The 56122-nt window shown below is 41.3% G+C and overlaps 2 protein-coding genes across 2 annotated transcripts; one reads left to right on the plus strand and one right to left on the minus strand.

The window, feature by feature from the left end:
- Positions 1-2651: 2651 nt before the first annotated feature.
- Positions 2652-5005, plus strand: si:dkey-251i10.1 (uncharacterized protein LOC100038774 homolog). The gene is made up of 4 exons (XM_062405790.1): positions 2652-2864; positions 3706-4192; positions 4281-4421; positions 4574-5005. The coding sequence occupies exons 1-4, from the start codon at positions 2754-2756 to the stop codon at positions 4729-4731; spliced, it is 897 nt and encodes a 298-aa protein (XP_062261774.1). The 5' UTR covers positions 2652-2753; the 3' UTR covers positions 4732-5005.
- Positions 5006-7591: 2586 nt separating this feature from the next.
- On the minus strand, positions 7592-40836 carry zbtb20 (zinc finger and BTB domain containing 20). Its single transcript, XM_062405791.1, has 4 exons — positions 40583-40836; positions 24951-25095; positions 22083-23609; positions 7592-19667 (listed from the first exon to the last, which is right to left on the minus strand). The coding sequence occupies exons 3-4, from the start codon at positions 23587-23589 to the stop codon at positions 19132-19134; spliced, it is 2043 nt and encodes a 680-aa protein (XP_062261775.1). The 5' UTR covers positions 23590-23609; positions 24951-25095; positions 40583-40836; the 3' UTR covers positions 7592-19131.
- Positions 40837-56122: the final 15286 nt, after the last annotated feature.

Here is a 56122-nt window from a genome sequence, read left to right on the forward strand (position 1 = left end):
ACACGGTGGTCACTGTGCACCGCGTCACAGCAGCTCCTCCCTGTGGTCGACCCAGTGCACGAGATAAGACACCGAGCTCGATCCAGATTCTCCTACAGAGTGAGCACTGGCTCCTGGGAGATAACGGTGTTTTTAATTAGAACGCTCATATTAGAGGTTCTGTGTGGCCTCACCGCACGTGGTTTGGTATAATAAGCCATCAACAAGGCCCCCGGAGACAACTACGTTCAACAGCTGGCCTCATCACAACGAGAGCCCCGCGTCACTTCCAGCTCTGTTGCTTGATGAGGCTTGAAATAAAACATATGCATTAACTGTGACGAAGACATATGAGGAGTTATTATTGATGTGACATTGAGACCTGAGGTGAAACCGGAAGCCAGTGATATGTCCGTCCCTATATACAGTCCATGGCCAGGCAGCCTTCTAGGTCATAGGAACTTTAGAATGAATGGGACTTACTCACTTCCGGTTTTTATGAGAGCTAAATAAAGAAATGCAGTCTCTTGTCGCCCTCTAGTGGGCAAGGGGCACGCAGCAATGCTTCTAAATACCATTCCAGCTACACAGTGCCACAAATTCCACACAGAGCATTTCAACAGGTGCCAACCATCACTGTCGTAAAACTAGGTACATTGTGTACTGTACTTCAGTGCAAAGTTAGGGGGGCTAACATGGTCCTTGGGAATTTGAATTGTCTGCCACTTTATACTTAACAATTTTTCAGGAGGAATTGTTGTAAATTTTACTTCACTACATTTAAAAGACTGATTAAGATTTCAAATGGAAAACAGGGTGTACGTATCACAGGTGATACCTCAATTGACCATTAAACAAGCCAGCAGGGCATTAAGAATGTACAGTTTCCACACACACACACAGACACAGACACAGACACACACACACATAGAACTTTAAATTCCATAAGTAGAACTAAAATTTATTATTATAACATTCAGTGTTTCTGAAAAAACTTTACTTGTCAAACAAATCAATAGTGCAAAAGTACCTAAAATTGTCACACACACATTTTGTAATATTAGTAACATACACATAATAATAATGAATACTGTTACTTTGCCGTAGGTCTGCTTAAACAGACCTACGGTAAAAAAAATTGTGGTCTTCTACTTTTTACTTATGGTAATAATAATACCTTTATTTCAATAGGACGTATCTGAACAAGGGTATAACACACTTAAATAAATATAAACTAAATTCACTAAATACATGTGAATAAAACAACACAGAGCAAAACAAGACTAAACTAAACTAAAAAGAGAAGCTAAAAGACAATGTTACAAATAAATACCCCTTAAGACCTGTTTAAATTTGGCCTTTAAAGGGCTTTCCTATAAAGAGAAAGGTTTTAAACAATGATTTAAAACAGGCTTAGTCCTTGAAAGTTTTATATAACCTGGTAAGGAATCCCAGAGCCTCAGAGAGCCTGGTGCCCTTTACATGACTTCACTCAACTACAACTAGTAAGTGTTGGTTGGAAGTTCTGAAGGTTACAGCTTGGAGTTAGCAACTCTGTAATATAACCAGGGGCTGGACTGTGCTTAGCTGTAAAAAGTAAGACAAGAATCTTAAATTCAATACTAAAGTTAACTGGGTGCCAGTGAAGAGATTCAAGAATAGGAGAGAAAATAAAGCCCCATTTGATTGTAATGGTTAGAATGTGACCAGTAGTGTTTTGACACTGAGGATTGACTGGTACTTGTTAATGCATTGCTTGGCAAGGCGTGAGGAGACATAAGCTTTTGTTGGTCAGGGAAAGACACATCTGATTTGATCACAGTTCTCAGAATTTAGTTGTGAATCAAATGTGACACTGAGGTTTCTTAATGTTGAATTTAAATTTCCTGCCAGTGAACCAATAAGCCGCTGTACTCGGCACGCAAGGTCATTCATTAGAAAGATCACCTCAGCCTTTTCTGAATTGAGCTGCATAAAGTTTTATATTGCTACAATAGTACTCTATACTTTTACCTTATGTAAAGGATCTGATTATTTTTACTCACTGCCAGCAGAGCGAGTAGAATCCTATGTTTCTCAAGAACATTTGGAGGATGAGGTCAAACATGGCCTCTAATGACAGGCAGGGTTTACAAATAGCTCATGTGTGAACAGACGAAAACCCCCCACAGGCTGAATCAGTTCACCTGTTAATGTATATATATATACATATAACAGGTTGGGTTATATAAAACATCTCACTGGAAGGCAACACAGAATTATTACTTACAGGCCCAGTGGCTGAGATGTTAAATGGGAGCTCATTGGGATTCACTGTGGTGATTAGTCCTTGACATTGCAGCTCAGTGTCCCTGAGACTCAGACCAGTGGGATTCAGCCACAAGCAGCTGCTGTCTCCTCTAATCTGGGACATTCAGCTGGAGAATAAACCACAACGAGTCCACGTTAAGGCCCGTTTATCTTTTGTGTCTCAATTAATTCAACTTTTTTAATATCAAGATTTCCTCGAGCAGGAGCAGGTTTACGTAACAGGCCCACATCGCGTCGTAATTGGTCGTCGGAAGCGTGACGCTGGGGGATTGGCCAATGGGCTCGGCTCCCGGCTCTCGGCTCTCGCGGTGTCTCGCGGTGTCTCGCGATACGCGACACCGGATAAATCCGCATCGCAGCAGCACAATCGGCCATTTCGTCGGTGCAGGCAATCATCTGTAGAGGGCAGTGGGGATACGTTGAGTTTACTGGTTCCTTGAGCAGCACATCGACAAAATCGCAACATGAATGAGACAGCAGTTTCCTTCGCCAAGGACTTCTTGGCCGGTGGCATCTCTGCCGCCATCTCCAAGACAGCCGTCGCCCCCATCGAGAGAGTGAAGCTGCTCCTTCAGGTAATAGATCCTCCGTCTTCCGGTAGATTGGCGGCGTTAGCCGGCTAGCTCCTGTGCTCCTGCTAACTTCCATTGAAACTCATTAAAGTGCTCGTCTGCCTCGGTGCCGCTCACTTGGCACCGTGAGTAAACTCGGCCGTGAGTGTCGTATGTGTAGAAGCGATGAAAGCCTTCCAGGAGTCCGGTTCAAGGATCTGAGGTCATCATGTGAGGGGAAATGACCTACACGAGCCCGGCTGCTAGCGCTAGCTTCACACGTTAACCTTAGCCTGCGCAGCTAACAAAGGACAAACGCTTGTAGAGACACTGGGACACTGTGTCCAAACCCACAGCAACTCTTCATGTTAACCAGCAACAAACAATATTGTATAGTTGGTGGATGCTGGATATAATGTCCTATCTTTTCACGCTATTAGTGTTTGATATCGACGCAGCGGCTAATGCTCATATTAACGCTAGCTAAGCTAGCTAGGTGGGTGGAGGCCCGGCCTCAGTCATTTAGCCGGGTCAACGACTTTTACCAATTTGTCTGTTAAACCTGCTCAGTGACATCGTTAACATTCCCCTCACTATTGCCCCCTGATCGCGCCACAGTACGATTTTTCTTTTCATTTAATTCTTTTTCAATCAAATCTGATTCAAATGAATCACAGATATTGTTAATTGAATGCCAATGCTCTCTGCATGTGCTGTCGAATTGTTCCCTCTTGGGGATAATCATTTTTACAACTTCATCGTCCTCCAAGGTCACAACAAGGGGACCTTGTGATTGTGAATTGGTCACAAGTCAATTGACTTCTCCATTTTAAACAAACTTTCTGATTCTGTTTCCCTCTTTTAGGTCCAACATGCCAGTAAGCAGATCACCGCAGATATGCAGTATAAGGGCATTATCGACTGCGTGGTCCGTATCCCCAAGGAGCAGGGATTCCTCTCTTTCTGGAGAGGTAACCTTGCCAATGTCATCAGGTACTTCCCCACCCAGGCCCTGAACTTCGCCTTCAAGGACAAGTACAAGAAGATCTTCCTTGATGGCGTCGACAAGCGTGCCCAGTTCTGGAGGTACTTCGCCGGTAACCTGGCCTCCGGCGGTGCTGCTGGAGCCACCTCCCTGTGCTTCGTGTACCCCCTTGACTTCGCCCGTACCCGTCTCGCCGCTGATGTTGGAAAGGCCGGAGCAGGGAGGGAGTTCAACGGTCTGGGTGACTGCCTGACGAAGATCTTCAAGTCTGATGGTCTCAGGGGCCTGTACCAGGGCTTCAATGTGTCTGTGCAGGGAATCATCATCTACAGAGCTGCATACTTCGGAATCTACGACACCGCTAAGGGTATGTTTACAGTAGACTGACCCCAGCAGATCACCTGAAGAGTTAAGTCTGCTTCTACTAGATCTAATTTTTCCTTCCGTGTTTGCAGGCATGCTCCCAGATTCCCAGAAGCAGAGCATTTTGGTGAGCTGGATGATTGCTCAGTCCGTGACAGCCGTTGCTGGTCTGACTTCATACCCCTTCGACACAGTCCGTAGACGTATGATGATGCAGTCTGGACGCAAAGGAGGTGAGCTTGTTCGTCTTAATGGAGTCACATTACTACCTGACACATGGACATTGGAAAGGGAGTACTGGGCAATAAAGACAAATCCACATTACGCAATGGGTGAAAAATATTCCTGCCTTTGTCTAATTTGTGCTTTTTCTCTCCTCCCTCAGCTGACATCATGTACAGCGGAACAATTGACTGCTGGCGCAAGATCGCACGCGACGAGGGTGGCAAGGCTTTCTTCAAGGGAGCCCTGTCCAACGTGCTCAGAGGCATGGGCGGCGCCTTTGTGCTGGTTCTGTACGACGAGCTGAAGAAAGTCATGTAAATTCATCATGTTGTCACATCCACGGTTCAATTCGGCTAAATGTAATAACTTACCATTTCTATGGACTCAGCGTTCTGCCTTATTTATGGGAACAAACTATAGTGTCTCACCACTAGCTGTGGGCGATGGCTGTATGTTGTGCATCTTTTATGATTTTAAACGTTCCGCATCCTCTTTACCAATGTCATTCCTGTAAGAACAGATACCTCCTCCTGTCATTCACTAGGTTTGTATGGTCCCGAACCGAATAAATTTATTCTGGGAACAAACTTAACCATTGATGTCGACTTGTCTCCTCTACTGTAACCATGAGTTGGGCACTTGCTGGATAATGCAATGCTCGAAGTGGATTACACCCAACTGCTATATTTACTCGTGCTTATCTCCTCCTGAGCCTTTCTGGTTTGACCGCGGCCACTACGGGGATTGTAGAGTATAACACCCGGGTGTTGGCTGCTTGTGAAAAAGACTTGACCGGTCATTGGCGAACTAGTTTTACACTTAAGTTATTTTGTAGGGTAACTTAACTTCACAGCTGATCTGAATTGCTCTCTGAGCCCAGTTTGCTTTACTACACCACAACCAGCATGGGGGTGCAAACCAGTACCTACCAGTGAGTTGGCATGAACAGAGATGTCAGGAAGGTCATGCATCGTGTTCACATTAGAATATATGCATGGGTGTAACATTAAGGTCAAAATCACTACCCGTAAAACTTTGGAAAAAACTGAAATGTACCAGACTGCAATGTCGAGTAACCACAATAAATCTAGATGAACTATGCTTATTTGTACAACGTGTTTTTCTCTATGGAAGATGAACATCCATCTCACCAGGGCTCTATAAGTTTTCTTCAAATTACTTCAGTTAAGCCAAAATTATGGAAAATACTAATGGTATGTCAGAGCCTAAGGTGCTTTTTATTTTAATTTTTTTCTATAGGTTGTTTTTCTACTTATCTTCTGGTTCAGTTGTGACTATATATATATATATATATATATATATACACACACTTCAATCCGACCCTACTTATCAAAATGCGTCTTTCCCATGAACTGCTCCTGATACACAGCTCGTCCTTTGAAACCAGTCCACTACTAAATATTATAAACGAATGAAAAGTCTATAGTCCATCAATGAACTTGTCTGTGTCCTCAGTTGAGCTCAAACATGAACACACGTGACTGGGTAAATAGTTTTGGGCACATCCACAGCCAATCATAACGGCGCAGACAAACTTTTGACAGGAAAGACATCTTATACACTTGTACTAAACCGATTGGATGACTGTCACAACTGAATGTGATTTGATGAACGAGATATTTAGCCCACAAGAAGAAAGGTACTTTCTAGACGTCACAGCACTGACTCATTGATAGTTTTTATTGTAGCGGTGACGTTGCACAGACGTGGTCTCAAGGTCCACACCCCCTCACGTTAATCCTCTGCCTGAGATTCTGCAGACTAACAGCAGAGGGCGCCAAATGCAAACAAGTGTGAAAAGAAGCGCGCTCACGTACCCTCTGCGCGTGCTTGTGTTTCTCAGTGATTTTTAAAGCTGAAAAAGCATCTACATAATTTTTCTATCATCGAACTGGGGAGAAGTATATGACTCATACATGTCAAGTACATGTAGTGGACACTGAACCATCATATACAATATAATACATTACAACACATTACACTATATACTATCTATATATATATTTGGAGCTGTTACTACTGCTGCTTTTAAAAGAGGTTATTGAAAGCTTAGAGATGATATATTAATAGGTTGTTAATGCATTGCAATAAATGAAAGCTACATTATATTGTTCTGTTTTTCTCCATCCTCTTTCGCAAAATGGCACAATAACACGTTACATCATAATAAAAAATATATATTGCTAAATAAAGGATGAGCACGCTGTAGAAATAAATGAACAAACACAGTCTGGTTACAAAGTGTCCTTAAAGTAGCATTTAAAATGAATGGGTGCAGAATCATTTGTGTAATTTTCTTGCGTTTCTTAAAATGGATGTGCTCGAACCACTGGTGATTTGTGTCACATTAATTACTCAACGAGCCCACGTTTCCCTGCATCTCACCAATATGTGATCAGGTACAAAGACTTTATGTAGAATGACAAATTTGTATTTTTTCTCTTTAAATAATCACATATCACTTGGGTAATTAGACTGCCACTGTATTTTTTCATTTGTTTTGACAGTGTGGTTTTAGTCTGAATACATAAAGTTAAAAGCTCAGAAAAAATGAAATGGCCCAGAGTAAAAAATGAAGGATCAGGAAATATAAAGCCAAGCCAGGGCGGAGCGGGCATTTTCCTCAGACAGACATTTAAAAAATACTTATAATTCAATCCCACTATTTCTTCACGCAGCCTGAATCCAGAATTTAGAGCAGGCAACAATAGAGAGCACATTCTTTATGTGCTTAATGTGCTCTGCAGGTTACCACCTAAATAAGGAGTCATATATCATAAACCATAACAATTTTAATACCCAAAATTAGACCTTGGATAATGGTTTAATTGTATCACAGGATGTTATTAAAGGCGGGAAATCAATCTTTCCCATTCTGTTGTGCAGGGTTTCATCACACCTCACATCCGATAATAACAAATTAGTAAAACGTACAATATTAATGGGATTAATTTGCCTAATTACCGCTTATTTATCTGTGGTTTTATGGATTTAGTTTCTTAGAAGTGCAGTTACGTGAAAGGTCATGTGGGGAAACCTGAAGGCAAAAGGTTTTAAAAAAGAATTATATTTACATGTGGTGTATTTTGAGTTCATTCACGAGAGAATCCACCGATCTGTCAAGAACAAGGAGAGCAAAATAAAACGGCAACAAGACTTTCTGTGAAGTACAGGAAAGTACTAGTTTTTATTCCTTCATAATCAAACTTCACAAACAGCTTGAACTTGTACAATACCTCAGAGAGTGAAAATTACAAAAAAAGTGCTGGTAACATTTACAAAAATCATCCTTACTTAGCAACAATCAGTTTATTCTTCCACACTTTTTTTAGTCTTTTGTATTAAGGCTTAATACTTCTGTATAAAGTATATGCAAGATAAGTCTTCACAGTTTTTCGAAAAAAGTCACAATATTATGTAACATAATGAAGCTTTTACGGCTATTTTCTTTATAATAACAAATACACATCACTGGTAAATATATGTGAAATACAGGGCTTATTGTAAAATGGCAAGTAATGATACTGTTTGCTGAGATAAATTGATTCCACACACTGCTATAGGAAACATACCATTGCTATTACTGAAGGAGGAAAAAAAAGAAAATGATAAGCATAAACACTTGGGAGATCGCCTCCAAACTTTGGCACATCCCATGAAACAATTTCACAAAATATGAGATTTATTTCTGAAATCATACATATGGAAGAATAGTTAAACTGGCATAAAGTGAAAACATGCTGTGTAGTAAGGTGCTAAATCAGAGATATTACGTTGCCAGCCTTTTTTCTTTATTTTTTTTTCCCCACATGGACTGACATGAATAAGGTGCATTTGTAAAACTCAAAGCATGTAGGCCTTTCTCAGATGTCAACGAAGTATGTAATAAATACAAATTTGTATTGTCAAAAACAACCTAAATTAATTTGACCAATAGTCTTGAGGCGACCCCTTATACTCATGCGCTCCCATGGATTCAGAGAAATGAACGTCTCTACTGCAGTTGTGTAAGTCTCTAACTGTGGCATGTGAAAGTAAAAGCTGTATTGTATTTATGGTATGTGTTATTTGATTTTTTATGTTTTTCGATTTTTTTTTTTTAATTTTTTTTTTTCCGTTTTTAAACTGTTGAAATTGTGACAAACTTGATGAGTAAGGAGATGGAATAGAAAACTGAATGCAAAACTAAGCCAAGATATATTCACAAGATCCTCTAAGCTGCACTGGTTTACAGGTCAACAGATGAGAGCTCTAGCCCTAGACTTACCAATTTCACCCTCATGCATACTGTACGGTTAAAGTGACGCAACAAGCTTGCTTAAATAGTCTACATCACAAAAGCAATTTGGTTTTAGTGCAAACACAATTGGCTGGCTTCAGCTTCTCAATAATAACGAGCTCACCAAGGAGATTACAAGAAGGCACATACTTATGCTTCCTCTAACACGCAACATATTTAGACAAACCGCAACATCTTTCAACAACACCACAACGCGGTGAAAAACAGGAAAAGCCACTACATCCAGATAAAATGGTGAAGTTTTGCTGTTTGTGAATTATTGAAAAATTTACACTTATCCATCAACAAAATGAACGACGCCAAGGCCGGGACGTGACGCTGCCGTGAGTGGCCTCGTTTGAAAAAGGATGAAGGATGATACATTGTGGTGGACACAGGTTCTCTACATACGCCGCCAAATGATGCGATGTGGAAATGACAAAAGGTGCATTTGGAGTTTTTTTTCCATTTTTTTCTCGAAAAAGTATTTCAATGTCGTTTCAACTTTAAAGCATTTTTTTTTTTTGTTTGTGTGACGTGCCGGATGAAAAGCACTCCCTATGCGGAGACGAGTGTTTTTAAGGGGGAAGGTGTGCACGACAGTGGACAGCTGGGCTCATCTTTTGGTATTTGTGTTGCGTCTTTGAACGAGTGGTCGGCTGTGTGATGGAGACAAATTCGACAGGTGACTCATGGGAAATGATTCCTTCCCTCATACGTCCCCCTGTTCCCAACTTCAGATCTGTAGACGCTGCTTGATTTGTCCAAAAACAATCGTAGGAGGAAACCACAGTTTGAATGCCCCTCCAACCTAGACACCAATACTCAGGGTACTGCTGGGTGAGAGAAAGAACTGCTACGAACAGTATGTGGATGTCGTGTGCATTTGTCTAAAAGGCAACCAATTCTGTACCTTTGAATACAAAATAATAAATAAAAACTTGGTCAAATATCACCATTTACTCAGCATTCCCACCGTGGGCAGACGAACGTCAGATACTATGGATTCAAAATGTGTTGAGTGAATTATATTGCTTTAGATAGAAGACCAAAATAAGTCTAGTGCAAATCTCTTTTCTGGTTTGAGAAGTGGTGCTTGGTGTCATGAGTCATATCTGCTCGACCGTGGTAAGAACATGCAGGTGAACTCGAGAGCCACATCGCTCTCGTGCCGTGTCCCTTTACAAGGTCTTCCACAATATTTAAGTGAGCTCTCTCTCTCTTCCTCAGAAAAACAAAAATCAATGCAATGCAATAATTTGGAAGTAGGACCCTAATAAATACTTTCCATTACATGTAACCCATCACACAACAAATGCAATTAACCAGCACAAAGGAAATGTCGAAAAATGTCTCACGTCTAAATGACTCCTGTTTTTAAATGGGAGGATGGCGGCCATGTTGGGTTGACCCCTGTACGGCCGGGGGGGGGGGGGGGGGGGGGGTCTGTGCAGCTATGTCTGTCAAATACATCTCTCAACTTGGAAATGTTGGAAAACTTGCTCCAGTCCAGTGTTTGACAAATCATTTGATAAAAAAAAAAAAAAAAAAAAAAAACGTTCTTGCACACACATAAGAAAAGACTCTATCCCCTATTTCAAAACAGCAGTCAATACATTTCAAACAAGCTTGTTTCATTACAACATTAATAATAATCATAATATAATAATCATAATATAATAATAATAAAATACAAACCAACTTGGAGCATAAATTATTATTATTATCAAAAACAAACTGAAAACACGTAACTGCAGCATATATTTCAGGGTTGCTTAGTTGTGATGTTAACTACCTTTTACTACAACAGCTCCACTTCTGCCAAGTTCAAAACTCTATAGGAGAAGTATTTTCTTTAAGGGAAATCAGGGAAATATCGAGCTAAATGGGGGCAAAAACAAGAACCAGCCTAACAAAATATACACATTTATAAAGTTCAACTCAAGTGCATGTTTACAAAAAGCAACTACGTACAAGATATGGCTGCAAAAAGCCTGAAAGCCAGATGAAAATATACTTCTTTATATATATTAGTGCGACGTGTGGTTACGGATTTGAAATGTCTAATATTGGAGCAATTCTGTCTTCGTCCCAGGTGAAGCAAAAAAAATACATTGCATGAATTTACAGTAATCGTATTTCCTATTTTAAACACACAGGATGAAGCCTTTACAGCAGATTCACCAAGAATAAGACCTTAGAAGGAAACCTAAAGCTGAATTGTCTTTACATTCTGCTTACAAGTGATGTGTTGTTATTATTAGAAAAATAGATCATCACTTCCTGAAATATTTGGGCCAGATTGTGACGTTCGAGTTCAATTCATTTTCATCATGACGTGACGACCGGCTGTGAACGTTAAAGACGAAGACGTGCTCGCAGCACCTCAGGTACATTGGACTTTGAATTGATGCGACTGAAAGTTATGAATTCTTATCATGACGATTGTTCTTCTCTTTCCTTGGTGTTTTTTTTTTTTTTTTTTTTGGCTTAATAAACAACCTACAAATATGTGCAAACTTAACATCTTGGTCCATCTCAAGTATAAATGGCTAAATATACTCTAAAGTCACAATGTCAGATTAGTATTTTAGGGACAGGCTTAAAATATTAGACAGTGCCAATATTTGAAAAAAAACGATGACGACAACAACAACAAAAAAAAGGTCAGACAAACTATCCAGACAGAATCTAATGTGAACGTGAACACTCGTAAGCTGAGTGTGTGTGTGTAGAAGACACGACAATGATTACTGAGGGTTATTGTGTTTCGTCAGAGGAACGATGCAACACTTACAATCTTGTTTCAACATGCAATCGTTTAACATCACAGCTACTGCGTCCGATTCATTTTTTTTAAATTTTTTTAATGTTTTGTTGCATGTCTTATAAAAAAAAACTATTTTGGTCTACAGGAGGCAAATGAACCCGACCACAACAACCGATCAAGTGACCAAACACAGACGAGCACCCTGCCATGAGAAGAAGAACAAAAGAAAACCATAAAACAATTGCCGAGCAGCCCCCCCACCCCCACCCCAACAAACATATAGAAAATAAAGGTTAGTTTCTCCATAAAAATTAAATTATCTTTATTTACCCTTCTTTGGTTTGTCGAAAACAAACATTGTCTAGCACAGATTGAATTTATTTTCTCATTTGACTCCTAATGATAAGCATGGCCCCCGTTTCTCTACAAACTACCACCGCCACCGGCCGTGTAGGATCATTACAGTGATGATTTTGTTTCTTTCTTTAAGTCTGCACGTCCGTTATGACCGACTTCACGTGTCGGCTGAGTCAACATCGTGGAGCCTGGACTACTCGACCTACACAGAGTGATAGCATAGTGCACGTTGTGTTTAGAACCAGTCCACCAAAGTAGAAACTGGACTAGAAGCTTATAAGGTTTGCGATCTCGTGGCAGAATTTTGACTTGAGATGAGATTTTATTTGAAAAGACAGTGATCTATTAGAGGGAAATATGAACTTAAATGTGATGGGCAATGTTTGCTACTACGTGATCAAATGTGATATGGGAAAGCGCTGGGAATCTTGAATTGTCTTGACATATTAGGTTGGTTAAGTGTGGAAAATGAATTGCCAGACTAGGAGTAGGAATGTTCTGGACTTGAACAGGAATGCATGTTTTTTTTTTGTTTTTTTTTTATGTATATACTGCTGCTGCTGCTGCTGCTGCTGCTGCACACGTTTGAAACGCTAAGTGTCTCTTCAAGCTGGACTGAGCCTTAAAGACGAAGGCGAGAGGGAACGCAAAAGAAAATAACCAAGGAAACGATACCGAACCATTCAAATAGAGATTGTGCTCCGTCGAAAAAACAAAGTTCTCCCCGACAGGAGGAAAAAGCTGTTTAGACAGGACTGCATGCTTCATTTGGACTGATAGATGCTGGTTTACCTGATGACGATGATGTTTTTACTGAAAACCTCACCAGGGTAGTGTAATAACTGCATGTTCGGAGAGAAAGCATCATAGTGAATATACTCTGGATGTTGTTTTAGCTTAGTTTAGCTGTGTCGCACTTTAAAAAATCTGCTTAGCTGTAAAGCTGAAAAACGAAAATCGGTTAAATCTGAAAAGACACCTGTTTGAGTGTGTGTGACAGTTGGATGACAGGGACTAGCTATATCACATTGCCTACATTATTTGCGCTTCATATGAACATTACACGTCTATGAAACTAAGCCGTCGAAATGTGTATTTGTTAACCATAGCTCTTTTCTCCTATTTACTTGAACACTAGGCTATTTATTATGGAGGATTTAAAGATTCAAAATGAGGGCAATCACTTTAAGTCTGATGATTATTTCATTATAATAAATTGTTTGATCAAGGTTTACAGATTTATTTTACTTTATATATATATATATATATATATATATATATATTTTAAATTTTCCTTTTTGTGCTTGGCTCTCGTGCCCAATTTAACAATAGTGATATAAATAAAAAAGTGGTCCTTTTTTTTTTTCTTAATTTGGCACAGTAACTAGGCTGGAGAAGGTTAGAGAGAAAAACTGTGGTAATTAGTCCACAGGGGATAGAATAATAAACCGTCCCAAAATCTTTTTATCTCGCAGCCCTGAAACTTGATTTATGTTTTTCTTTTTTCTTCTTCAACCATATTTCCTTTCAGTTTTGTTTTCATGTCATTACACGGGCCACTTATAAAAATACCTTTGAATTCCGTGTGTTCATGTGTAGCCAGAACTTTCTAATTTGTAATCTCATTTTGCCTCCCAAGTATTGGTTATAAAAAATCTAGCTTAAAGTTTTAATGACCAGTTTCTTCTTTCCCGTTGCCTGTTGCTTGCCCTTTACGATTTCAAGCTGCGCGTAAAAATTCAAGGCTTTCAGATAAGATAAAAACTTTAATGGTCGTTGTGGGGAAGTTGGGCAGCGGCTTGCATGTGGAGGGGCCCCGTCATCAAGGTCAACGTGGCGTACTTTGACACCAGCAATCAGACTGCTGCCATGTTTATGGATTTAGTTACAGCAATTACCACGACAAGATTCCCAAATATCCCCAGATAGGTGTGGATTTTGGTTCCTTGTGGCACGCGGTGAGTTAACTTGACCTTTTCCAGCTGATGTGTGGCTCCCTCTGCTGTTCACAAAGTGCCACTGCCCTGCCCTCCCCCCCAAACATACAGTACAGTACGGTACAGTTCAGTTTATGGCTTGTTTGCAAGTGATGAAACACTCAAAATAAAAATAAAAACCCTAATATCAATGAGAGAGAGTAACGTGAAAGAAGAAAATGGTCAAGAGTTCATATATTAATCATCAATTACTATATTATCCCCGTAAATGTATATTTTTAAAATCCATTTTTGGTTCAGTTAAACGAGACAGCATGATTGCATTTGATATCTTTGAATCCTCCAGACTGTATAAATGTACGATAAAAAATAAAGCTTGCAGATGTAGCCTTTTACTGTATATCTATAGACGATTTCAGGTATTTTAAAGGGTTCTCTTAGGATGCACTCACAACCAGCAGGTTTTAGCAGTAATAGTATAAATAGTATATTTTTCATAGACCATTGTGTATATACTGTATCTGTGCAATGAAGGAGAGAAAAACTATGAATATTTCTGTATAGTTGCTGTATGTACTGATAGGCACTTGATAGGCATATTCCCTATATCCCACAAGGTTACTGTATACTCTCGCTGCAATTATGTCTTTATCAAACTCTCTGAAAATGTATTCGTTATCTGTGTGGTGATGGTGATATTTAAATATATATATAGTATATTTGTAAGACGTTATCTATTTCATTCGTATGTGTACTGTGGAAGGACAAAGAATGCAGTTAAGTATTTATCTGAGCGGTTTCATGTGTTTTCTGTTTTCTACTCCTAGACTTTATTCATGCTTCAAAAATAAAACAAAAACAAAATAAAAAATCTGACTTTGAATGTGTGGAGACGGACTGAAAGACAAACAGGAAGACAGACACATGCTTATCAGAATAAAATGAACCTGTTCCTTACTCAACATGACCCTCACCATTAGTATCTCCCATTTCCTTGTTTTCATCTCAATGCAAAGTATATATGCATATGTATATATTTATATATATAGTACAATGTGAAAAATGACTCGATAACTGACTAACCTTTATCCAGTCGCGTGAAGCTATGTATGTATAAACAACACCACTATGATCACCAGAAAAAAGCAGGAGGAAGTCTGAAAGAAAACAGAAGTATTACGATGAATTAAACATACTGCAAGAAGGACAACAATGTACTGTAGACCCTATGTCTCTACACTAAGATAAACAAAACATGAACAGTAATATATTTGAAACACAGTACAAACAGCTGCAGGCTCAAGGCTATTTTCTACGTTTCAATATGTTTTGTTCTGGAAAATATGCGCACACTCTGCAAACATAAAGTCTAGGCTTATTTTTTTTCTCTTCAAAAAACTAACAACTAGAAGAAGCACGATTGAGATAAGGACTTATTATTCGGGATAATGTTGCAACCCCTCGACAACCCTGAGCCGACTTGATTGCAACACTGAGAAAAGAGAATTAAGCACCACCACGAGTAGCTGAAGCAGAAGAAGGAATATATAACTATGGACAGTGAAGAGCATGTGATGCAAAATGCAACAGGGGGAAGGAAAGAAGCCGGGGGTATGCTATAGAAACGTTATGACACACTGGAGGGATGAAGTCACTCCCCCTTCCGAGCCTGGACTGCTATCAAACACCTTATGATACAAGACGTCAACTGACGATGGGACAGATCCATAGCCCTCATCCACATAACGTTGAGAATTGGCTACTTTTGTTATTCTAAAAAGAAAAAGAAAAAAAAAAGAAGAGAGTGAAATGATTGATAGTGTAATCGTGAAATCAAATATTTCAAAAACCAACATCGAGCTACGTTACCTACTCTTTAGACCAATGATACCACAAAGCTGGTTGTACTCATCTAGCTACAGTCAATAGTGCATTTGATATATGTGTTTACACAAAATATGTAAAATTTTCGGTGCCATGGAGGAATGCTAGATTACTGAATACACACGTTACACTGACACAATTGAACTAAACTGTCTGCCTTTGCTTTCGAAGAAGTGATGGTGCTGGATTGGCAGTGTTTAACTTGGTACTGAACGGACGACGGACACCAACATCATGAGCTGTGTGCCAAACATGTGGCAATACTGTTGGAAAGAGATGTCGGCAGTTGCTTACATATTCTATTTAGTGCATTGTCTGTTAAGGCATGAGATTACCCTCCACGTGCTGTGTAGAGACAAATATAGCACTAGCATGCAGCAATATTGCCCTCCTGGCAACAACAGCTACAAACAGAGACCATACATTTTAGGCTTATATGCACACCGTAAGAGACAGGCCCAATCAAATGTTAAATAATGTGCTACTTTACTGAGGACCATGGCCTCACGCTTTTCCACTGTGTTTCTCATTCACTTTTTTTGTTATTCTAGGGGAAAAAAAGCCCAAAACAGAATCTCTCCCCATGCTCATCACCTAACCTCACGTCACACACGACTACACAGGGATCGGAAAATCTAGCATCAAAATGCTTGACATAGCTTCTCCAAACAATAAAGTCAACAGCACTTGACCTCGGCTTTAGTCAGATCTCAGAACAAATGTGGCAGGTGCCTGCATGAAGCCCAAAAGGTTTGGAGAGCTGCGTCTCGTAGTACCTGTGCTGCATATTGCAAAGGAAGCCCTACAGTTCAGATATTCCACTTATCAACAGTTGATTAGGCTAAATACCACTCACAGACACTCACAGACACACAAACACTAAGGAAGGGACACAACTGTGTACAAGTGACAGACAGATATCAAAGAAGCTGCATTCCATCACCTTCACACACCTTTAAACCCACAGAAAGTTGTTCTCGGACACACATATCATTTATGTTACACACACACACACATTATAAATGTGTTATCCTTAATAATATAATAATAGTCACTATGATTACCTCCGGCAACGGAGTTGGACGGGAGCTGTGTTTATTATTACTTGTTGTTTTACTGTTAATGTTGTTTGGCTTGGATGTTCACGCAGGAAAATTCTGTTGTGTGTCTAAAGAAATGCAACTGAATAGTCGGGAACTGACTCCGTAAAAAGAATGAATACAAAGGTTAAACGTAGATGCAGCACACATAATGGTACAGATTTAAATTAAAATAAAAGCTTGCATTAACACGACACGAGTATACTTAAACTGTAGGTAAGTGCAAGCAAATAACAAAAGCCAAGAACCGCTGAATTACTTAATGAATAAATTGAAACAAAGCTATTCTACTACATGTGAACTCTACAACCAAATGTTAGATTAAAAAAAATCCTCTTTTCTAAAACTATAATATCTCTGTTAACAGTAGTGCACTTATTGGTTTAAGCAGTGCAACATATATGCAAGAAAATAATGCAGTCCACTTATCAAGATTTAAAAAAATGATTTTTTTTCCTTTGAAATTGAATAAAAGAAAAATCATAGAAGTTCATATAAGGAAAATGATTAAATATTAAGCACAGGCATTTTAAGAAAATGTGCAAACTAGCACTTTGTTTTTTTGAAAAAACAGCTGGTCTTCATAAGACCGCTGTATGCAGTTATTCTTTTGAGCGACACAACTACGAAAAGTGTTTGCTCACATAGATGAACAAATCCTTCAGGTTGCAGTTGCAGGCGGTTGCATGTGTGTGTGTGTGTGTGTGTGTGTGTGTCCTAATTTGGATACAGAGCAATACAAAACAATTCCAAATGTCAGAAATGAGCCTTAAGTGATGTGATACATGGATGACAACTTGTGCACACTAGCTTCCAAATCTCTTCTGTACATGCTGTGTCTGTGTGTTTAGAAAAATCAGGAATGTATACTATTGTCTAGAAAATCCATCTGCGACTTGCGGTATATCAGGAGACGGTGTCAGATCGATCAGTGGAGCTACTCGTTTTGCTTTGATACTGTATTTCCTTTCAAAGCGTGGAATGCCATTCGAGCCTTCAGGGGGAGCCAGCGCATAATGAGTAATGCACTTGGCTCCCACCTGCAGAAATGGCCTTGCAATGTTAAAGAACAGTGTACACAGGGGCTTTTATTCCCAATTTAAATTTTAGTCAATGAAATCCCTCCTTTTAAACACTGTTCCAATCAACAATTTGCCTGAACCTGCCCTCCCCCCAGAAATCGAATTGAATTATCAAATCAAAACCATGTAGGCTACTGAAAAACAATTAGTTTAAGTGACAAATTATTTTTAGTTTTTTGTTGAATCTACATCCCATAACAGTCAGGTGCAAGTTGAGGAGCAGCAATTACGAAGGAGAGAGTTTAGTCGCATATTCCAGCCTGCCATAACTGTGATTGTAAAAGGCTTTAAAAACCACCAGCAAAAGAATCTTTCTTTTTTTCTCATGTTCTGAAATGGAAGAGGTCTACTAGCCTTAACAGTCTTTTAAGATATTAGTGGCAGTGTATGCAAATGAGTTAAACTCCAAACTTCAGAAAAAAAGAAACATGTTTTTGCTCAAATACTGTCTCGTCAACACACCTTAATTTAGTAAACCATCAGAATGCATGGACAACAATTACAAAACATATGAGAAATATTTGTCTCTGTCGCCGTAGACAGCGAGTTTACATTTCAGTAAAATGATTGAAATTGGTACCTTGACAACAGCTGCATTATAATCCCTTAATACCATAGGAATAAATAAAACCCAGTGTCAAATTAACTACTCTCCTTTTTTTATTTTACATAAGAAGGCAATATTGTGACCATCAGTATTCTTAGAGGGAATATTTAGCCCAACCCCAGACAATTTCTTTTTGTTATTGTTGTTGTAAATTATACCACAGTAAGCTTGGACATCTTTAGTTTCCAAACTGGTCAGTATGGGTTCACGACTGCCATGATAGAGGTCTCATGGCAATGTACACACACACACACACACACACACACACACACACAAACACACACACACGCACACACTTGGACAGACACATGCAAATACACAAACGCTCAAACATAAATGCACATGTATATTCACTCAGACAGATCTACACTAAAGGTGTGTTTGTGTGTATGTGTTTCTTTCGTAGGCCTTTCGGTAGTGTTCAACACATAAATCAGTATTTTAGGAAAGCATACATTTAGAGGCCTGTAGTTAGGATCCATCCAGTAGATCAATATCAAACTACTAAGCCTTAAGGCCACCATCTTTTTTTTCTTTTAGAATAACAAAAAAAAATCTTTTTTGGGAAACTTAATGTGCCAGTGTCTATACTCATTACTCTTCATACCTCAAAATAAGAAAAGGAAAATCTAGTGCCATTTTATTTGTCATTCTTTTTGAAAGAAGTTTATCTATTTGTACTTATCCATCGGAGACATGCATTCGCATGTGGTCATTGAAGTGCTCAATTTGGTCGAACTTGGCAGGGCAGACGGAGCACACGTAGGTGGTCCCTTCTTGGCAGCTCGCTTCTGCAGCAACACCCACTCCTGTTCCAACCCCGGCCCCTACTCCAGCACCTCCACTCACTGGCATGGCGAGGGCCACCACTCCAGCTCCAGGCTCAGGGACAGCCATAGGCATGGGGATGGAGACGGGGCCCGGGGTGGATACGCTCCCCGACAGCCCCGTGATGGAGCTGCCTGTGCTGTGCAGGGCCATGTGCCTCTCCAGCAGGGTCTTGTGTGAAAACTTCTTCTTGCAGATGTAGCACTCGTAGGACTTCTCTCCCCGGTGCAGCCGCATGTGGACATTGAGAGAACTCTTCTGGGTGAAGCGCTTGTTGCAGATGCTGCACTGGTAGGCCCGCACCCCTGTGTGTGTCACCATGTGTTTGATTAAGTAATCCTTCAGGGAGAATGAGCGCCAGCAGATGCTGCACTGATGAGGTTTCTCACCTGGATTTACATGCAAAATAAAAAAAAACATTAAGAAAAAAAAGAGAGGAGACAAAATTTTCGGATTAGTATCAAAAATATCAAGGAAAAGACATGTGCCTCCTACACAACCTGTTTACATTCATTTTTCTTATTAAAGGAAAATCAGTTCTGAACATCTAAATGAAGACGGATATGTTGTACATGTAAAGTCGTTAGGATTCTACAAGCGCTATCACTGAATGATCGAGTGATGCCAGAAAAATGTGTCACTTTCATCGTCATTCATGGGAGGATAAAAATTCACTGTGATCATCCCACTTTATTTCTTCTTCTTCTGAGGTTGATTTAGCTGCGTCTGTTTATCATGACAACATCCACTTTGATTAAGTCCTTCACTGAAATATTAAAATCTGTGCGCTGTGGCCATTTCGGATATGAAAAACAGCAGCTGATATTTTATGAAAATCCTAAACTGCTGAAATAACTTTACACACACAGGAAGGTGGGAAGGGAGAAGAGAAACATCTCACACACACACACACACACAATAGCGTTAATTCCCATATGATCAGGAATCAAATAATTCATGCATCTGTTTGGTATGTTTGTGAGTGTGTTAAGATGTAATCTCATTTTACATAATTGTCTCGACTGACATTATGGGCTGTAAAATATTAACATACCAATAATTATGTAAAACTAACAAGTGGAGGAAGAGACTGATAACACTGCAAAATGAGCAAGTTGTATCGTGCAAGTTAATGAAGTCCTGTGTATCTACTGTTTGCTGCTGCACTGAGGGAATTAATGTGCGGCTACCTGCCTTGATTTAATGAAACCAATAATTCACACTCTCACTTCAGCTTTGTGCTTTGTGCCTTTTGTTATTTTTTTTCCTTGACCTGGTCTTTGAGAATTTCAGAGGGTCAGTTGGAGATCAGCAGTTCCGGACTAGCACATGTATTTACGGATAAACTCTGATTCGGGGAAACATACTTGGTTAAGCAATACTGGCAATACTGGTTAAGTAAAAAATAAGGTAACATGTCACTGACTAATTACAGCCAGTGACATGTTACCTCTGCTGCACGTGTACCCTGCAGTTGTGCTGCTGTGTCCTTTTCCTATCTATATTTTTCTATAGATTTTTTGTGTGGGGGTGTGTATTGTAATGAATAAGGCTGCAACTTGTGATTATTTCTACATTATGGATTATTTTCTTAATTAATTGATTTATATGTGTTTTGTCTGAAACATCACAAAAATGTTTGTGGTAATTTTACACAGCCGGAGGTTGATGTATTCAAATATCTTGTTGCAGCAACTCTACTTCGCACAAATCCATATTTTTAGGAATATTTATTCAGTTGCAATTTGTGTTGAATTTGTAAGGTTCACCCTGTGAATATAACATGTGCCAAAGTATCTGAATTAAAAAATATGTATGTTATAGATATATCAGATGTTTGGTAATCAGAATTCAGCATCATTTTAAATCCAACTGATATCCCATTCTAAAAATACTTTTGAGCTTGATCAATAAGTGACACTTCTTCTGAGCGTGCGAATCCACACGAGTGTGTGAGCAAAACAGAAAATTTGGTTTTAAATAGCCTTCATATAAGGGGTGGCTCTGGCCAACCAATGGATTCTTATGAATAATAATGGCCACTTGAGTAGGAACTTTTTATGAGATCATCTAATTATATGATATCCAATTCTTTCGTTCTGTGATGATAATTTCTTTGGTTTGTGATTAATTAGGCTGTCAGTGGTGCATGGAGGCAGTGCAGCACCAGCAGTCGACTGGCATTGGGAGTCAAATGACAGAGATACCAGTCAGCTGTGACCTGGAGAATACAGATTTTTAAGCTGTTATTTTAAATCTCTTAGGTGTAAAATTATAGCTAACATACACTAAAGCAATTTCCACAATGTCTTAATTACGAATTTCATTCAATAATACTTATTTGTACGAGACGGAAAGTGTCAAGATTTTTTCAGGATTTAAAACTTCATGTTTTTGCTTTCAGAAATGCTCTTGTTATTCTGTTATTAAACTTTCTATGACGACAGAGGCAAACTTGGAGCATAAGACTGCAACTTGCACATCGATGTGTGGAATGAATTCTTGTCACTTTCTCAGTGTGAACAAATTACAATCTCATACCTTGTGTATTTAAAGTAGGCAGTATGCTGTCCCTGCATTAATGGCATTAATGGGAATGAGTAATGTTTTTGTGTTATGATGAGGAAACATTTCCTCTTTAACTTAACACCTTTTAGGAGCTTTCATTGCATCTCCAAGCCAGAAATATTTATCAAGTGCGTCTGTTATTGGAAGCACAGCTACTATCTACATTAACAATATAGAACACAATCCTTTAACTGAGCTTGCTAACTATAAAAAGTCATTCTGACATGTGGACTTACCAGTATGGACAAACATGTGTTTGACGTAGTTCTGTTTTGCAGTAAAGGTTTTACTGCAGAGAGTGCATTCATAGGGCTTCTTTTCCCCCTGACCCAATATTGCAGCCTGTTGCTGTTGAACGGCCACTTGCTGTACCGACATGGCGTTTGGGAATGATGGCATTGCAGGAGGTGGCACTGCCACAAACTGTGTCTGCTGCTGGCCGGGAAGGAAAAACAAAGGCTTGTTGTCTCTAGCCGTCTGTGTAGGAAAGAGTGTGGGCAGGAAGGTGCTTCCAGCAGTGCCCATCACTTGGGAATTGCTGGTCACGGTCATCCTCAGATTGCTGGTGTGTGATTCTGCCTGGCGCATGTAGGGCGGGGCATTTTGCAGGGCCTGGGACATGACTGAGTTTGGCAGGGGCTGCATCATGCTACTGTCACTAGTGCTGTGGGATGTGTCCCCGTCCTCTGACTCGTGCACTTGCTCTGGGGACGAGTCATTGACCTCTATCTGTACTGGAATTCCTTCACCTTGGTGCCCGTCCCCGCTCCCATCTCGGCCAAAGACCGTCAGGTACGGCTGCTGCTCCATAGCATCTGGCTCAGTGCTGATGGAGGAGCTCACCCCTGAGTCAAAACTTTCAACCTTGGATTCACTCTCTACACCCTCGGTATGGTCAGTGTCGTCTTGGCAGTCCCCGTAGCAGCTGTACTCATCTTCGGCCTCCTGCTTTATGTGCATCCCTCCTGTTGTAACCCCGACCGGTAAGCGTGACGGTCGGGTTTGTTTGCGGCAGTGAGTGGACTCTCCTGTGATGAAGCGATCGCCCTGCTGAGACCTCTCCTGGAGTCGGTTTATCCAGGGCGGATCTTGAGACTGGTGGTCCTTCTGATTGCTGAGAGTTGAATCGTAGTTTGTCGACAGAGGGTTATTATAAGGGGGGCGCTCGCGGGTGCCGTTCTGCAGAGGGAGGCCAGGGTAGGTGTACAGTGATGTGTATGCACGATCCATGCTTTGCTGGGATGTTGCTTGCATATAGCCTGACTCTGCGTCGCTGCTGGGCCCAGAGGTGCCTGACTCCGGCGTGCCGCGGGGTGTTTCCTGACCAGAGTCTCCTGGCATAACAGCAAACCCCCCTGGCCCGGCCAGGCCCACATTCTGGGACACGATGCGGGTGCACTCATCGATGACGGTCTTGATCTGTAGGATGCTGGCAGCAGTAAGGATCTGCAGGGCCTCTGACTGAGACACCCGCAGGATCCCACTGTACATAAAGTCAATCAGCTTTTGGATGGATTGCACCGAGACCACAGAAGGGATCTCAATGTCGCTGTAGCCCAAGAGCAGCTTGTCCTGAAAGAAGGGGCTTCCAGCGGCCAGCACGCACCGGTGAGCTCGCAGCATACTTCCATGGATCCGAACAGTCACGTCACAGAAGTGCCCACGGTTGCGCTGCTCATTGAGGGTCTCAAGTACAGAATTGCTGAAGTTGTGGAGATTGATGTTATGAATGCGCTCGGTCATCCCCTTGCAACTGATGTCACCTACAAGCAGGGAGCAACATACCCGACTTAAAAACTCTTTCTGACACGCTGAAACACGACATCATTCAACCGCCTTAAACACAGCAGTACGCCCAAAGTCTTTTTCTCCAAGTATAACAATATATTTCAATTAGCAAAGTGTTATTTATATAAAATTAGAAAAAAATGTAATGTAATAGTTGAATATAAACAATGCAATGAAACAATAATGAGACAATGAATCACATTAGAGAATCTCTGTTGCATGCAACCCAAAAACTCTTTTTACAGGCTATATAGCAGAAAACACAATTACTATAATTAATTTAAATATAGGCCGATGATAAGTAGCATTGGTGCTTATAATGAACAGAACATAGAGTGTTCACTTGGGGATTCCTCAAATGATAATACAGATATGGTAATTCTCTGTCTCATGATACTCGGATGAAAATCAAACAATTTCAACATCTGAGCTAAATAATTTTTATCTTTAATCGTGGTTTAAAAATTCCACATCGTCACGGCGAGAGACAATTAAGATGGTTCCCGTTTAATTACTACAAGTTTCTCCCAGTGTGAATATCTGAAATTCCTCCTGCCGCCATTAGGTGGTGCACTGGGCTCAGAGGACAGCAGGCCTCTTTTGTTAGCCATGTGTTCACAGTGATGTTGCTTCCTAACTATCCTAGGAATACACTAGATGTGACCCGGCTGATCAGTGTGTAAGATAACTTAAGATGATTTTCTCCCCTGTTAGTTGTCGAAACTAACCTAAACATAAATCTAAATTAGATCGGTATATAATGTGGGAATTATGCAAATTGTAGGTTTTAATAATTGCTGTAAAATTAATTTATTTTGCATTAAAACATGCTTGAGAATAATCTAGACTTCAACCTTATCTGAGCGATCATTAAACTCATCACTTTTATTCAACCCGAGGAAGCTGTCCTCGTTTTTATCTCGGAAAACGTGCAAAAATATGAATTTAAGTAGATCCTTAATTTACAATATGTCTGTGCATGAATTATAAGTATTTATGAATTTATATCGGTGATGAAATGCCAGAGTCAACATGTAACTTAAATACTGTATATAAGTGGCGGGAGAAACTTGATCAGATAGAAAAATACAACATCATTTGTCACGCAGTAATACTGTAAATCGAAACAAATTTAACAGCGGTACGAAAAATAAAAACCATATTTGACAGAAGCAGATTTGAGTTTAGCTCAATTGTCCCACCGGTGAAGATTAATAGTGTCCAAACAAACTATTGCGCCTTATTTCAAGCCGAGTTATTTTCGACTGAAACGGCGAAAAGATTTCAAAAAAAATGTGAAACAGTGCAGTACTCACAGTCAGATGACGTTTTGTTACGAAGATGCTTGTGTGGCTGGTGATGAAGTGCGGGTCAAGCTTCAGTTTGCTGGTGGAGATGGCTGATCAGAGGCCGGGTGCTGGGCAAGGCTCTCAGTCCTCTCTGTCCAAATCCTGTGTTGCTCTGCCACAGTGTTTGGAGGGGGAGAGAAAAGACAAAGACAAATCTTAATGCCACATACTGCCTAGTCGATATTGCCACTCCCTTAATGAACCAGGAACCACAGTAACATGAATATCTGCCAGCGACGCGCTGCAACAGATGTGTGAAGAGTTTTCAAAAGCGAGGCGAATGGACCCTCCTGTGTGCACATGACCACCAATTACAAATAAAGGTTGAAAATAACAGTGGTGTTGGGAGACACTTCTTGTCTTAGCAGTTATCTGAGCTGCTGGGCAGCGAAAACCACACCCTTCCAGGGAAAGGAGAAAAAAAAAACCAATTCCTCATAAATCCACACCGATGAAATGTTTTAGTAAATATCTCAGGCAGCGCTCGGCGCGAAGTGTGACATTAAAACAAGACAATGTCCAGCACTGACATGAGAAGTCGGGGAAAATGGGGGGAAAAAAAGAAATATTAAACACACAAGGCATTCATTTAAAAACACAAGAAAGGCATTCAACAACATTAGGCATGTGATGAGCTGATGACAAAAAAAGCCTGACACAATTGCTCTTGTACTATACACACTCATTAGAATGCAAAAGTTTGAACTCAAAACTGGAGACGAAATTGTGTAAAACTGACCGCATAAAAGTCACACACTCACACTGGTATCATTTAAGGTCAGGCCGGGTGAAAATAAAATGAATGGAACCAATGCAAAATGTCTCACATATTAGTTCTACACTGGTCCCAGTGGCTTCAATATAAGCCTCACAAGTAATCGCAGATTACTCTGCATGTTGGCATGTGGATATTTATCATTAACAGGATCATAAATGGGAATCTTAAATATGTTTTTTTGAACATGGACCAAAAAAACGTTCTGGTTACAACACGATTATCAAGTGCTCTGTGGAAACGCCACTGACTGCAAAATGTGGACGGACAGAATGGTGCTAGGATTTGACCAGACCTGCACGTTAGTGTTGACGCATTGTATTATTTCACAAATCCAAAGTACTTCCAAAGAACACACCTCTAGTTAGTGCGAAAAATGACACACATGGAACATTCGAGATTTCTCTAAAAAGTCACCTGTGCATTTTTTCCACAGCCTCTGGAGGACGGGTCCTATGTGCCAAGGTTAAGGATACAAAAGAAAAATCAGGCCATGAATAAGCCAATAGGATATATTCAGAGAGGATTATGATTTTATTTTTTTTATCTGTTGCGTCGTAAACAAGGGCAGAATAACTTAAAGGAATCCAGAGCTGAGGGGTTAAAGTGTAACAGTAATAAAGTGAAATGGCTTCACTCACAGACTGCATTGTGTCTGTCTGCAGGCCTGAATTTAAGAAGCGCTGTTGACACAGAGACGTGTGCTTGTTTTCTTCAAGTGCTCTTGTCAACTAAGAAATTTTATGATTAGATATAGGCAAGTGATAGCACGTTAGGCAGCAGAGGGTGATCACTCTATACCGGGATGGATCATTCTTTGGCACTAAAACGCACACCAAACACGCACCAAACAACACACACACACACACACGTATTTGTTCGGCCATCTTGTTCAGTAAGGATAATCTATTTCATGTTGAAAACCTTAACCGCTAAATTAAAATAAAACTTAATCCCTTCAATCTAAAACTTAGCAGGAACCTGTAATCACTAAGAACAAACCTTTCAAACTTTTACTAAAGATCTCATTATAAACCTGAACTCCAAAATGGAGCCTCATGCTTATATCTAACTTTAAAACCAACAAATAAATCTTCTGCAAGTGCAACCGTCAAATGTCAGAATTGACTTAGTCAAAGGGAAAACCATCAACAGATATCTCCATTTTAATGTCTTCTCTGTATTGTAGGACTAACACACATATGCCAAAATGCCTGAAAGCATTACAGTGACAAATATTTGGCCTGTTCTCTTTGCTAACAGTGGTTTGTCAGATATGGAACTGTATTCTGGACGCCACAGGCCTTCTTTTGGAGGTCACAGTTAGACAATGCAAACATATATGATCCCTCCCGGGGCTCCCCCGTGCCCATCCAGACATGTAAATCCACCTGCCTACGGGGTAAAGTGAGGTGAATGCTGGCAACAAAGGAGCAGGCCAAGGGAAGCAGGCTTCAGTTGCCCAGACTGCCACTCACAACAGTGATTCCATTTTAGCCGTGACACAGTGGGTGAGCAGCAGCCAGCGCCTACCTGCAGTGAATTCTAATCAGCCCAGGGGTCTGTCTCCCTCCCTCCCTCCTGTACCCTGTCTTGGACTAAAGGGGCTGATGATCCTTCAAAATTAATTAGATCCTTGTAGGAGGCGGCCATTTTCTTTCACTTAACGCTCCACCCAAAAAAGAAAAAACATTTTTGGGAATAACACAAAATTCAGGTGTGTATTTTCCCCCCCATCCCCTCATTGATCTGCCTCTGTGCGCGCCTCTACCTGTTTCCTGTTTCATCACGTTGTAACTCTCTCGCCGTCTTTCCCTCCATCTGTCTGTCTCTCCGTCTGTGCCCCCGCCCCCGCCCCCCCCCCCCCCCCACACACACACACACACACACACTACCCGCCCCGTCTCCCCTCCCTCCCTCTGAACCCTCCCCAACACCCTCCGCCCCTCTCCGGCTGCCTCCATGCTCCCAGCTCCGTGTCTGCCTCTGTGGAGTTTGCTGTCAATAAATCCCCAGAGGTCAGTTTGTCTGCTGGAAATCAGACACAATGCTTCAGACTGCCAATGCAATGCATGCTCTGCCGCTGCCGCCACAACAAAGACTGGGGAGGGGTGGAGGGGTGTGGAAGTGGAGAGGGGGCACGAAGCAGAAGAGAAAAGGAGGGCAAAAATTAAGGCAGAGAGATGAAGGTTGCAACTTGGCCAGCCCAGACTCCAGGTTAATCAGCCGTCTGCATAAGGTGACTGGCTGATGAAATACGCAGCATCGCATTGGACATTAGTTAATCAAGGGTGGGGTAGGGGGGGTAAAATGGTGAGGATGGGGGATGGGGTGGAGAACAGACATAAGAGGCGTGTGCCCATGAAAGGAGCAGTGTAAGCCATGTGAATAATATACATCTTGAATATGCAAATAGCGCGTACACACACTATACAGACATATATTCAAGGCCCTGGCCACATTTAAATGTGGAGATAAAAGGGCCACGGGGCATTGTGAAACGCTCACGTCCATGCATGTGCATTCAGCGTCTTGATGGGTCCGCTGCACATTTGCACTTATCAGGAGTGTTTTTGTGTTGCGCCTTATTAATAGTAATTTATGTTTGAATTTGTTTGAGACCACTACTGCTTAACAACCACTGTCCAACGTTGTAATTATTAATTTCAATCATCCATTTAGCGCGAGTGCATTAGCATATAAACTGCCAGAAATCCTGCTTTAATGCTATGGTCGGGAGAGGTGATCTAATGCAATTTAGAGGACAATGTAAATGTGTGTCTGGGAAATATTAGGGGGTAATCAGGAGACGAGGTGCAGGTCTGAGGAGTGACAACTCAAGGTGTGTTCCATAACGACACCACACGCTCATTTCACTCCTCTGAAGAAGAGAAAAAAAACAACAATTAACAGCTACAACTCAGTGCAATCAATCAAACTTTCCGTAAAATATGAGTAAATGAATTAAGCGTCAGCTGATGCTGTGAAGTCTGTGTTCCCGCTGCACAATTAAAAAGGATTCTTTTAGGTGACTGAATATTCATCTCCAGCCAACAATGTAATTCAGAGTGATGTGGCTCATGTTACATTCAAATATCTGTCCATAGTGTTGTGAATCAATCAACCTGTGAGGTAAATAAATGCACCTAAATATCACACACACACATACACACACACACACACTCACACACCCCAGGAGAAGCAGCAGCAAATGCCTCACACTCTCGAGACTGAATTGATTTGCCTTTTCTAACAGTGACTGAAAATCATCAACAGGCACGCGTAGGCTGATGACAAGTTGAGCCAAGTTTTTCACACATTTGTTTTTCTTTCTCCTTTGACTTGGTTTTCTCCCTTGTCTGAAACTGTATATGGTGCAACATCACATCACCAGCAAAATATTTCTGAGATGAGCCGAAAATGTCCAGTGTTGCTAGAGACACAACCACATTACTTTTGAGCCGAGCGTTCCATGAAACAACAACCACGTGAAACATCTTCCTGAACTTTGAAGCAGCTCTCCACGTAAAAACCACAGACGTGGGACGACTCTTACTTCACAACCACAGTTTTGTTTTTCGAGCTCAGCGCAGGGGACACCTTCAGAAAAAAACGTAGCAAGCACTATAAAAAAGCATTTTATGAATTCACAACAACACTATTAAGCAGCAGATTAATGTGTTCCACAGAAAGCCTTTAAAACGTGACTGGATATGCAGCTTTCTGATAAAATCCTTAGGCAAACAAGAAACAATAAACACCAGCATGCCAGTACACAAGCGCAGGACAGTAAAAGTATTTTTGACAAGGAAGCCTGTCAGACCTATTTCATTGTCAGATGTGCGGATAATCTAATTCTAATATAGAGATTTAGGGGCATGTTCAAACAAATCTGTACCAGCAGAAAACACAGCATATTGTGCTTTATAACGATTTCTAAAAGAGCATAGAGAGAAAAAAATAAACAGACTCTTAAATCTATAAAGTATCTCACTATGGTGATGGAAAGAACGCTTTCAAGAACATCTTAGCCCTGGCAAATGGCTGTGCTTTTGTTAATGAGCATTTGACCAAAAAGAACCATCTGACTACTCATATGACAGTCTCCAAAGCACCTCTAACCCCTGAAGCAGATAATGCTAAATTCAAGAGTTATCATTTAGGCACAAGTGTCCACAGCAAATGCCTCTCCACAGCTACTACACATGTCGAGGACATTTTACCTCTCCAAAAAAAGAACCTCGCTGGCCATTAAGAGATCTTCATGGACCTACACAGATGCTCATAGGATTTCTCTGTCTGTCATGAGTGCAATATGCCAGAAGAGCGCTTAATTAATTCGGTTCGGCGAGGAATCCCCAACTCCCTGTTAGTTCGTCTCCATGCCTGGATGATATATAAGTAAACAAGATCTCAACAAGTGAACTGTGTGGTATAGAGAAGCTGTAGCACCTTTATGCCTCAGAAAGAAAACCAACTGTCTCCTGACTTTCTGTTCTTGAGAGATAAAGCAGAACAAAGATGCTTTGTTCTGAATTTTGAGTCGATAGTGTGGGACCTCCGCTAACGAGCGAGCAGTTCTAACAGAACAGCAAAGCGCCACGACATGTTAGGTTACACTAAGTGTATATAATGTTCGTCACTAGAGAGACCACAGAGAAGGAAGACGCACACACAAACACACGCGTGCAGTGCGTCGACGGAGTCCAGTAGAACAGAACAAAAGGTGCTCACACAAGCATTGTGCAAGGCTGACTTTCATATACAACACTAATAGGATTATAGTAAAGGTGTTCTCACACACACAGACACACATACACACAGTCAGCAGCAGTGTGAACTACACACACAGGGCTACGATATTCCCTCTAATATACACTAATGGGTTATGTAAAATGTTATTATAATAGGAGTCAAACACAAATTGAATCCTGAGATTTTGTGATTATTTTTCTAAATATTTTATATTATTGTCCGGTCATATAACATTTAATCTAATCTCACCACGTCAGTTTAGGACAGTGTCATCTGAGGACACGGTGATGTAACCAACAACAGTGCGTTAACTTCATTTCACCATTTGTGAATGTGATTTGGAGCAGCCTCTGAAGTCCTACACCATGTGTTTCACCAGCAGCTGCACGAGGGTGCACGAGCCAGTGCCGAGCTGGTCCGGCAACAGAGCTGAACTTTCAGAGATGCACGATGGCGCTCCAAGCAGCGCAGCACAACCATGGAACCCTGAACCTGGATTTTTTTTTTGTTAGCTGGATTTGCGCTTCAAGGGTGAAAAGTCCTGCCTCTCTCCCAGAACCTGGCAGACCCAATACTTTCCCTTTTCTTTTTTTTAAGAGTTTACAGAAAAGGAGTGCTAACACGCTACATGTTGACAATATGGAAGCAAAGGAAAGGGTGGAAATGGACTTTCTGAAAAAAGGTTTTCATGATGCAATATATTTCTTCATCCAGACGCCGTGACTGCAACAATGCACAAACCATGACTGAGATATATTATGTGTCTACAGCTTCATATGTGAACAAAATTTCAAGCAGAGGCTATTCTGTGTTTATTTTGAACCTTATAGATGTAGCACTTTTTTGTGTATTTATAGTCTGGCAGGTTGTTGCATAGTAAATACAGATTATATATGTCTCTTCAGCTCATTTGACATATGACCGATCTAAAAGTGTAACGCTGACACGCTGAAACACAGTCAACCAAATGAGTGACCTATACGCACGTCCACCGAGGGCTCTGGTCACAGTGGTCTGCATGTTAGCCGGGCAACACAAGTTAGGACTGAAACTCAAACAGTCTGAAATTAGCACAAATGTAAGACTTTCACTGAATCCGATTGGGAGGAGGCCCGATCTACCCACAGTGGGGAAACCTTATCCATACAGCACTGTGTCGCAAGGCAAAGTTGCCAAAGAAGCCAGCTAGATTTCCCCATTTTAGTATTGTGTCGATGATATTCTAGTAAAGACAAACTCAAAAAGAGGACGAGATAGCATCTGGAAATGTGAGCTGATTAAAAATGTTCCAATATACACTGCAGAACATGCAGATACGTCCAATGGAAACAGGGCTTCAATAAACACAATAAGGTCAGTAATCTATAGCAAGTATCAGCTAACATAGGGTATTAATAACAAGTAAGAGTCATTTTACAAAAATACTGACGGTATCCAAACAATATACCAACACACACACACAGACACACACACTGTTACTCAGTAAATCTGGATAAATTATACATTTTCTACTTCAGTGACTGCAGCCTTAGAAACTGATGAAAAAATACTGTAATTCATGGAAACTCAAAATTATAACTGAGCCTCGCACAACATTTATCAACACTGATTTTGTGTTTTGGACTGTGTGCATGTGTAATAGTGAAACAGAATCTGTAACATGTGTCAAAATCTTAACCAGTATTTACAAATGTACATTGTACATGTACTTTGTAAAGCTGATTATTTTCTGTATACTATGTTGTGGATGCTTTTTATGAAATATGTTTTGGTCCAAGCTTTGTGTGGCGCTGTGTAGCGATCTGCTGTAAATTAGATTTGCAGGTAGGTTCTTTTTTTTTTTCTTACGCTCAACCTTACCTACCAAGCTCAGGAATGCCTGCAGGGAAAAGGCACGCTAAGCGAGTGTGTGTGTGTGTGTGTGTGTATTGGTGTGGTTATACTAGTTCTACAGCACAAGTTGTGTAAACATTACCACATATTATCACTGATCACATATCATACAATTCTCTGTTGCAAATACATATATTGAGCATTTTAATGGTGATGCCTCTCGGGCTGTGTATTTGTCGTCGAAGCTACTCTTAACTCATTTTGGTAGTGATGTTTTACTCACTGGTGGGGAAGCTATTAAAATGAAGAATACGTTCTTTGGTCCTTTCATCAACCAGAAGGTCAGTTGTCGCCGACTGGGCCAAAAAAAACATTGATATCTCCACAACGTAAAAGATCAATGTTACGTCAAGTATTACATGTCATTTTGTAGGTGAAAACACATACAAATGAAGGTGAGATGGTTTTTTTTTTTCTGCTAAATAATCAATCAGCCAATTCAATCAGTACAATTCATGGTGAGCACCTTCACATTTGCAATTATAATATTCCTATTGAGCTCAAACTGGTTTCGCTGTACAAAGCACGGTGTAATAAAGGCAAAGCCCAGTTGGTTTGTAATGAGTTTCCATTACCCTACCTACCAAATGTTTGTTGCTATGCAATGTGTCCCTACCTGCCACACAAGCTATTTGACTTTTCACCACCACCGCGAGCCTAACCATCATCGGTATGTGCTGGTGCAGTTTTGGCTGCCTGGTATGTTTCGTGTGCGAAACAGTGGTGTCACTACAGAGTGATCTCCCGGCACGGAGCGGAGAGATAACATAACCCCCCATGGGCTTCATCCATGATAATCATGTGGCCTTTTGGCCCAGATAATGCACATGTTGGCTGGTACATACAGTCTCTTTGAATGTGGCCGAATGATTCTCTCTGATGGTAACAATCTATGGCCCATAAGCCCAAGAGTGTAACCTAAGCTCATCAGCTGCTTCTGGTAACATTACTATAAAAACCATGCCACATGGCCCGAGAGTATTTTCAGCAGTTACAATCATAAATGTGTTAATTCTAAGTCATTTGTTCTGCCGTGTGTAGCCCAAGAGGAGCAGGAAGCTTTGCACTTTATTTTAGTTTTTAGATTTTTTTCTTTGTGCAACACAGGGTTACAGGCTGAGTGAATGTAATGTCATAGCTTCAATGACTAACTCCTGTAAGTGTGTTTCTCTGTTTGTGCGTGTGTTAGCCTATAGTGACCTGCACAGGGTGTTGCCCTGCCTTCCTCTGTAAATGCATGTTGGGATATGCTGGGCTGACCCTGGAGGAGTCAGGAGGAAGTATGAAAACATATTCATGAATGCATGAATTTTGAGACGCTTGGCACACTACTACAGTCAAAGGCCAGGAAAGTCATTGCCTCTAAATACATCCATATCGGTTGACTTGTTTACTGGATTTCTAAGTGAAAGAGGACGTTATTGTTGGTTTACGTTGCAGCTGCCACAAGGTCTTTTATTGGAAGATTTCACTAAAGTGAAAAACACTGTGCCACAACTGACAGCTATTACATTGCCATACTAACCGCCGAAACATCTTGTGGAGGCACATGGTGTGCATGTGTGTTTAAAATGTAACACAGTGGTTATTAACTGGATCTGGTGCTAACAGGACGATCACACTGGGTTTGTCTTTACCACTTTTAAAAGTCAAATGCACTGTGAAAACAAGCTTGGCTACTTAACTAAAAAAGAAAATGTGTTTGTTGTTGAACAGGTTGCGTTTTGGTTTCCCTTTGCCATGTGGTCCAACAATCGTTAGTCAACCACAGTCCAAGCAGATGCAAAAAAAATTAAAAAGTTGCCGGGTTGGTGAAGTCGTATGCCAAATCAACAATGGTTCCCAGTTTGTTGAAGATTTTTTTTTTATCTGTCTTTGTCAGGGTCAATTTTAGGGTAAAACAATGTAGAAAGTATCAGAGCAAATCATCTTTTCATTTTCATGATAATGGGAAAAAAAGTAAATTCCCCAAAAATGTTTATTTCAAAAGACAAAATGCTTTTTGTGTTCCTGCAGCTGCATTTCAAAAAACGAATGAATTGCTCGAGATCGAGAGAGAGAGAGAGAGAGAGAGAGAGAGAGAGAGAGAGAGAGAGAGAGAGAGAGAGAGAGAGGGGGAAAAAAAGGAAGAAAAAAAGTTTTGCGATTCTGTGGAAATACTTTAAGGTTACCACAATCTTTATTTTGCGATAAACTCGCAACAAAAATACTATTGTGTGCCCATTTCACAGTAACATACCGATGTACCTTGAGTCAGTCTGTGCGTGATCTTAACATTTTGGCTGCTGTGAGTGCTGTTTACTGGCAGCAGGCTTAATAAGTCTTCCTGAAGCCAAGATAAGAGCAACGGGTTCACGGCATGTATTCTTTGTAAAAAATTGTTTTCAAAGTTACTCTTTCTACTTGGTAACTACTCACTTTAACATTGTCTTCAACTCTCTTTAGATACTTCCCCCCCCTCTTCACCAAGGCAGTGATCTCACCATGACTTGTAGAAAACCATATGGGTAGCAGGGGTGAACTGAGGACACACATGCACCTTGGCAAACATACAACCTCGCTATTAGAATCCAGGATACATTTTTCACATCAGTTGAATGCCTGGGCCTGCGTGTGTGTTTAAAGACAGAGCATACAAATGAGCCTTAAGCACGTATAGCATGTAGATGCAATGCAAAGAGGGAATGTTTATTGAAGATTAAAAGATATATTAAAGTAACTTATTTCAGTTTTAATCCGGTTTTCTTGTTTGCCTCGAAAGAGAGGGACTATCTTCTGTACTTCTTGTGAAGCAACTTCCAGCACAACTTTCAGCACAAACAGATGAGTTTGCGTGAAAAGCTTTTAAAAAAAAAGTCTGTGAATATAAAGACGAATGAATCAAGAGTCTGTTTGTAATTTTAGCAAAGGTAATGGAAACACATGGTCACACCCACAACTGGACTGTGTTTGCACTGTATGTAGTGTATGTATGTATCAGAAAACAACAGGAAGTAGCTTTTAAAAAAGAAGAGACCATTGAAAATAAAATATAATATTTAATATTATATTACTCTAATTCTGTATCCAAACTGTATGGCTGAAGACTAACTCTGGAGGAAGTGTGTATAGAGCAGTTTGGTCAGGGCTGGTCCTTTTTACATATATTTTGAATATAACTCAATCAGTTGATCCAAAAACAATGTTTTATTTACCATTGAGATATTTGGGCAATTTAAGGATATTAACTGTCCTTTCATAAGACTTTATTAGATTTTATAACCAAACCAGAGCTTCCTAACAACAGCGTGGTGCGTTCGCAAATTTCATTATGCATTCCTGTGATACTTGCAGGGAGGGGGAGATTCCAAAACAAAAGCTGAAAACTGAAAAAACACAGCTTTCTAGTTTTACATCAGTTTTCCACACGACGTGCGCTCTGAAAGTCGTTCAGAGTGAATGAGTTTCTCCGACCAGTCCTTTTCAATTTGTATCTGCTAATTCACTATAAGGGGAAGGAAGTCTTCTTTTTTTTTTAACCCCTGCTCTATGAATTATCAAATTCAGCTAGTTGTTTTCAGCCGACATGAGAGTCTTCTTCTAGCATTATGAATACATAATAAATCAGTGACTGGTTAAATAAAAAACCTTCGGTTTTATCCCCAAATTTTTTTATCCTGGCATAACAGTTCCCTCGTCCATAAACAAGATATATCTCGCCTTATATAAACACATTATTTCCCATCTTTGCCTTTCTGCTGAAAGAAAATCACCATAGCTCATTGTAACAGCATTTATGTTGCATAATACAGCTAAGGGGTAAATTTTCTCCTTAATTACAAAGGCAGCTTTTACAGATTCTGAATAGGTTTTGCAATTGTGTGTGTGGGTTTTTCTTGTGTATTTTGTAGAATAAAAAAAAAAAATGATGTGAAGAGAAGCATGTTATGTGTGAAAAAGGTGCTTTGTGAGTAGAAGGATCCCAGCCAGTTTAGCCAGGAGGCAGCTAGCCTGCCAACAATTTCTAGTTTTGAAAAAAAAATCTGTATATGCTAGCAAACCACCAAGGTAGAGTTGGCGAACACTCACATCATGATATTTTACTACAATCAAGAAAATGAATATGTGTGACATGTTTATCATTAACATTATCTCAACCTCTCTGAAGACGTCCAGGTCTTTTAAGTTTGCCATTGGAACTGGGGACTCACATGCAGTATTAAACAGCAGTGGCTGTAAAACAGCAGTCTTTGCAATAAACATCAGGTGAGAAACTTTATGTGCTCCTCTTAAATGAAAACCAAAAGCATAGAGGCTATACAAGACTTAGCATGAACTTTAAGTCGTGCACCTGAAAACATCAGGTTGGAACAACAGAAAAGATTACTCCTTGCTCCATGATGCAATATTCTTCTAATGTGTATTATACGAGAGCAAGAAGAAGAAAAAGGGCAGAAAAGAAGAAAAAACAAAACAGTGTGGGACAAAAGGGCCAAGCAGTTAACAAGCACTGTGACATTCTGGATGCAATCCACAAAGTAGCTCGTTATATCGATGGATCTCTACTGCATTCCCAAAATGGCTGCCAAATATGTTCAACTGGGTTAGACAAAGTACCAGGATGAACTCCAGTGCATAGTCTTTTGTCATATGGCAAAATCCCCTTCTAAGGACTAACCTTATTATCTTTCTTCCTATGTAATGGTTAAGCAAGAATTTCTAACATTTTGACAGTGGATGCTAATTAATACCCTGCCACATAAACTTTATTAACTTTAAAGTCTCTGTTGCAGTAAAATAAAATTGTATTTTACTGTATATGTGGCAAACTAAACAGCACTGCATGATTCTGTAGACTGGAGTGAATTCTACCCATGATCATTAGTACATGTCCTCTCCACTACATTGTGAAATAAAGCACTACCGCCTAAAAAAAATCTTGAGGAAATCCTGGTAGCAGCCTGGTGAAGATGGCAACCAGAAATGTGGCAGTGCGGAGGCTTCAGAGAGAGGCTTCTCTGTCTTGTGTATTTGGACATTTTCTTTTACTGCGCTTAAAAGAAAAAATTGGAATCCTGACCTACCATCTGTGTGCATGTACAGTACAAGATTATTGCTTTTTTTTTTTCTCCAATACTCTCTTCCAAGAGAAGCAGATATACATACATCAGTGCAGCATGGTACCCTTACACATAAACCCGATGAAATCAGGTGTAGCAACAGTGACAATATGGGCACACTATGTCAATTTGCTCATCAATAATAAATTACCGAATGTGAAGACAGTGTGGCAGGCTACAGAGGACGAGTGAAAGATGGTGAAGCCAAAAGAGAATTGGGATTGATTGTTGGGTGTGGATTAACTACACACCTCTCCGCCTGCCTTCATCTGAGTGGGACTCCAGTTTATCTGCTAGGTCTCCTTCATATAATAATGAGTTTCCTTGGTCTGCAGACATGCTCTTAAATATTCATTAGTCATGGGTGGGTTTTAGCCGTGACACAGAAAGCGGGAAATGGCGATGGCTCAAACACTGTGAATATTAATGTACATGTGGAATATATACATATAAATACTCATTAGAGTCTTAACTGAGACGAAACTGGGCACCTGATACTCTGGACTGATATACATCCCCCCACCCCTCTCAAAGCACATAATGGCTGGTGCTCTTCCAGCAGCTACTGTACACCTCTGTGCTGATAAAAAAAAAAAAAACAAGAGTTTTTGACATCAAGCTGTGGTGAGAGCTCACTCACACACAAGGCAAGTACCCTTCAATTCATCAAACAATAAAACAAAATGTCCAAAAATGCAGGTTGTGTCGAGTTTCTTTGAGCATGAAGGGGATCCGTGCCAGTGCACACTTTGTGACAATATAATTTTTACCTGACTCTCTCCACGTGCACGCCTGTCAATCAATGCCTCACAATTCACAGGACAGATTCGGAATAATGTGCAGCCTGCAAGCTCACGGGAGAAATGTGGCATGCCGGCTGCACGGGGCTGCACACTCATCCCCGTGTTCTCCAAGTGCGTCCATTCAGAAAACAAATGATCCGGTGAAGCCATCACTTACATAACCAAGCCTATACCATCGCAGCCCGTTATACATTGAGGATATGTATTGTGAATGGAGGCGAGGGGGGGGGGGGGGGAGAGGAAGTGATCGCAAACAAAAAAGTGAGAGTGGATGAACGCACAATCGTGTGGTGAAATGAAAACCTAAACACACAACACAGACAACACACAGGTGGAAGTCCACAGACCGTGTGCGCGCGCTGGATGGAGCCGGACGCAGCGTTGCGCTCTCACGCCGCCTCCCCTGTGTCAAACCCGGGACCCGGCTCTCCGGTGTGTGGCTGCACTTGGCGTCCTCTCACGGCTGCAGCCTCAGTGGTCACACCGGAGCTATCACCTCTGGCTCGACTAACGTGTCGACGCAAAGCTTTTGTACCTGCGCACAACTTGTGGGGTTACATATCCAGAGCCCTGTGCCGATTAATCAGACCCAGAGTGTGTTGGAGCTGTGGCACAAACTATCAGTGGCGCCGGTGATAGACACAAGAACATGCTGCACTCTCTTTATCTGACATAGCCAAGCGCTTTGGGACAACATCTGTTTGCCACACACACACTCACACACACACACTAATACACGTGCACGCTCTGTCTCTGCCCCCTTTCTCACTTAGACACACAGACACACGCACGGATAGATGGAGCCCCAAAAGAATACGACTGACATGTTGCTCCGGATAAACTCCCCGTGGCCCTTTAAGTGAATTTTGAGGAGTCACTGCTCCATTTCTTTTTATTACATCGACAATGTGCAGCATTTGGACACATTTGAACTTTAGTATATACCTCCACGGTGCCAGCCTCGCGAGAAACGGAGAAAAAACGAAGGCATCACGGGTGGCCCATGAATATTTTTGCAACAGAAATGTCTCAAAAAACGAGCAGGAAGCGTCTAATGCAACTTTAATCACAACTCAACATGGCCCCGTGTATCTAGGCCAGCCTCCGCCAAAACATCCTTACGTCGAAAACATTTTCTCACAATTTAAGCTATAAATAAAATTTAAAAAAGCGGATTTGCGACATTTAAAGTGACCATTTTCTTTTTTTTTGTTCTTTTTTTTGGGAGAGGGGGGTGGGGGGAGAGAAAGAAACATGGCACCAAAAAAAATCCAGAGCCAGTGTCCCGCTGGATCTGGATGTGATTTATCTCAGAAAACTGAACCTGCAGTATTGTTTTACCCTCAGACACAATAGCCAGCCTGCCTCCCGCCTGCTGGACACAGCTCGCTGTAACCCCATCTCATAAATACCACACAGTATTGATATTAATTCATAAGGAGAGAGAGAGAGAGGGGGGGGGAGAAAAATAGGCTAGACATCTGTCTGAGGAGCCTGTACGCGCGGTGCTGAGCCGCTGCTATAATGATCCAGTCATTTCGACATCAGTCTATCAAGTTCAACAAACCGACACGTATCGAAAGAGGTTACGACTGTGGGTTACAGTGGTTAATAGCGAGAAGGAGACGCGTTTCCTCTGACTCAAATAACTGACCTAAAAGCCAAAATGCGCACGTCGGCTGGCCACAGTTGTTCCGGGCTCCCAGTGTGTAAAATGTGAGCGAGCGGAGCTAAAGCCTGTGCGAGCATCGCCGGTTGCGAGAACCGGACCTGTGAACCCACTTGGAACCGGTAGCATTGTTCTCAAGTGTGCCCTGGTCCGGCTCCCTCACGCACGAAGCCGAAAGTCGCCCGTAAAGAGGCTAAAGGTAAAAGGGGCATGATGAGAATAATGGCAAATGGAGGGGGAAACTTGCGTCATGCCAGGGCAGCGCGTTTTTTTTTTAATCTATTTTTTTAAAAGACGAATGTTAACCGTCAACTAAGAAAGAGGGCAGCTTAAAAACTCACAAACACTGACGTTAGATATCCGAGATCCACCGGAGAAAATGAAGTTTCCGATTGTGTGGCTGCCCAGAGCTTAATCATTGCCCGGGTGAAGCTACAGCCAACAACTGTACATGGAAGTCAAAGAGGCATTTCATGCAATTTCACACCGAAGTAAACGCGCACGTCCCCACGTCTTAAACAAGAAAATCCCCCTCCGCGACAACAGCACCACGGAGCCGGCGAAGACCCATCCCCTCTCCCCGCGTACTTTTCTAAATTTCTTACCTGCACTTCGAAGCACGTTGAAAAAGTGGCGACAGCGTTTCCACGGCTCCCCTTGCGTCTTTTTCTTTTTTTATTGTCCTCCCCCGACGAAGAGCTGTTGCACTTTATTATTTGTGGATGTTATTGTGATGATTTGAAATGTGTTCCTTTACTTTGTTTCATTTCTCACTTCCATCTTCTTTTCATCTCATCAATAAACACACGCTGCAGCCTACCTTCATAGAGCAGCTCGGTTCAAGTGTGCCCTCCCATTTTTTAACTATACATCGAGTACTTTGAGGGGTGGCGATGGTGGTGGACTGGAGGGGTGGGGGGTGGGAGGGGGGAGCGGGTGCTAGGGGATGAGACGGTGGTGGTGGTGGTGGGTGAGGGAGGGGGGCACGCAGGCACGCCTTTCCACTTAAAGCTGCTATTGGAAGAAGCGGTGCACTGTCTTGGGTTGGATCAGAGAGCCGTCAACATTTGTCGCGCCCCCCAATCGCAGGGAGCGCAGCGGCAGCAGCAGCAGGACTGGTGGAGGGGAGGGGGGCAGAATGAGAGAGAGAGAGAGGGAGAGAGCTGCTCCATTATGGCTCTCATGGAAGTGGTGGGAGTTGTAGTAATAGTAGTTGTAGTAGTAGTGTTCTCCTCCTACTCGCGCTGTTTAAGATATTTTGCTCTGGGAGGTCTAAAGAAATGATGGAGGTCCAGGGGAGGTGGGAGATCAAAGGCGGGTACGAGGAAGCGATGCGCCCCGGCCACACGCACTCACTCCACGTGCACGTCACCCATTTGATTTAGTTCGTGTGTTTTAATGCCTCACTGTGCGCGCACTCCCTCAGTATATCGCAAAATGTGAATGAACTCGCGGATCTCTCCCCCGGTCTGGGATCAGGAGGGACGGCGGTGGAGGGACGAGAGGGGAGGGAGGGGACGGTGGCGTGTGTGTGTGTGTGTGTGTGATGGTGGTATGGTGTGTGGGGGGGAGGCGGGGGGGTGTCAGTTATGTGTCCATCACGCTTCCGAACTTTGCATTGGACGCCGCCCCTGCCAGTACGGCGAGCCAGCTGCGCCGCGGCCTCCCATTGGCCGCCGCCGCCGCCACTCATCCCCCAGCGCACAACAAGCTAGATTGTCCCGCCGTGTCTTCCACTTTCTACGCATTTCTATTTTCTCATTTATTTATTTTTTAACGTCCTGAGCTGACCTCGAGTCTGCGAGCGGGGGGGAAAAATCGGTGTCGGTTCAGCCGGCCAATCAGATGAGGTGGAGCGATTGCTTTTTTTCTCTCTTGTTGTTGTTGATTTTTTTCAGTGATTATCCAACGCCTTGAGATACAATGTGGCTGGCATAGAATAAAGCAGTAATGGGTCATGTGAGATGAACCCCCCCCCCCCCCCGAATAAAAACTACCCCCCCCCCCCCCAACACACACACACACCACCACCCCGCACCCACCGCCTTAATGCCCCCCCCCCTCTCTGTCTAGACAGTGACAGGTGTGTGTGTGCGCGCGTGCTCGTCCGGGGGTTCGGATCTGGATAATGAAGCACGCGCACGGTTGGTGTCTAACAGATAGCTCCACTAAAATATTCATGTGTGCGCGTCCTGTGCCCGTGCGCGGGGCGGAGCACGATGTGCCTGCGTCTTCACAAAGGGGTCAACTGAGGTTATGCTCGATCGGCCCCGTCTGATAAACGCGCACCGGCCTCACGCGTCCGCTGCACGTTGGCGGTGCGGAAACCCTGCGCGAGGAGCCGCGGCCCCTGAACTTTGCTTTCCACGGGCAACGCAGCTGTACGGGGGTTGGGGGGGGGGGGGGGCAGAGGTGTAGCTTCACCGCCATCTCTCTCCCTCCGCACGGATGTTGTGCCGTGCAGCGCCGCGCTGAGCAGCCGGGGCACTCGCTGGGCTGTGCGCGCCATCTGCAGGACTGTGCTGTGGATTAATACGGCGGGTTCAGCGGAGGACACCCTTCCGTCACTGATTTGACCTACATTAACCAGGAACAACGTAGGAACACCACCGCCGGCTTTAATGCAGCGCTTTGCGTCCCCACAATGAAGCGCGCATTAAAAGCGTTTTTAATATCCACCGAGAGGGCTCAACGTGTCACTTTAGGATCACAATGTGAGCGTCCTGCCGATCCGCGTGGCGCACGCCCTCCCGGAACACTTTGTTTCAGACACTTCCCCTGATTCCCTCGGCTCAGCCAGCACATGCAGGGAGAGGGACTGCACAGAGGACAACACGTAGCTGTAGTGGAGCCACCGAGGCCCGAGCATGTTCAACTGGACTGACCTGCCCTTACTGCTCGCTACTGCAGCAACCGTGAGAAAACATCCGATTCAAAAAATATGCTTAATTATTTTTGCTGAACAGATACAACAGCACAGGATAGTAACAGCAGAATAATAACATTTACTTACTCGTGTTACTAAATGTACAAAATGTAAAAGCTAAAAGGTGCAGTTCCATGACAAATGATAAAGGCTATTATGAGCTATAATTCACTGTAATATAAAATGCAATAATTTTTTTTAAATATACAATGAAATATACAACAAGAATAAGCATATATGTATATATATATAAATATATTGATATATATTAATATATATATAGTTCCTCAGTGACCTTTTCGTGTGCAAATAAAAATAATACGATATTATTTGCAGTGATTCTAAATTTGTCCTCAGTTAACGAGAAAATAAGGTCTCAGCAGCACATCAGTTACTGCAAGTGTGGATCACACCTGAATACTGGCTCCGAACCCAGGCTGTGCAGATATAATAGAAAAACCACTCTGTCGGCTTTCACAGCTTTTGAATTTGAAATCCCTGCATGTTCTTGCACATCAAAAGTTTTTCTTTTAAAGTACAAAATGTCAGCTGAAAATAAAAGCTAATAAAAACAAAATGATCAAAAAGCTCGTCACATGTTGCTGGATGTATTCAACATAACAAAAAAATCAACTGGCAGTTGTTAATTTTCAGTTCTTGAAAGAATACATTTTAAAACATGCGACTTGAGTATACTAAACAAGCATGTTGATTGTAAAATGTGACCACCGAGGGAGACTGAGGTGAATACATGTGTAGAACTCCTATCTGGTCTTTATTCATTACTGATGAATTCCTCATTAATTTGTTCCATTAATGAATACAAGTAAGAATTCATAAAATTAATAGAGGCATGAATTTGAACTAACTTCACCTTCAATCTGTGACATTATCAGTCAATTAAGAAAGACATTTTCTTTTTAAATTTTTTGTGATTAGAATTTCACATGAAAACTGAATCGTAGCCACAAATAAAAGGTTCTGTTCTGTAGGAACATGCTGTAATTTCCCATTGGCAGGTCAAGCCTTCACTCTTCCGGCTTTATATGGAACCAACAGAGGGCAGTATTATGACTTCTCTTTATGGACTCTTATTTATTTATATGTATTTTCATTCATTCCACTTCTCCCTCCCTTATTCAAAACAAATGTAAGCTTTGGATTTACCCTCATTTGCAAATGTGAATGTAGTATTTCACAGGAACACGCAGCAACATCAGAGTGAAAGTGTCAAAACCGGTTCCTTCTGCGGATCTCTCAATGCACAAGAAAGTGTGTTACTCAGGCAAACCGTGCTGGAAGTTTACAAACTACCGTTCAGGGCCGAAATGAGAGAAAGCCAGTTATTACCTCAAAGTGCCCTCAACTTGAAAATAAATCATCACAGCTTCTGTATTAGCTGCAGAGTTATTGTACTAGTCTACTCAGGTCTCGTCCTTGTGTCTCTTGTTCTGTTTTAATATATTCCACTAAGTGAATGGCCCACGGGCTATTCATTCATACAGACGGTCCAGACAACTCATTAAAGGTTGGATGGCAAGTGACAATGTGCGAAGTGTTTTAGGGCAATTGGAATTAGTTTTCATTCAATTTGCGCTGCAATTAAAATGTTATTTCTGTTAAAAAATGCACCTTGATAAGAATACTTTGTTTTAAGACCACATTGCCGGAACCTGTTAATATGTGCAAAGGAGCACCACACTATTCTCAGAATTGCTCTATTTATTTATCCCCTCCCAAGTTACCTATGTCCTCAAGGTTATTTACTCTGATGAGAGTTGCACTCCGGTCGGTCTGGGTGCGGGTTTATTTCCTGGGAGCTACATATATTAGCAAAGCTTGCAATAATAAGACAATGTTTAAATTAATTCATTATAAATCGAATTATGTAGATCGATTTTAACATACTTTTGATGTTAAACAATGCAACACAATTTAGACAGATATTGATAATATGAGGAGTGATGGGGATGGAATGAAAAAATATACAATTTATGATATGATATGATTTTCCTGGGTTCTGCTCCAAACAAGTATTTTCCTTTACATGTGGACACCATAAATTATAGTATCATTTTAGTATCATATACTTTATATAAGTTGGACATTTTGCCTTTATCCTAATAAATTAATCCAGCCCATTCAATGTGGACATTGCAGTTTTGATAATGTAATCCCGACTTGTTCAGGCCTAATTATCCATCAGATCACTGGTACTTGCATTAGACTACCTGAATGTCTTCTTTTTCTCAAATCCCTGTTTTGTTTGCTGCATGATTGTTGTTTGCATGTTTGTTGTCCTGTCAGTTCTGCAAATAAAAAGTAACATACTATACCACACGGTTAAAAGTGCCACCACCGTACATGTACAATATCTTTATGTACACATATATAAGTGCCGAACATCTTTACCATGACTTCACATGTACTGTACATAACATTGTCTTTCAGGAAACAGACCAGTAAAGGCATGACTACCCGTGGCTCTTAAGCGCACTCTACCTAACTACTTTACCTTGCTTGTTAAGCCGGTGACTAAGGCCACACCAATCTCCACCACTCTCAACATCACCACACATTGTGCTATCTCGCGGACAAATCAGCAGGGTTGTGCTTTATCCTCTTTACTGTAGGAAGCTTTTTGCGAAACCCATATAGAGCCACGGGCCGTCTGCGAATTCCAGGGTACCACCCATGCGTGAATAAAGTGAGACACGCCCTGCTACTCAGCTGGAGTTTGTCACTTAATTGGTATGAGTAGTCAAAACGGTTGACATGGGCTTGTATGCAATTGTATAGTTTATGCGCAAATGTCACTGCCGCTCTTAAATGCTTTCACGCCATCTTCAAACCCTCTGTAATTATATGAACAACGTGTACCAGAGCCTATCTCGAGGAAGAACACATGTTGTGGTGGTCTGGGTGCCGGCCAGCTGCCACAACAGTGCCATCTTTCTACTCCCTCATACTTCACATATCTCCACGCCGTAAAAAGCAGCGACAGGCGAAGGCGACGCGTTTGTCTCCTTCCTTGTATCGTTACATGTAGTTGAGAGATAAAATGAACGGGCTTTAGAGTTGTAAAAAAAATAATTAAAGTGCTAACAAGCTACCCCGGAGCTTGCATCATTTTGTAATGCACAGCAAGTTTGCAATGCTACAGAGCTACCCGCCTCTCATCTTCACAAACTGGCAGCGAGAGAGTTGACAAGTACAGACAACAACACTGCTTTGTTAGCGACTCTTCTCCCTCTCGTTCTGGTTATGTGGTCTTTGGTCTTAATTTGTCAATTATTGGGCCTGAAATAACTTGTTATTTTCTTGTGCGGCCGTGCGTCTGTGACAACATTAGTATTACATGTTTCACCGAAAAAAGACTCACAAGACATGATCACAGACGAGCCAGACGTGACAGAGGAAGTAGGACTCTTGACGCACTGACAAATGTTTTCTTTTCCTTTTGTGCCGGGACTCCTCGCTCCGTTTCTACCTGGGTGTTGTTGCGCTGTTGCCGTAACCGTACAAACTGCACACGTATTTTATTCGGGTCGCGTTGTGTTTGAATTTGAGGTGAGGCAGATAGCAGCAGCTCCTGTTCCTCACAGAATGGCATCGACTGCTGCAAAGTTAGACGTAAAAATCGTTAAAAAAAATAAGAACGTATAAAATCAGTAACTTGTTCAGCAGGTTTGACTCTACATAAACATTTATCGATGGACAGTCACCTTACAGAACAGGTAGAGCAGGGCATCAGGTATGACGAGATTAAATATTTTATAGAACAGGAGTGATAGAGCGCGGGCCCTCCATTTTCTAAAATAAACAATCCTTGGAGAGAGTTTCAAGTCAAAGAACAGTAACTCATAAATAAAACAAATTGCAGATGCATGTATGTATGGTTGAATAAACGTTGTTTTTAAATATACATCGGCATGACATAAACATATTTTTACATGGTGTAAATGTTGCACATTAGGTGCAGAGGTTATAAACCTGCACTGATCACCAGCAGGTCAAATGACAGCAATCATAAGAGTTCAGTCAGAAACAGCCTCGTGCTTGTCCCTTTTAGAAAGACAGTGGAGGAGCCATAAATGAGTTATCACAATGCTGTCTTTTTGGGAACACGGTCCAAACGGTGTAAATGATTAATAGGCTTCTTCACTTGTCTTTCAGCTCACAGGGGCCCGTGTCTGTGTCAGCCTTGTAGCTGAGACAAAAAAAGATATCTAAAACATGCCACCGGTCTCCACAGATTCCTCCCCGACTCTCTGCCTTGTGATTCATTCTTCTCGCTTCTGTGTGCCACAAAACACTGTTACAGCAACGGATAGATGGTGGTGATTTTTAACCCTAATATGTTCGAAATTATTTCTCTCTCCTGGTTATAATTATGATTTTATCCAACTGTATTTTGAATTTTTTATTTTTTTCGTGCTCATTACCTCCACCAAGGGTTAGGGTTGGACAAACTTCCATGAAACTTGGTGGAAGGATGTGTTCTGGGTCAGGAGAGAACTGGTTAAAATGTGGTGCATATTCAGATCAAGGGGCAGATCCAGGAATTTCTTTAACATTGGGAGAAAGGGCTTTTTCGACATTTTCGCCGATTTCCCAGAGAATGCTTCGTGGATCCTGATGGGGGAAGAAAACACCAGGACATTTAGGAAACTGATATCTGAGTGTGTGGAATTTGGTGCAGCCTGATTGAATTTGAGGGGACTGATGGGCCTTGGCGCTGAAATGCCTTTTACTGAGTGCCATTCTGTTTGTTTTGTTGGTTTGTTTGTCAGCAGGCGTAAACAAAAACTACTGAATGGTTTTCAACAAAACTTGGTAAAAAGGATGGGACGTGGGCCAAGAAATTATTCACAAGAAGTTTGGAGTGGGTCCAGATTATTATTTTTTAACATTGCTTGATTACGCTTTTTTGACATTTTCCCCACATTCCAAGGGGAATATTTTTTGGATCTTGATAAAAAAACTTGGCATGATGAAAAGATTGGTTTCTCCGAGTGAGCGATTTGGTGCTGATCCAGATCTAGTGAATTGATATGTGGTTTCATAAGGGGACTGTTTGGCCTTGGTGGAAGTACGCACTCCATTGAGTGTCATGGTTATGGTAGTAAAAGGTACATCAAATCAATATGAATGTTAGCAAGTTGTTATGGGTTTGGAAACATTCAAACTAAGTGCTGCTACTGTATCGGCAGCTGATTTATTTATATATTTGGTAAGAGACACTGTTTGAGACACCACCTTTAGCTCTCACATAAATATGTTAGCCTGCACAGATGACCCGATGAAGCGCCTGGGGGAGGTTCTGCAGTAGAGGCTCCTCCACAGGCCATGGGAAGCTCATCAACTCGACATGGCTGTCCTTCAAGAAAGAGCAAATTCCCCAAAACTAAATTTTGCTTCTCCGTGGGAGACACCGACTTTCATACTTCAGTGACGGCTCTGTCAGAAGCTCGGCCAAGTCCTTGATCGACCGTTCAGGTGGCAGTCAGAGCAATGGCAGGTGGAAGTGGCCATGAGAAGAAATGTCAAAGCAATTGTAAAGCTCTGACTCTGACATCCTGTTTTTCCTGCTTTTAACTGCCGAGATCTTTGAGCACGTACTCCACGCCATCACAAAACCTGATTGTTTAATAAGGTTAGCAGGAAACGTTTTAATGCCCCATGCTGGAATCACTCAATGGCCTCATTCATAGAGTGCAATGGTGACCCCTAGTGGATGATGTTACTAGCACAAGTTAAACGAGCGACAGTGTCAGTTAAGCTCAGGTCCTGGAGGTATAATATTATTTATTTTTTATTTAAGACACAGAGTTTATTATTAGACCCCCCCCCCCCCCCCCCCACCACTCAATAATTTATGCCCCAATCCACATCAGTCATTTTAAGAGTTGCATTTCTTAAAGTGGCACCTCTTGCCTGCAGCTGTGTTACAGAGGCCTGTCTGATATAACAGCAGGTGGTGAACAAGCAAACAGACAGTTAAAACAGACAATATTGAAAGGTGTTCTCTGTTGTGTTTGTCTTGTTTAACGTGCTTTGTTTTTAGTTTTTTGATTTTCTTTCAATCGTTCAGTCAATTTCTAATGGCTTCCAGACAGCCGTCCAGGCAGCACCCATCTGTCATCAGCAGGGAGTTCTATACACCCCTGGAAACATCCTGAACGTCGAAAAGATAATGACTAATAAAGCAGATTTATATATTTGTGTGGGTTTATACAAAGACTGTGGTGCAAATAGTCTATTTGTACAGCATTTTTCAAAAGCACAGGCATTAATAGTGATTACTATTCAGGTGTTCTGCCATAATCATGATCGTGTGACAGTGAGGAACATGTGCAGCACCAGGAGAGTGAAACTGAATTCAGCCATCATTCATTTTATTATTCACATGTTATTTTTCTTCAGTAACACGTCAAAGTGTTGACTGGCTGAATATTCCTCTTTGATATTCAAGTTTAGCATAATGTGATGTCACCATCCAACCCTTTGAAATGTTTCGCCATACGTGAAGCATTGTTTTGTCAAAATGAGCAGCAATAAAACTTTTTGGTTAAAAATATAAAGTGATAGATTTGCAACGTATAAAATTCAGGACAATTCCTTGGGTTGCATAATTTTGCCAGGAGATGGCGTTCAACTCCAGGTAATGAAACACAATAAACACGTAAAGAATGCACAATGTTAAACAACAAATTGAAGTCTTTTGACTCTCATTATGAGTAACATTTAATACTATATTTAATAACATAAAACAATATACATTGTTTTTAAAATTTTGTGGAAAATTCACTAGACACAAAACAAGTTCAATTAAATGAAGGATGAAAACATGAATTAATTATTTCCAAGCTTGTTTATTTTTCAAGAAAGCACTACAAGATTGACATGCACATAAACTATTTTAACCATTACTAGGCTAAGATTATGTAATTTCCCAAATTCATTGCTATTATATATATATATATACATGGAGAGGCGGTATATATGGAGAGGCGGTGGTCTAGTGGCAGAAACTTGGACTATGGGCAGAGAAGGTCTCTGGTTCGTCTCTGGTTCGACTCCACGGAGAGACAACAAAAGACGAACCTGGATTGATCTGTCCAAAAATCCAAGAGTCTCCCTACCCTGTCTAGTGCTCCTGAGCAAGGCACCTTACTCCCCCAACATCTGCTCCCCGAGCGCCGTTCATGGTCGCTCACTGATCTGTGTGTCCTGCACCAGATGGGTCAAAAGCAGAGGTTAAATTTCCCTACCTGCATCAGTGTGCCTTTGCATGTTTGTGCATGTGTTTGGGACTAATAAATGCATCTTAATCTTAATACATATGCATATATATATATAAGTGTGTGTGTGTTTATAAATATATATACAAATACATTTCTTATACTATTGAGACAAATTTAAACATTTTAAGAGATTGAAAAATCTATGATACAATGCAATGCAGTAAAACAATGTGACTAAAGTCCACACAAAGCATAATCAAATGTTAGGATATGCAAGTCATAAACCAAGTGGGTCAGTGAGATTTATCTTTGGCTGAGAAGCTGAGCACGGCACACTGCCACACGGCGTGTAGTTGGCCAGGTTAACACTGTTAGGCCGCTGCCGGCAGCCCTGGAGGAGGTGGCTGCCTTCCAGTCAACACTCTGGGAGTAAAAGGCCCCTGTACCTGGTGTGTCCTCAGGAACTAATCTGAATTTATTTATACAATAGGCTACCCGCTGGATATAAAATAGTAATTTTGGACTGTTTTTAAAGCTTAAAATAACTTCTAGAGCCCAAATGATATGTATTTTGGGGTTTGATGCTGATACCAATAGTATTTCATAAAAATCTGAGGATACGAACTCATAAAATATATAAAATTGAAACATAAATCCTCAACTATTCTGCCTTTTTGTATTCTGGAAAGACAATGGTTTTCATACCAGCAAACTCAAACGCCAAATCCAACTTGTTTGAGCACGGCTTGCATATTCAGCCGACAAAAAAAATCAGGCTCAGGCTCTAATAAATAAACGCGTAGTGCATTTTACACCTCACAGCTATTTAACCTTTGTGGATATAATTAATGTTTTCCAGCTGCCCACACCAACTTAAACGCATTCATTTTACCCACAGGGTTACATAATCCCAGCCCGACCTCTACCGCCACATGAAGTGTATTTTTCCAATTAACAAGCATTAACGGCAAAAGCTGTAGAGTTGGAAAAAAATATCTAAACTCCTACAACCAGGTCGGTTTCTTAGGCTGTTGCAGAATAACAGGAGGGTGAATGTGAGCCGAATCCTTACATGCTGCAGTGGACAACCGAATGCATAAGCAGCCCTGGAATTCCCTTGCTGCTTATTAATAAGCAAGCTGTGGGTTGGTGGGAACAATCAGCAAGGAAAGGTTACTGCAAGCAAGTGAGGGAGGCTGCTGTCGGTCCGGAGAACTACCTTGTTCACAAAGTCTCCTGCTCTATCAGTGCACCAAGTGCCATCTCACTCGGCTGTCAGCTCGGGAGGCAGCGTGCACTGACAAGTGGAAGTGAGCTGGATAATTATACAGTGCAGTGCAGTGTTTAAAATGAGCAGTCTGTTTACACAGCTGGCTGCAAACAGCGAATACATGTATAATTGTTTTGTCTGCTCTTCCTGTTTGCATTTGACATTTTGCATGTGAGCAACAAACAACTTGAAAGTGAAATGATCCTTACGAGTGATTTTCAGCCTTGTTTTCACGCCGTTCACAGTCATGGCGGTTCACTCCTCCGGTGTTCTCCAGACAGCCGCCTGGTTTGCATTCAACATCCACTCATGTATCAAGGACTACAGGGAGGGTTTGAGTTACGTCTTGTCTCCGCCTGGTGGTATCGCAGTGCGGGCTGACTTCAGAATGGCATTTTGATCACACAACTTTATCCGCACAAGAAAATGTCCCTCCCTTATCAATCATGTGTCCTGTATTTATCCTGTAAGGGTTTTATTCTTTGTAGGTTTGACTATCAATACAATGTAGCTGAAGGACACCCCTGCCTCCATCCTTCTATTATCTATACTGCTTATCCTTCTGATGGTTACAGGGCGAGCTGGAGCCAATCCCAGCTGGCACACGGCAAGAAGCAGGGTACTATCTGGACAGGGGCCTTTGCAGGGGGAATTTATAGAGACCATCACCTAGTCACTCTCACATTGTTTAAAGAATGCTCAATTGAATCCCCACAACACTCAACAGCTCTTAAATTTGTATTGTGTTAATGTCTGGTGGATGTTTGTCAGTACATGTCTGTCTCTTGTTTTTAAACCACATTGCCTTCTGGACACATAGAGTTGTATAGTATTGTATTAACATCAAGGACAACTTGGAGTAAGCAATCAACCTGCATGTCATTGGACCGTGGGAGGAAGCCGGACTGGGCTCCATTGGATGGAGTATTTCCCATGGTATATAAAATGGCTCCATCTGCCACTCATGTCCACCTGCCTGCAGAAACAGTACGAGCCATGACGATGATGAAGGGTTTGTTCTTTAGAATGAATTTGTCAGCCTCAAAATCAAAAGGTTGTCGGTGAAGTGGCTTTTCATGAACCTAACAGAGGAATAATTGGGAGCACACACATGTCAGTGTCCCTTTGTGACAAATCTGTAAAGCGATGTAATAGCTCTCTCTTTCTTTCATGACAGCCAAAGGAAACCATTAAAAAGAATTGGATTATTCACAACTGACTAATCACTAATGTGCGAGGCATGCTGGGACACGTAGGCAGTGTTGAGGCAGGCCCTCGAAGTTCGAGAACAATCACTCCTCTGTCGTCGTGGACGGCCAAAAGGCAGTTACTGAACCCTCCATCGAGCACAAAGACCAACGGCACAGTCTGTCCCCTGTTCTACATAATTAGCAGAAATCTTTTCCATTTAGCATCAACTTAAAAAGGCACTAACAAAGTAAGGACCCGTACTTAGACGTCACTTTCTGCCAGAGTTAGAAAAGTTTAGGTTGTTTCAAATTTGTCCTCTTTGTTGCATCAAACATGATTTAATATTGATTGAATAAGATTTTTAATAATATATCAAAATGTTATCATACGATATACGAAAACAGAATCAGAAAAGAAAATATGTAAAATGTTAACCTAAATCCTCGACTATTCTTCATTATGCATTCTGAAAAGAAAAACAAATAGATACCAGCAGACTCAAACGGCAAATCCAACTTGTCTGAGCACGGCTCGCATTTTTCGCCAACCCAAAAAAATCTGGCTCAGGCTCTAATAATTTTCACATCACAAAATGCATAGTGCATTTTACACCTCACAGCTATTTAACCTTTGTGGATATAATTCATGTTTTCCGGCTGCCCACACCAACTTAAACGCATTCATTTTACCCACAGGGCTACATAATCCCAGCCCGACCTCTACTGCCACGTGAAGTGTACTTGTCCAATAAACAAGCATTAACGGCAAAAGCTGTAGAGCTGGAAAAAAAGATCTAAACTCCTAACATCACCTCTCAATTACTTTATCTTAGACAACACTTTCTGCCAAAGTTAGAAAGGTTTAGGTTGTTTCTAATTCAAATTATTTTATTTTTTTGTCATGTCAAACATGATTTAATATTGATTTAATTCGATTTTGTATATATTGGTTCAGAATGTGATGGTGTTTGCTGATGCTACAGTAACATCTGATCACCACACCCAGTCAGTCCCGACGATCACGACTAAGCAGGTTTTTCCAGCGTTAAACTCTTAATTAAAATTCCCTAACGCCTGCTCCGTCGCAGGTACAGACCATGCAGATGCAATCTGGTGACATATTGTTCCTTCACAATCCCTCAGAAAACAAACAAAACATCAGCTAAATAAGTGAACATCTGTGTCCCAACACCCAAATTCCCACAAAGAAAAAAAACTAACCAACCCACAGCAGCCTGTCTCCTGCGGGGGATCACACATGGTACGTCGCACTCATCACCTGCACTAACGATAGCTCACTTCAGGGACGCCTCGGTGACATGCATGCAGCAAAAAAGCGAGAGCTATAGCCCAGCAGCACAAAATCCTCCTCACAATGATGCCATCCCTTATCAACACCAAGAAAAAGTGACACTTCCTGGAGTGAATGTGCAGACACCTGTGGGCGTCTCTTTTCCTCGACATCTTAGAAAGGGTCTCTCGGGTTTCATGGCAGCTGAATATTTTCGAAACCATTGAAATAGTTTCTGCAAGGAAAGGCGAAAAAGAACCAGCTGGAATTTATTATCTCAGATATAAAACTGAAAAAAACTCACATTGGGAAGAACATATTGAGGAATTCTTGATTCAAATGTTCCCCCGGTATGGAGAAATGATCCCAGCAATTAAATAAAGTAGCTAATACAGAGCCATCTGAATGTGGCAGCTCAAGTGAGAACTGTGCCACTAGCCCCTGCTCAAGCTAAATCTGGCCACTTCTCAGTCAGCAGCCCCATGATCTGGATAGTCTGCTCGGGTTTAGCCCGTTTAGATGACCAGCTCTTGTCCTTGGCCTACTTTTAAGTCAGAGGCACGCCACAGAGCCCAAAACACTGGAGTCTTTAAAGCAGTGCGGCACATGAGGATGGAGAGCACATATTTATGGGTGAGTGCTTTTCAAGACTTAACACAGCATTAATCTGAGGGAGGTTTGTGAATGTAGATCAGTGGGAACGCCTTGGTGTTCAAGCTTGTCCGCAGCAGAGAGGTTTTTCTCTTTCTCTTTGCTTCTTTATATATATATATATATATATTTATTTTTAACAGCATGTCTGAGTGTGTGTGTGTGTGTGTTGGGGGGGTGGGGGGGGGGGGTGTGAAAGGTTTTTGTGCCTAATGATATAGAATTTTTTTCTCTCTAAGTTGCATCATCAATATCATGCTGGTTTTCTTTTCTTAAACTCGCTGCTGTGATCATTTAAAGTTCTGTTCGTGATGTAAAACAAGACCTCAGAACTTTGAGAATGTGAGAATAGTCAAGTTTTAGCAAAGGAAATATGAGTGCGAGAGCTGCCTGCTCCCTCGAGAGCGAAATGATATAATCTTATATACAGGTCAGCCATATTAGGATCATCCTCTGAGAGAAAATGTGTGTATATTATATATATATATATATATATATACATGGTTCCGACTCATGCATACTTACCATTTACCGTACATAAACAGCAGTTATAGTCATTATATTACCTCCCACACTATACTGGCACACAATACATGAAATACATGTTTTTCATATATAGACATAAAGACGTATACAAATCTTTTTTACACATGCTTGCTTTGTTTCTGAGTCACTGGCGAAGGCTGAGGCCACATCGAGTGGATACCGTACAAATGAACAAGCAAGTGGAAAAAAGAAAAGTCAAGTCATCACAAATGTGATAAATGGATGTACTTAATTATCTGTGACATTTACAGGGGATTTCGTAAAACACCCATTTCTGTTGGCATCCAATCCAGACTGTTTCAGCATGAAGGAAACACAAACCAGTGTAAGACTGAAGCACTAGTTACTGAACAGTTCATTCATTTGAATGTTTTTTTGTTGGCTGGGGCAACTTGTCCATGTGTTGATTGATTAGTTATTATATATATATACATTCTTCAGCAAACTGTCTAAAAGGTAGATTCATAAGATATTTCCAAATGTGCAGTTTTCCTCTTGACGGTCAGAGTAACTTCTTGAAACAGTTGGGAAGATGCATCGTAATAAGGAAGGTTGACTACAGACACATGAGGCGGGTGGTTCGCATTCCAGGCACTTGGGATGACAGCGCTGGTTCGAGACCGTCTCTACGCTGCGGGACCGGTCGACAGAGAAAGAGTAATTATTCAGAGGATGTGGCACAAATCAGAATGGTTATATATAAGGAACTCAGCAAGGAGGAATTGATTTATCCTAGCACAGCTCCATGCAGGGGCAGATCAAGGAGCAGGGCCAAGGGTTCGCTATGTTTTCGGGACAGTGGAAACAAGGAACAGGATACAGTAAACACATTGTTTATTTACTTTTATTCAACCCTGGGTAACTATGGCTGTGTCTTTCTTACCTAAGCTATTTTTACAAAGTAAAATAACAAAATAAATAATCAACATAGTAAAATAAATATCCATTAAGGTGCAGGACGTAGAAAATGAACTGTACTTAAACTGCACTGTTATTGTAGAGTATGATTATGCGTATTAAATGT

The sequence above is a fragment of the Platichthys flesus genome, chromosome 15, assembly GCF_949316205.1.
Source record: "Platichthys flesus chromosome 15, fPlaFle2.1, whole genome shotgun sequence".
NCBI classification, from domain to species: Eukaryota; Metazoa; Chordata; class Actinopteri; order Pleuronectiformes; family Pleuronectidae; genus Platichthys; species Platichthys flesus.

Bases quoted from the DNA above. Each gene is read 5' to 3' on its own strand.
- si:dkey-251i10.1 (XM_062405790.1), top strand. From the start codon at position 2,754: ATGAATGAGACAGCAGTTTCCTTCGCCAAGGACTTCTTGGCCGGTGGC. The intron at 2,865-3,705 runs GTAATAGATCCT...TCCCTCTTTTAG, and splicing joins GAGTGAAGCTGCTCCTTCAG to GTCCAACATGCCAGTAAGCA. The intron at 4,193-4,280 runs GTATGTTTACAG...CCGTGTTTGCAG, and splicing joins AATCTACGACACCGCTAAGG to GCATGCTCCCAGATTCCCAG.
- zbtb20 (XM_062405791.1), bottom strand. From the start codon at position 23,589: ATGACCGAGCGCATTCATAACATCAATCTCCACAACTTCAGCAATTCT. The intron at 19,668-22,082 runs GTAAGTCCACAT...ATGTAAATCCAG, and splicing joins ACACATGTTTGTCCATACTG to GTGAGAAACCTCATCAGTGC.